This window comes from Acinonyx jubatus, unplaced genomic scaffold, assembly GCF_027475565.1.
Source record: "Acinonyx jubatus isolate Ajub_Pintada_27869175 unplaced genomic scaffold, VMU_Ajub_asm_v1.0 scaffold_21, whole genome shotgun sequence".
Classification (NCBI taxonomy): domain Eukaryota; kingdom Metazoa; phylum Chordata; class Mammalia; order Carnivora; family Felidae; genus Acinonyx; species Acinonyx jubatus.
The window spans coordinates 52,893-124,981 of record NW_026463940.1 but is presented as its reverse complement, the minus strand read 5'-3'; the positions used below and the strand labels follow the sequence as shown (position 1 = coordinate 124,981).

General features: G+C 41.6%; 3 pseudogenes and 1 gene segment (V, D, J or C); all 4 read left to right on the top strand.

Moving 5' to 3' along the window:
* The first annotated feature begins 31,897 nt into the window (after window positions 1-31,897).
* On the top strand, window positions 31,898-47,107 carry LOC106978243 (immunoglobulin heavy variable 3-74-like; annotated as a pseudogene).
* Window positions 46,619-49,320, top strand: LOC128313738 (disintegrin and metalloproteinase domain-containing protein 24-like; annotated as a pseudogene).
* An 11,220-nt stretch (window positions 49,321-60,540) lies between these two features.
* Window positions 60,541-61,233, top strand: LOC113597242 (immunoglobulin heavy variable 3-74-like; annotated as a pseudogene).
* A 10,658-nt stretch (window positions 61,234-71,891) lies between these two features.
* LOC113597201 (immunoglobulin heavy variable 3-74-like) overlaps window positions 71,892-72,089 on the top strand; it is an 815-nt gene continuing 617 nt past the window's right edge. Inside the window, 1 exon segment of the V gene segment in view lies at window positions 71,892-72,047. Within this exon segment, the coding sequence occupies window positions 72,002-72,047 (46 nt within the window).

Here is a 72,089-nt window from a genome sequence, read left to right as displayed (position 1 = left end):
TTACTAATTTTTAAGAGGGAGAGAGAGTATGAGTGGGGGAAGGGAAGAGAGAGCGGAGACACAGAATCAGAATATGAAGCAGTCTCCAGGCTCTGAGCTGTCAGCACAGAGCCCGACACAATGCTCAAACTCATAAACGGTGAGATAATGACCTGAGTCAAAATTGGACACTTAACCAACTGAGCCACCCAGAGGCTCCATATTGAGGGTTTCCATTGATGTCCACATAGAGTTCATGTGTAAATGACCCCTTGTGTTTGTAGAAAACCCCTGGCATCTCCATCAGCTCTGTGAGTCTCTGTCGAGGCTTCTCACTCTCTCCAATTTGTGACACAATAGACCTGGCTTCCATCCATCATTCTCCTGGGACTTCTAGAAGGTCATGAACCTGCAAACCTCACCGGAATGTCCAGCCTTGTCCTGCATGTGGTTAAGGTGAGGGGTGGGTCCCACGATGGGGAGCACAGGTCCAGATGCTGGGACTACTCTCACCTCATACATGCTCTTGGACACTCACACACTCCATCTCTGCTGCAGTGTACCTGTTAACCTGTACAATGGTGGTATACTGATTCTTACCTCAAATGTTTGGGTGCATATGAGAAAATAAGGATTATCATGGCTACTATAATCACTGCAGCAAAATCACAAATTAATAAATCACAATGTCCTGAAAGATATCGTGACACCAAACACTGCCTCATCCCTTACACCTGCCAAGGGTCACTGGCTTATTGAGGATTCTATTGCAAAATTTACTATACTGTCAAAGGACATCTGTATGCTGATTAAACCCTCCCATCCCTGAAACTGTAGCTTGGAGAAGAGCCCCAGCCCCTAAGTATTCACATTCAGTGATCAGAACAGAACACAGACATCTCACCATGGAGTTTGGGTTCACTTTGCTTTTCCTTGGTTCTACTTTGAACAGTAATTCATGGTGAACAAGAAACACGGACTATGTTAGTGGATATGAGTGAGAGAAACAGTGGATGTGTGACATTTTCCTGACTTGTATCTGTAGATGTCTTGTGTGACGTGCAGCTGGTGGAGTCTGGGGGAGACCTGATGAAGCATGGCATGGGAAGGAGTCACTGAGACACTCCTGTGCAGTCTCTAGATTCACCTTCAGTAGCTAATTGATGAGGTGGGTCTGCCAGACTCCAGGGAAGGGGATGAATGGGGGTCTACATACCCATATGGTATAAGGACCAAATGTCATTATTTTACTCACTGGAAATCAAAACCATTTGTGAAAGAGGCCATTTTTTCCCTAATTTTAATTCTATGAAATCTCATGGAGGATTTGCTGCATGCATCCAGACACATTTCACTCTGGTCTCTGTAATCTGCTCCACTGGTCTGTGTGTCTGACTCTGTGCCAGCAGCACACTGTTATAGACAATGTACCTCTGCAATATACTTAGAAAGAAGAATGTGTGCTGTCTCCAGGTTTGTTCTTCTTTCTCAGGATTGTTTTCTCACTTCTGTGTGCTTTGTGGTACCATACAAATAAGAATTTCCCAGATACATTCATTGGCATTTTTATTAACTCAACTAATATTAGAAATTATTAGAACAGATAAAAGGAACAAAAAGTGTAATAATACAAAAAATTAATAAATTGAAATGGATATCTGGAAAGCTAAATGCAATTGAAAAAGCATCTCTACTAGGAAAATAGGTAAAACTCAAACAGATACAATCAGAATTAAGGAGGGGACATAACTGATACCAAAGAAGTGAAAAACAATAACATAAAATGCCTAGATAATTATAGACCCATTATTAGATAAGTAAGGGCAACTAGGCAATTTCCAGAGACAAACAATCTGCAAGACTGTACATGAAGAAATAGAAAATTAACAGAATGAAAACAAATAAAATTCAATCTATAATCTAATCATACACCGCCCCAAAAGAAAAAAGTCAGCTTAGTAACACAGGGCTTTATCTATGAATTATATCAAAATATAAAAGAGACTTAATGACAATACCTCTCAGACTCTTACCAAAAACTGAAAAGAAAGGAATATGCCCCAATTCATCTACAAGACCAACCTTACTATGCTGCAAAATCAAAAGACACCGTAAGAAGAGAAACTAAAGGCCAATATCTCAGATGGACATACATGCAAAACTCCTAGCATAGTGAATGCAACAGCACAATGAAAGGGTCATATGTGACAATGCAGTCACATCTGTTGATCATCTATATCATCATCTATTGATACATATAAAACTAGACAAAATTCAACAAATTGTCATTATTAAAAAATCTCAGCAACTGAGGGAAAGAAAGAAATAACCTCCACAAAATCGTGGCCATAGATGAAAAGCCCACACCTGACAGCATATTTAACAGGGAAAAACTGAAGCTTTTCCTGTCACATTAGGAGCCAGGCAAGGATGCTCATTCCCTACATAGGTATTCCACATGGTAACATGAAGACCAGTAAAATATGGCACCCAATGTATGTCATCTTGTCACATTGCTTATTTGGAGGAAAGTCACTTGAGTAACAGCTAGTCTAAGGAAACTGTGGCCCTCCTTTGTCCCCTTGAGAGCAGGAAATAAATCTCTCCTGGTAAACTTCCTTCCCCTCTACCAGAATGGGAGAACGATCCTTAGCACCAGAAATGGGAACGTAGCACCAAGAAGGCTGTGCAAACAAGCCTTGTTAATTCCTCACTAATTGACTTGCCCAAACCCAAATCTCTGTCTTGTTAACTCTTCACAAATCCATTGTTTTTTATTCTAAAAGGCACAAGTGCCACCTGCTTTCTTCATTCTCTGGGTGTCATATTATTAGGAAGCTTGTGCACATGCAAAATGAAATTTATTCTCTTCTGTAGATCTGTCTTATGTCAATTGAATCCTTAGGCCAGACAAAGAACACAGAAGCAAAGAAGGAAAAAGCTTTCTGCCCCTACAAGTTGCAGATGTACCCATAAAAATTAGGTAAGAAGATGAAATAAAGACATGTAAATCAGGAAGAAGAAAATTATTTGTTTGAGAATCACACGAACTTACACACAGTGAAACCTTAGAAACTCCACAAAAGTATTAGAACTAATAAACTCAGGAAAAGTTCAGGATACAAATCAACATACAAAAATATGTTGTATTTCCACACACCAAAAACATAGTATATGAAAAAAATAACAAAATCACACAATTGAAAATGGCACAAAATGGAGCACCTGTGTGGCTCAATCCGTTAAGTGCCTACTGTTGATTTTGGCTCAGGTCATGATCTCATGGTTCCTGAGTTTAATTCTGAGGCAGGGTCTGCAATGATTGTGCAGAGCATGCTTAGGATTCTCTGTCCCTTTCTCTCTCTCTGATCTCTCTCTCCTTCTCTCTGTGACCCAAAAATAAACACACATTAAAATTATATGACACAAAATAAAGTATTTAGGATTAAATTTCACTAAAAAGTAAAATAGCATACCAAACATGACGTTCTGGGTGAAAGACATGTAAAATGGCAAACACAGATGAAAAGATAACTGTGTTCACAGATTAAAATTATTTATACTGTCACAGCACCTTCTGCAAGATCATCTAGAAGTGCCTCTCAAACACTGGTTTTAAATTTGAAACAAATCTAAGTCTGGAGCCTGATATATAGTCAGAGGATATGCAAATAGGGCGCTCCCTGTGCTGATTAAACCAGTCCAGCTCCAACCCTGCGCTGGGAGAGGAACCCCAGGCCCGGGAGTCCCAGGTGTTCCCATTCTGTGACCAGGACAGAACACAGACACCTGACCATGGAGTTTCTGTGCCTGGGTTTTCCTGGTTGCCCTTTTAAAAGTTAATTCATGGTGAACAAGAGACACTGAGTATATGAGTGGATATGAGGGAGTCCAGTGGATGTATGACAGTTTCCTGATGGAGATGTCTTGTGTCTGCAGGGATCCAGTGTGACGTTCAGCTGGTGGAGTCTGGGGGGGACCTGGTGAAGCCTGGAGGGTCTCTGAGACTCACATGTGTGGTCTCTGGATTCACCTTCAGTAGCAACAGCATGAACTGGGTCCGTCAGGCTCCAGGGAAGGGGCTGCAGTGGGTCACATATATTAGATATGATGGAAGTAGCACAAGCTACACAGACTCCGTGAAGGGCCGATTCACCATCTCCAGAGACAACGCCAAGAACACGCTTTATCTGCAGATGAACAACCTGAAGACTGAGGACACGGCCACATATTACTGTGCAAGAGACACGGTGAGGGGACCTCACTGGGAGCCCAGACACAAACCTCCCTACAGGAGGGGAACAGCACCACCAGGGGGCGCACACTATGCACAATTCTGGTTTGTGTTCCCAGGAGCAGGTGCAGATGGAGGTTACAGGCAGGTTTCCTGTCAGGGTCTGGGGCTTCCTCTCCACACAGCAGTTTCCTCAGGGAGCCTCCCTGGACACAGGATTCTGTGTTTACCTATTAACTCTCTGAATTAGCAACTGTGTTGTCATAGGAAAACTACCCTAACATACACAAAAACACAGTTGTTTGCATTGCTTACTCCTGTCCCTCAATATGAGTGAATTGCAGATATCCTGAGGCACAACAGCTGCACCTTTACAGGAGTCCCAGATGCACTCCCTGTGCAGCCAGGACCACAGGATCCCACAGCTTCCCATACCTTCACCTAGCCCTTGTCCCAATCAAACAACCTGATACTTCCCTCCTGGCACTTGCTACTCAGGAATTTAAATGAGCTACAGCTTTATGCAATTCCTCTCAACAAGTGTTAAATCATCTCCATGTATTAGTCAGGATTTTCCTGAGTAACAGACCCAAGGCACATTGGTTTCCATGACTAAATAGGTTGTGAAGTCCCATGATCCAGGATCCTGGAGACCCAGGAAAACCAGTGGTGTAATTCTCATCTGATTCTGAACTAGTGTCTAGTCTCAGAACATGGAGACCTGATGATATAACTCTCAGAACCAGGTCAGAGGGGACCACTCTTCCAGTTAAAACAAGCACATGGGAAGGAAAAATGTGGGAATTCTTCCTCCCTCTGCATCATATTCTACTAAGAACTATAATGGAATGGGTGGTGCCCAGGCAGATAGAAACCATGGATGGAAATGCGTATCTCTTCTGGAAACACATCACAGACATACACAGAAATAGTGGTTAATCTGGGCACCCATGATGCAGTCAAGATGACACATAAAGGTAATCAGACAATTCAACCTCCTGTAAATGTGGAGTTCAAAGACTAAAGATTTAGAAGTCCATTCCATCACTGGAGTGGAGACTGGTGGGCAAGGCAGTGCTCCTGTGAAGAAGGAGGGCAGAGGCCCATGGGGGCACTGCGGTCAAAGGATCCCCTTGATTGCATAGGAGAGACAGTCCCCTTCTGTGAGTGCATTTGGGAGAGGGGGCATTGCCTCTCATGGGAAACGAGAGCTGACAGGTACCATTGCACTGCTCTGGTCATTAGCATTGGAGCCTCTGCTGAGAGCAGCTAACTGGACGCTGCCTTCTTGTTATTCCTCACCATGAACTCCAAGCTCCTAGTGTTCATGCAACTGCCCTTCTGGGATAACCAGCTCCAGCCACAGCACAGTGAAACCCTCTCCTAGAGGATCAGTGGGGTCCCTGTATTATTGAGTTCATACAATTTGGAGTTTTCAAACCCAGCTAGAGCTCCTGAGATAAAACATAACAGCTCTGTGCCACCAGGTGGGCCAATGGTTTGGACACGGACAGAGTGAAGGCTGTGTTCTGATGGAAGCCTGGGACCCACGAGTACAGATTGTTCTCTCTGTGTGAGGGCTTCCTGAACAGCGGTGGCTGGGAACTCCAATGCAGGGACTAGAGTGGAAGCTGATGCCAATATTTCCTCCTACCAATCAGCATGGACAGAGTTCAGTGAACAGTACAGCACCCCCAGCAGAAGCTGAGCCACTGACACCAATATCCACTCCCCTTGCCTTCCTCAGGTGCTTCCTTACTAGGGAAAGAGTGCCTGGAACCCAGACCAGCACCGCACCCCTCCCTTCAAAGACCACTATATACCCCCACAGGCACCAAATCTACTGACCATATAGTGAGGCAAACCTTCACCTCTAGAGGAGATAGGAATTAGCCTCTTTTAACAGGCAGAACAAACTCACCTAGTTAAAACTCACAACACTATGAACAAAGTTGAAAAACTCCCCACTAGAGGCAAGGAAAAACTCTGGAGAGGCCTGACCTGAGGGACAGAGCAGCCAATACATAAGAGCACAGTGCCCACAGAACATGCAAGAAATGCTTCCAGAAAAGTCAGGTCCTCAAGAGTATGTAAACATTTCTCAATAAAGACACTACTCTAGAAGCAGAAAACATAACAGGATTTTCCGAAAACTTAAGAAAGCAGACACATAGAAATACGGAGTGATGGAAGAATTCATTCCAAAAGAAAAACGATAAAACGTCATTGCCAGGTATATAATTAAAACACATATAACCAATATGCCTCAAACACAATTTTTTAAAACTATCATAAGTAAACAGAAATTTTAAAAACTATCATAAGTAAACAGAATTTTTAAAAATCATCATAAGGATACTAGCTGTGTTTGAAGAAAGCATACAAGACAGGAGGATACCCTGTCTGCATATAGAAAAGACTTAAAAACTTGTCAGGCTGAAACTTTACAAATGCTATAACCGAGATGTGAAACTGATTGTATATAATGACCTCAGGTGGAAAGAAGCAGATGAATGAGTAAGTGACATAGAAGATAAAATTATGGGGCAAATGAAGCAGGAAAGAAGAGGAAAATTAAATATTGCATCACAAACTTATACTGAGGGAACTGAGCAACTCCATAAAGTGTAATAAAATTCTTTTCAAAGGAGTGCCAGAGGAAGACAAGAGGGAGAAAAAAAGGGGAGAAGTTTTATCTGAGTGCATTATAGTGGAAAACGTCCACAAACTGGGGAAGGAAATAGTCATCCACATATATGAGTCACAGAGAACTCCCATTAAAATAAAAACAAAGCAGCCAACACGGAGACATATCACAGTAAAATTAGCAAAATATACATATAAGGAAAAACACTAAAAGCAGCAAGTCAAAAGAAGTCGCTAACTAAAAAGGGAAGACATAAAAGATTATGGCAGATGTCTCCACAGAAACCCGCAGGCAAGAAAGGAGTGGTATGATATCCTCAACATGCCCAAATCAAAATTATGCAGCCAAGAATACTTACCCATCAAGGCTCTCATTCAGATACAAGGAGAGATAGAATTTCCCAAACAAAAGCCAAAAGAGTTCGTGGCCTCTAAACCAGCCCTTTGAGAAATATTAAATGGGACTCTTTGAGTGGGATAGGAAGACTAAAAGAAACAAAGACTAGAAATAAGCAGAGAAAATCTCCAGAAACAGTGACTTTAGAGGTAACACAATGGCACTAAGTTTATATCTATCAATAATCACTGTGAACGTAAAAGGGCAACAGGCTCCAATATAAAGACATAGGAAAACAGAATGGATAAAAAAAATACAAGACTTTCTATACACTGCATGCAATAGACTCATCTTCAACCCAAACACCTATAGACTTAAATTGAGGGGAGAGACAGCAATTTATCATCCTGACGGATGTCAAAAGAAAGTTGTAGTACCATACACGTATGACACTAACTAGATTTTAACCAAAATCTGTTACAAGAGATGAGCAAGGCAGTATATCATCATACACTGGTCTATCCAACGAGAAGATATAAAGCTTTAAATCTTTATATGCTAAAATTTTAACCAGTGATATATATAAATCAGTTAATAAGAAACATAAACTAATTGATAATAATACAATAATAATAATAGAGAACTTTAACACTCCACTTACAACAATGGACACATCATCTAAGCTGAAAATCAATAAGGAAACAAAGGTTTAGGAAGACACACTGGGCCAAATGGGCTTAACAGATATATTCAGAACATTCCATTCTAAACAGAAGAATATACATTCCTTTTGAGTGCACATAGAACATTCCCCAGAACAGATCACATTCTATGTCACAAATCAGCCCTCTACAAGTACAAAAAGAATGACATAATACCAAGGATATTTTCATACCAGGACACTATGAAACTTGAAGTCAACCACAAGAAAAGCTTCAGCAACACCATTAATACATGAAGTTAAAGACATTGTAGTAAAGAATGTATGAGATTTTCAGGAAATTAAGGAAACAGTAAAAAATACATGGAAACAAATGAAAATGGAAACATGCCAGTGCCAAACCATCTGGATGCAGCAAAAGTGGTTGGAAGAGGGAAATATATAGCAATACAGGCCAAACTCAAGAAAGAAGAAAAATCTCAAACACACAACCATGTTACAACTAAACGAGCTAGGAAAAGAGCAGAAAATGAACCCTGAAGCCAGCAGAATGTAAATAAAGAAGACTAGACCAGAAATAAATGATAAAGAATCAAACAAACAAAAACAGTACAACAGATCAATAAAACTATAAGCTGGTTTTTGGAAGAATAAAAATGATAAACCGAGGCCATACTTAGCAAAAGCAAAAGAGAAAGAACTAAGTAAATATTTTTTAAATATGAAATTTATTGTCAAATTGGTTTCCATAAAACACCCAGTGCTCATCCCAATAGGTGCCCTCCTCAATACCCATCACCCACCCACCACTCTCTCCCACCCCCCATCAACCCCCAGTTTGTTCTCAGTTTTTAGGAGTCTCTTATGTTTTGGCTCACTCCCTCTCTAACCATTTTTTTCCTTCCCCTCTCCCATGGTCTTCTGTTAACTTTCTCAGGATCCACATAAGAATGAAAACATATGGAATCTGTCCTTCTCTGTATGACTTATTTCACTTAGCATAACACTCTCCGATTCCATCCACGTTGCTACAAAAGGCCATATTTCATTCATTCTCATTGCCATGTGGTATCCCATTGTGTATATAAACCACAACTTCTTTATCCATTTGTCAGTTGATGGACATTTAGGCTCTTTCCATAATTTAACTATTGTTGAGAGTGCTGCTATAAACATTGGGGTACAAGTGCCCCTATTTATCAGTACTCCTGTATCCCTTGGGTAAATTCCTAGCAGTGCTATTGCTGGGTCATAGGGTAGATCTGTTTATAATTTTTTGAGGAACCTCCACACTGTTTTCCAGAGTGGCTGCACCAGTTTCCATTCCCACCAACAGTTCAAGAGTGTTCCCATTTCTCCACATCCTCGCCAGCATCTATAGTCTCCTGTTTTGTTCATTTTAGCCACTTTGACTGGCATGAGATGATATCTGATTGTGGTTTTCATTTGTATTTCCCTGATGAGGAGCGACGTTGAGCATCTTTTCATGTGCCTCATGGCCATCTGGATGTCTTTAGAGAAGTGTCTATTCATGTTTTCTGCCCATTTCTTCACTGGGTTATTCGTTTTTCAGGTGTGGAGTTTGGCGAGCTCTTTATAGATTTTGGATACTAGCCCTTTGTCCGATATGTCTCTTGCAAATATCTTTTCCCATTCCGTTGGTTGCCTTTTAGTTTTGTTGATTGTTTCCTTCTCTGTGCAGAAGCTTTTGATCTTCATGAAGTCCCAATAGTTCATTTTTGCCTTTAATTCCCTTTCCTTTGGGGATGTGTCAAGTAAGAAATTGCTGCGGCTGAGGTCAGAGAGGTTTTCCCTGCTTTCTTCCCTAGGGTTTTGATAATTTCCTGTCTCACACTCAGGTCCTTTATCCATTTTGAGTTTGCTTTTGTGAATGGTGTAAGAAAGTGGTCTAGTTTCAACCTTCTGCATGTTGCTGTCCAGTTCTCCCAGCACCATTTGTTAAAGAGACTGTCTTTTTTCCATTGGATGTTCTTTCCTGCTTTGTCAAAGATGAGTTGGCCATACGTTTGTGGGTCTAGTTCTGGGGTTTCTATTCTATTCCATTGGTCTATGTGTTTTTCTGCCAATACCATGCTGTCTTGATGATGACAGCTTTGTAGTAGAGGCTAAAGTCTGGGATTGGGATGCCTCCTGGTTTAGTCTTCTTCTTCAAAATTACTTTGGCTATTCGGGGCCTTTTGTGATTCCATACAAATTTTAGGATTGCTTGTTCTAGTTTCAAGAAGAATGCTGGTGCAATTTTGATTGGGATGGCATTGAAGGATATCTTCTTCAATTTCCTTCATAAGCTTTCTATTGTTTTCAGCATACAGATCTTGTACATCTTTGGTTAGGTTTATTCCTAGGTATTTTATGCTTCTTGGTGCAATTGTGAATGGGATCAGTTTCTTGATTTGTATTCTGTTGTTTCATTATTAGTGTATTAAGAATGCAACTGTGGGGCGCCTGGGTGGCGCAGTCGGTTAGCGTCCGACTTCAGCCAGGTCACGATCTCGCGGTCCGTGAGTTCGAGCTCCGCGTCAGGCTCTGGGCTGATGGCTCAGCCTGGAGCCTGTTTCGGATTCTGTGTCTCCCTCTATCTGCCCCTCCCCCATTCATGCTCTGTCTCTCTCTGTCCCAAACATAAATAAAAATGTTGAAAAGAAAAAAAAAGAATGCAACACTTATCTGTACATTGATTTTGTATCCTGAGATTTTACTGAATTCATGTATCAGTTCTAGCAGACTTTTCATGGAGTCCATCGGGTTTTCCATGTATAGTATCACGTCATCTGCAAAAAGTGAAAGCTTAACTTCATCTTTGCCAATTTTGATGCCTTTGATTTCCTTTTCTTGTCTGATTATTGATGCTAGGACTTCCAACACTATGTTAAACAACAGCGGTGAGAGTGGACATCCCTGTCGTGATGCTGATCTCAGGGAAAAAGCTCTCAGTTTTTCCCCATTGAGGATGATATCAGCTGTGGGTTTTTCATAAATGGATTTTATGATCTTTAAGTATGTTCCTTCTATCCCGACTTTCTAGAGGGTTTTTATTAAGAAAGGATGCTGAATTTTGTCAAATGCTTTTTCTGCATCGATTGACAGGATCATATGGTTCTTATCTTTTATTAATGTGATGTATCACATTGATTGATTTGAGAATGTTGAACCAGCCCTGCAGCCCAGGAATGAATCCCACTTGGTCATGGTGAATAATTCATTTTATGCTGTTGAATTCGATTCGCTAGTATCTTATTGAGAATTTTTGCATCCATATTCATCAGGGATATTGGGCTGCAGTTGTCTTTGTTGCTGGATCTCTTTCTGGTTTAGGAATCAAAGTAATGCTGGCTTCATCGAATGAGTCTGGAAGTTTTCCTTCCCTTTCTATTTTTTGGAAAACTTGAGAAGGATAGGTATTATCTCTGCTTTAAATGTCTGGTAGAATTCCCATGGGAAGCCATCGGGTCCTGGGCTCTTATTTGTTGGGAGATTTTTGATGACTGATTCAATTTATTCACTGGTTATGGGTCTGTTCAAGCTTTCTATTTCCTCCTGATTGAGTTTTGGAAGTGTGTGTGGGTGTTTAGGAATTTGTCCATTTCTTCCAGGTTGTCCAGTTTGTTGGCATATAATTTTTCATAGTATTCCCTGATAGTTGCTTGTATCTCTGAGGGATTGGCTGTAATAATTCCATTTTCATTCATGATTGTATCTATTTGGGTCATCTCCCTTTTCTTTTTGAGTAGCCTGGATAGAGGTTTATCGATTTTGTTTATTTTTCAAAAAAACAAATCTTGGTTTCATTGATCCGCTCTACAGTTTTTTTAGATTCTATATTGTTTATTTCTGTTCTGATCTTTATTATTTCTCTTCTGCTGGGTCTAAGGTGTATTTGCTGTTCTGCTTCTATTTCCTTTATGTGTGCTGTTAGATTTTTGTATTTGGGATTTTTTCTTGTTTCTTGAGATAGGCCTGGATTGCAATGTATTTTCCTCTCAGGACTGCCTTCGCTGCATCCCAAAGCGTTTGGATTGTTGTATTTTCATTTTCATTTGTTTCCATATATTTTTTAATTTCTTCTCTAATTGCCTGGTTGACCCATTCATTCTTTAGTAGGGTGTTCTTTAACCTCCATACTTTTGGAGGTTTTCCAGACTTTTTCCTGTTGTTGATTTCAAGCTTCATCACATCGTGGTCTGAAATTATTCATGGTATGATCTCAATTCTTGTATACTTATGAAGGGCTGTTTTGTGACCCAGTATGTGATCTATCTTGGAGAAGGCTCCATGTGCACTCGAGAAGAAAGTATATTCTGTTGCTTTGGGATGCAGAGTTCTAAATATATCTGTCAAGTCCATCTGACCCAGTGTCTCATTCAGGGCCCTTGTTTCTTTCTTGATCCTGTGTCTAGATGATCTATCCACTGTTGTAAGTGGAGTATTAAAGTTCCCTGCAATTACCACAGTCTTATCAATAAGGTTGCTTGTGTTCGTGATTAATTGTTTTATATATTTTGGGGCTCCCGTATTCAGTGCATAGACATTTATAATTGTTAGCTCTTCCTAATGGATAGCGCCTGTAATTATTATATAATTCCCTTCTTCATCTCTTGTTACAGACTTTAATTTAAAGTCTAGTTTGGAGGAGGGAAGAAGAGGGCGGCGTAGGAGGACGCTGGGCTCACCGCGCGTCCTGCTGATCACTTAGATTCCATCTACACCTGCCTAAATAACCCAGAAAACCGCCAGAGGATTAGCAGAACGGAGTCTCTGGAGCCAAGCCAGATGAGAGGCCCACGGAAGAGAGTAGGAAGGGCGGCGAGGCGGTGCATGCTCCACGGACTGGCGGGAGGGAGCCAGGGCGGAGGGGCGGCTCGCCGGCCAAGCAGAGCCCCCGAGTCTGGCTTGCAAAAGCGGAGGGGCCAGAGGGACGGAGTGTGTTCCGACAGCAAGCACGACTTAGCGTCTGGGAGGTCATAAGTTAACAGCTCTGCTCAGAAAGCGGGAAGGCTGGAGGACAAAGGGAGGGAGAGCTGCTGAGCCCCCGGAAGGATGACGAGCTCAGTTTGGTGGGGAACAAAGGCGCTCACCAGCGCCATCTCCCCTGCCCATCCCCCAGCCAAAATCCCAAAGGGAACCAGTTCCTGACAGGGAACTTGCTCACTCTGCGCAAACACCCAACTCTGTGCTTCTGCGGAGCCAAACCTCCAGCAGCGGATCTGACTCCCTCCCGCTGCCACAGGGCCCCTCCTGAAGTGGATCACCTAAGGAGAAGCGAGCTAAGCCTGCCCCTCCTGCCCCCGTGCACCTTGCCTACCCACCCCAGCTAATACGCCAGATCCCCAGCACCACAAGCCTGGCAGTGTGCAAGTAGCCCAGAGGGGCCACGCCACCCCACAGAGAATCCCGCCCCTAGGAGAGGGGAAGAGAAGGCACACACCAGTCTGGCTGTGGCCCCAGCGGTAGGCTGGGGGCAGACATCAGGACTGACTGCGGCCCCACCCACCAACTCCAGTTATACACCACAGCACAGGGTAACTGCCCTGCAGGTCCTCACCACTCCAGGGACTATCCAAAATGACCAAACGGAAGAATTCCCCTCAGAAGAATCTCCAGGAAATAACAACAGCTAATAAATTGATCAAAAAGGATTTAAATAATATAACAGAAAGTGAATTTAGAATAATAGTCATAAAATTAATCGCTGGGCTTGAAAACAGTATAAGGACAGCAGAGAATCTCTTGCTACAGAGATCAAGGGACTAAGGAACAGTCACTAGGAGCTGAAAAGCGCTTTAAACGAAATGCAAAACAAAATGGAAACGACGACAGCTCGGATTGAAGAGGCAGAGGAGAGAATAGGTGAACTAGAAGATAAAGTTATGGAAAAAGAGGAAGCTGAGAGAAAGAGAGATAAAAAAATCCAGGAGTATGAGGGGAAAATTAGAGAACTAAGTGATACACTAAAAAGAAATAATATACGCATAATTGGTATTCCAGAGGAGGAAGAGAGAGGGAAAGGTGCTGAAAGGGTACTTGAAGAAATTATAGCTGAGAACTTCCCTGAACTGGGGAAGGAAAAAGGCATTGAAATCCAAGAGGCACAGAGAACACCCTTCAGACGTAACTTGAATCGATCTGCACAACATATCATAGTGAAACTGGCAAAATACAAGGATAAAGAGAAAATTCTGAAAGCAGCAAGGGGTAAACGTGCCCTCACATATAAAGAGAGGCCTATAAGACTCGTGACTGATCTCTCTTTTGAAACTTGGCAGTCCAGAAAGAATTGGCACGATATTCAGTGTGCTAAACAGGAAAAATATGCAGCTGAGAATCCTTTATCCAGCAAGTCTGTCATTTAGAATAGAAGGAGAGATAAAGGTCTTCCCAAACAAACAAAAACTGAAGGAATTCATCACCACTAAACCAGCCCTATAAGAGATCCTAAGGGGGATGCTGTGAGACAAAGTACCAGAGACATCACTACAAGCATAAAACATACAGACTTCACAATGACTCTAAACCCATATCTTTCTATAATAACACTGAATGTAAATGGACTAAATGCTCCAACCAAAAGACATAGGGTATCAGAATGGATAAAAAAACAAGACCCATCTATTTGCTGTCTGCAAGAGACTCATTTTAGACCTGAGGACACCTTTAGATTGAGAGTGAGGGGATGGAGAACTATTTATCATGCTACTGGAAGCCAAAAGAAAGCTGGAGTAGCCATACTTATATCAGACAAACTAGACTTTAAATTAAAGGCTGTAACAAGGATGAAGAAGGACATTATATAATAGTTACAGGGTCTATCCATCAGGAAGAGCTAAAAATTATAAATGTCTATGCACCGAATACTGGAGCCCCCAAATATATAAAACAATTACTCACAAACATAAGCAACCTTACTGATAAGAATGTGGTAATTGCAGGGGACTTTAACTCCCCACTTACACAAATGGATAGATCATCTAGACACATGGTCAATAAAGAAACAAGGGCTCTGAATGAGACATTGGATCAGATGGACTTGACAGATATATTTAGAACTCTGCATCCCAAAGCAACAGAATATACTTTCTTCTCGAGTGCACATGGAACATTCTCCAAGATAGATCATATACTGGGTCACAAAACAGCCCTTCATAATTTTACAAGAATTGAAATTATACCTTGCATACTTTCAGACCATAACGCTATGAAGCTTGAAATCAACCACAGGAAAAAGTCTGGAAAACCTCCAAAGCATGGAGGTTAAAGAAGACCCTACTAACGAATGAGTGGGTCAACCAGGCAATTAGAGAAGAAATTAAAAAATATATGGAAACAAATGAAAATGAAAATACAACAATCCAAACACTTTGGGACTCAAAGAAGGCAGTCCTGAGAGGGAAATACATTGCAATCCAGGCCTATCTCAAGAAACAAGAAAAATCCCAAATACAAAATCTAACAGCACACATAAAGGAAGTAGAAGCAGAACAGCAAAGGCAGCCTAAACCCAGCAAAAGAAGAGAAATAATAAAGATCAGAGAAGAAATAAACAATAGAGAATCTAAAAAAACTGTAGAGCAGATCAACGAAACCAAGAGTTGGTTTTTGGAAAAAATAAACAAAATTGATAAACCTCTAGCCAGGCTTCTCAAAAAGAAAAGGGAGATGACCCAAATAGATAAAATCATGAATGAAAATGGAATTATTACAACCAACCCCTCAGAGATACAAACAATTACCAGGGAATACTATGAAAAATTATATGCCAACAAATTGGACAACCTGGAAGAAATGGACAAATTCCTAAACACCCACACACACTTCCAAAACTCAAACAGGAGGAAATAGAAAGCTTGAACAGACCCATAACCAGCGAAGAAATTGAATCGGTTATCAAAAATGTCCCAACAAATAAGAGTCCAGGACCAGATGGCTTCCCAGGGGAGTTCTACCAGACGTTTAAAGCAGAGATAATACCTATCCTTCTCAAGCTATTCCAAGAAATAGAAAGGGAAGGAAAACTTCCAGACTCATTCTATGAAGCCAGTATTACTTTGGTTCCTAAACCAGACAGAAACCCAGTAAAAAAAGAGAACTACAGGCCAATATCCCTGATGAATATGGATGCAAAAATTTTCAATAAGATACTAGCAAATCGAATTCAATGACATATAAAAAGAATTATTCACCATGACCAAGTGGGATTCATTCCTGGGCTGCAGGGCTGGTTCAACATTCGCAAATCAATCAACGTGATACATCACATTAACAAAAAAAAAAAAGAGAAGAACCATATGATCCTGTCAATTGATGCAGAAAAGGCCTTTGACAAAATCCAGCACCCTTTCTTAATAAAAACCCTTGAGAAAGTCGGGATAGAAGGAACATACTTAAAGATCATAAAAGCCATTTATGAAAAGCACACAGCTAACATCATCCTCAATGGGGAAAAACTGAGAGCTTTTTCCCTGAGATCAGGAACACGGCAGGTATGCCCACTCTCACTGCTGTTGTTTAACATAGTGTTGGAAGTTCTAGCACCAGCAATCAGACAACAAAAGGAAATCAAAGGCATCCAAATTGGCAAAGATGAAGTCAAGCTTTCGCTTTTTGCAGATGACATGATATTATATATGGAAAATCCAATAGACTCCACCAAAAGTCTGCTGGAACTGATACATGAATTCAGCAAAGTTGCAGGATACAAAATCAATGTATAGAAATCAGTTGCATTCTTACACACTAACAATGAAGCAACAGAAAGACAAATAAAGAAACTGATCCCATTCACAATTGCACCAAGAAGCATAAAATACCTAGGAATAAATCTAACCAAAGATGTAAAAGATCTGTATGCTGAAAACTATAGAAAGCTTATGAAGGTAATTGAAAAAGATATAAAGAAATGGAAAGACATTCCCTGCTCATGGATTGGAAGAATAAATATTGTCAAAATGTCAATACTACCCAAAGCTATCTACACATTCAATGCAATCCCAATCAAAATTGCACCAGCATTCTTCTCGAAACTAGAACAAGCAATCCTAAAATTCATATGGAACCACAAAAGGCCCCGAATAGCCAAAGTAATTTTGAAGAAGAAGACCAAAGTAGGAGGCATCACAATCCCAGACTTTAGCCTCTACTACAAAGCTGTCATCATCAAGACAGCATGGTATTGGCAGAAAAACACATAGACCAATGGAATAGAATAGAAACCCCAGAACTAGACCCACAAACGTATGGCCAACTCATCTTTGACAAAGCAGGAAAGAACATCCAATGGAAAAAAGACAGTCTCTTTAACAAATGGTGCTGGGAGAACTGGACAGCAACATGCAGAAGGTTGAAACTAGACCACTTTCTCACACCATTCACAAAAATACACTCAAAATGGATAAAGGACCTGAATGTGAGACAGCAAACCATCAAAATCTTAGAGGAGAAAGCAGGAAAAGACCTCTCTGACCTCAGCCATAGCAATCTCTTACTCGACACATCCCCCAAGGCAAGGGAATTAAAAGCAAAAGTGAATTACTGGGACCTTATGAAGATAAAAAGCTTCTGCACAGCAAAGGAAACAACCAACAAAACTAAAAGGCAACCAACGGAATGGGAAAAGATATTTGCAAATGACCTATCGAACAAAGGGCTAGTATCCAAAATCTATAAAGTGCTCACCAAACTCCAACCTCGAAAAACAAATAACCCAGTGAAGAAATGGGCAGAAAACATCAAAAGACATTTCTCTAAAGAAGACATCAGGATGGCCAACAGGCACATGAAAAGATGTTCAACGTCACTCCTCATCAGGGAAATACAAATCAAAACCACACTCAGATATCACGTCACGCCAGTCAGAGTGGCCAAAATGAACAAATCAGGAGACTATAGATGCTGGAGAGCATGTGGAGAAACGGGAATCCTCTTGCACTGTTGGTGGGAAAGCAAATTGGTGCAGCTGCTCTGGAAAGCAGTGTGGAGGTTCCTCAGAAAATTAAAAATAGACCTACCCTATGACCCAGCAATAGCACTGCTAGGAATTTATCCAAGGGATACAGGAGTGCTGATGCATAGGGGCACTTGTACCCCAATGTTTACAGCAGCACTCTCAACAATAGCCAAATTATGGAAAGAGCCTAAATGTCCATCAACTGATGAATGGATAAAGAAATTGTGGTTTATATACACAGTGGAATACTACGTGGCAATGGGAAAGAATGAAATATGGTCTTTTGTAGCAACGTGGATGGAACTGGAGAGTGTGATGCTAAGTGAAATAAGCCATACAGAGAAAGACAGATACCATATGGTTTCACTCTTATGTGGATCCTAAGAAACTTAATAGAAACCCATGGGGGAAGGGAAGGAAAAAAAAAAAAGAGGTTACAGTGGGAGAGAGCCAAAACATAAGAGACTGTTAAAAACTGAGAACAAACTGAGGGTTGATGGGGGGTGGGAGGGAGGGGAGGGTAGGTGGTGGGTATTGAGGAGGGCACCTTTTGGGATGAGCACTGGGTGTTGTATGGAAACCAATTTGACAATAAATTTCATATATTAAATAAATAAATAAATAAATAAATAAATAAATAAATAAATAAAATATTTTAAAGTCTAGTTTGATATAAGTATGGCTACTCCAGCTTTCTTTTGACTTCCAGAGGCATGATAGATAGTTCTCCATCCCCTCACTTTCAATCTGAAGGTACTCTCAAGTCTAAAATGAGTGTCTTGTAGGCAACAAATAGATAGGTCTTGTTTTTTTTTTTATTCATTCTGATACCCTATGTCTTTTGGTTGGAGCATTTAGTCCATTTACATTCAGTGTTATTATAGAAAGATATGGGTTTAGAGTCATTGTGATATGTGTAGGTTTCATGCTTGTAGTGATGTCTCTGGTACTTTGTCTCACAGGATTCCCCCCCCCCCCAGGATCTCTTGTAGAGCCGGTTTAGTGGTGATGAATTCCTTCAGTTTTTGTTTGTTTGGGAAGACCTTTATCTCTCCTTCTATTCTAAATGACAGACTTGCTGTATTAAGGATTCTCGGCTGCATTTTTTTTCTGTTCATCACATGGAAGATTTCCTGCCATTCCTTTCTGGCCTGCCACGTTTCAGTAGACGGATTCATCATGAGTCTTATCAGTCTCCCTTTATATGTTAGAGCACATTTATCCCTAGCTGCTTTCAGAATTCTCTCTTTATCCTTGTATTTTGCCAGTTTCACTATGATATATCATGCAGAAGATCAATTCAAGTTACGTCTGAAGGGAGTTCTCTGTGCCACTTGGATTTCAATGCCTTTTTCCTTCCCCAGTTCAGGGAAGTTCTTAGCTATGATCTTTAAGTACATCTTCAACACCTTTCCCTCTCTCTTCGTCCTCTGGAATCCCAATTATGCGTATATTATTTCATTTAATTACGTCACTTAGTTCTCTAAGTCTCCCCTCATAGTCCTGGATTTTTTTTATCTCTCTTTTTCTTAGCTCCTTCTTTTCCATAATTTTATCTTCTAATTCACCTATTCTCTCCTCTGCCTCTTCAACCCAAGCTGTGATCGCCTCCATTTCACTTTGCATCTCATTTATAGCATTTTCTAACTCCTCCTGACTCTTTTTTAGTCACTTGATCTCTGTAGTAATAGATTTTTTAAAACCCAGCGATTAATTTTATGACTATTATGTTAAATTCATTTTCTGCTATATTGCTTAAATTGTTTTTGATCAGTTCATAAGCTGTCGCTACTTCCTGGAGTTTCTATTCAGGAGAATTCTTCCGTTTCATCATTTTGGACAGTCCCTGGAGTGGCAGGGAACTGCAGGGCTCTTCCCCTGTGCTGTCTGGAGTAACTTGCATTGGTGGGTGAGGCCACAGTCAGACCTGATGTCTGGCCCCAGCCCTCCGCTGGGGCCACAGTCAGATTGGAGTGTACTTTATCTTCCCCTCTCCCAGGGGCAGTACTCACTGTGGAGTTGTGTGGTCTCTGTCTGGGCAACTAGCACACTGCCAGGCTTGTGGTGCTGCTTCGATGGGATCTGGTGTATTAACTGGGGTGGATCCGCAAGGTGCACAGGGGCAGGAGGGGAAGGCTTAGCTCGCTTTGCCTTCAGTGGTCCACTTCAGGAGGGGCCCTGTGGCACCGGGAGGGAGGAAGACCCATTGGAGGGATGGATCCGCAGAAGCACAGCATTGGGTGTTTGCGAGGTACAAGCACCTCGTGCTGGGAACTGGTTCCCTTTGGGATTTTGTCTGGGGGATGGGCAAGGGAGATGGCGCTTCCCTGCACCTTTGTTCTCTAACAAGCTGAGCTCTGTCCTCCGGGGCTCAATAACTCTCCCTCGCATTGTCCTTTAGCCCTCCAGTTCTCTGAACAGAGCTGTTGACTTATAACTTTCCAGATGTTAAGCCCCACTGGCTGTCAGAACACACTCCATCCAGCCCCTCCGCTTTTGCAAGGTAGATTCAGGGGCTCTGCCATGCTGGGTGGGCTGGCTGCCCCTCCAGTGCCCTGGCTCCCTCCAGCCAGTCTGTTTAGTGTGCACTGCCTCTCCGCCCTTCCTACCCTCTTCCATGGGCCTCCCATCTACTCTTGGCTCTGGAGAGTCAATTCTGCTAGTCTTATGGCGGTTTTCTGGGTAAATTAGGCAGATGTGGGTGGAACCTAAGCGATCAGCAGGACGCGGTGATCCCAGCGTCCTCCTACGCTGCCATCTTCCTCCAAGACTAAGTAAATATAATCACAAATTTGAGAGGAGAGATCACAACTAACACCAGAGAAATACAATTATAAAAAAATATTTTGGAATTTATATGCCAAAAAATTGGTCAATCTGAAAGACATGGATAAATTCCTAGAATGATATAAACTAAACTGATAAAGGGAGAAATAGAAAACCTGAACAGACTGAAAGGAGCAAAGAAATTGAATCAGTAATCAAAAACCTACTGACACACAAAAGTCAAGAGCCAGATGGCTTCACAGGTGAATTCTATCAGATATTTAAAGAAGAGTGTAAATATTCTATTTAAGTATAATAGAATATTCTAGTCTTCTCAAACTGTTCCAAATAATAGAATGGAAAGAAAACTTCCAAACTCATTCTATAAGGCCAGTATTATCATGGTTTCAAACCAGATTAAACCCCACTAAAAACGAGACTTACAGGCCACTAGCCCTAATGAGCATGGATGCAACAATTCTCAAGAAAATACTTTCCAACCGAATCCAACAACATCAAAAGTAGCATTTACCATGATAGGGTGGGATTTGCTCCTTGGCTGTAAGGGTGGTTCAATATTCACAAATAAATCACTGTAATACATCACAGTAATAAGAGAAAGGATAACAACTATATGACCCTCTCAATAGATGCAAATAATAATAATAACATTTGACAAAGTAAAACATCCTTTCTTGATAAAAACCTTCAACAAGGGATAGAGGAAACATACCTCAACACCATAAAGTCCATATATGAAAACCCCACAGCTAATATCCTCACTGGGAAAACAAATTTCCTCTACTCTCAGGAACACAAACGGAATGCCCACTCTCATAATTCTACTTAACATATTCCTGGAAGCTTTATCCACACAAACAGACAACAAAAATAAACAAAGGCGTTCGAATTGGAAAGGAAGAAGTCAAAATTTCACTCTTCACAGATGACATGACAATCTACACGGAAAACCCAAGACTCCAGCAAAACATTGCAAGAACTGATACACCAATTCACCAAAGTCACAAGATACAAAATCAACATACTGAATTCTATTGCATTTCTATACAGCAATAATGAAGAAACAGAAAGACAAATAAAAAAAATCCATCCCGTTTAATATTTTATGAAAAACAATAGGATACCTAAGTGGCAAAAGATCTATACTCTGTAAAATATAAAACATGATGAAAGAAACTGAGGATGACAGAAAGAAATGGAAACACAGTCAATGTTAAGGATTGAAGGAGCAAGTACTGTTGACATGTCTATGCTACACAAAGAAACAGGAGACTTCATGATTGCAGATTTCATGCTATATTACAAAGCTGTAGTCATCAAGACAGTATGCTACAAGCACAAAAGAGACACACAGGCAATAGAAAAGAAAGGTAAAACCATATATGGACTCACAAATGTATGGTCACCTCATCTTGGCTGAAACAGGAAAGAGTATGTAATGGAAAAAAGACAATTTTGTCAACAAATGGTGTTGGGCACACTGGACCAGAGATGCAAAAGAATGAAACCGAGTCACTTTCTTACCCCATACACAAAAATAAATTCAAAATTGGTGAAAGACCTAAATGTGAGACAAGAGATCATCAAAATCCTAGAGAACTCAGGCAGCAACTTCTTTGACATCAGACATCGCAACTTCTTACTTGACGCATCTCAGAAGGCAAAGGAAACAATAGCAAACATGAACAACTGGGGCCTCATCAAAAGAAAAAGCTTCTGCGCTAAAGAAACAATCAACTACACTAAAAGGCAACCTACAGAATTGAAAAAGGTATTTGGAAATGACAAATCTCATAAAGGCTTACTATCCAAAATCTATAAAGAACGTATCAAACTCAACACCCAAATTACAACTAATCCAGTGAAGAAATGGGCAGAAGACATGAGGAAACACTTTTCCAATGAAAGCATCCAGATGGCTAACCAACATGCAAAAAGATGCTCAACATTGCTCATCATCAGGGAAATACAAATCAAAACTGCAATGAGAAACAACCTTCAACTGTCAGAAAGTCTAAAATTAACAACTGGGAAACAAGAGATATTGATGAGGCTGAGGAGAAAAGAAAACACTTTTATACTCTTGGTGGAAATACATAGTGTGGCCATTCCAGAACACAGTTTAAAAACTTAAAACTTAAACAACCTTACACTCCAGCAATTGCTCTATGAGGTATTCACCCAAAGGATACGAAAATTCTGATTTGAGGAGGCACATGCACCCCAATGTTTACAGCAGCATTACCAATGAGAGCCAAACTGAGGAAAGAGACCAAAAGTCCACCGAGTGATGTATATATATCACATATATATATGAGGAAAGAGACCAAAAGTCCACCGAGTGATGTATAGTCTATATGTATAGACTAGAATATTACTCAGTCAGAAATAAGAATGAAATCTTGCCATTTGCAAAGATGTTGATGCAGCTAGAGGGTATCATGCTAAGTGAAGTAAGTCAGTCAAAGAAAGACAGACACCATATGATTTCCTCATATGAGGAATTTAAGAAACACAACAGATGAACACAGGGGTTGGAGAAAAAGAGCAAGAAAGACATAAAAGACTCTAAGGTTAGAAAACAAACTAAGGGTTGCTAGAGGCCAGGTGTGTGGGGGATGGGATAATGGGTGAGGAGGCCACGCGTTGTGATGAGTACTGGGTGTGAATGTTGGTGATGAATCAATAAATTCTACTAATGAAATTAATATCACACAATATGTGAACTAAAACTTAAACACAAATTTAAAAATTAAAACAGTGAAAAAAAAAAGGAAGGGAGAAATGTTGTCACAAATTGTCATGAACATGGAATCTAAGGTAGTGAGTCTAACTTCTTGAATTTACCCATTTTATACCTGTTAGTGGACATTAATTAACATATGCATGAATTTTCACAGCAGTGCCAGGTGGGTTGGAATTCAAACCACAGAAACCCTTCCTAACTCCTCTGTGTCCATATCCCATGGGCCGCTTGTCCAGACACCTTCACAAGAACCCAGGTTGGGCCTCAGCAGGGACCCACATCTGCAGAACTGGAAAGTCTGGAGAGATGACCCTTCCTGCCAGCCTGTGGGTTTCTTTCCCTGACCTTGTGTCTCAGCTTCCTTGTCTTCCTTTCCCTTCTCTTTAAAAAGGACCATTCCCCTGTTAGTGGTGCATGAAAGTGAGGGACTATCTTTTCTATAAGCATTCAAAATGACAGATCACTTACATAGGAACGAAAAAAAAAACCCATATGGTTCAGCCTGTCTTACAGGCTCCTATCACCCAATGTGGCAGAGTACAAATAAACCTAAATATGCATTTAATGAAACACTGTACAGCATGTTGTAAAAGCATTAGGGGATGAGAAAGCTGGAAGAATTCCACAAATGGAGATATGAGCTCCCCTTTGAAGGAGAAAGAAAAATCATACTCCCAAGCATGCAAGAGTAAAATAATTTTAGGAAATGATAAAACAGTTGCAGTGTATTCTATTCATGAAGTGTCTGACAGTGACAACACACCACATTAATTTTCAGGGTTTCACATAGAATTGTGAAGAGAAAATCCTGTGTCAAGAACTCAGTTGTGTGCACAGAGCTCAATGGCTCCTGAGACATAGAGAAAGCCCAACACGTGGAAAGGTAAACGCGTTTTTTGACCCCAGGAGCACATCTATCAAATATGACAAACAATCTGGCCAAAAAGACACAGCACAGAATCTCTTATGAAATTTGAAGTTCAATTACAGCATGACAACAGAATTGTCCATATATTTATGAAAAAACCATGCCATGAAAATGAGTTACTGGAGTCTATAAACTTAACAACAAACAACAAAACACTAAGTCACCAGAGACCAATTAGGAAACAAGTCAACATTGAGAGGAACCAAAAAAACAAAAAAACAAAAAAAACAAAAAAAACCCAAGACTTTCATTTACATTGTAAATCAAGAAATAAGTCGGGTGCCTGGGTGATTCAGTCGCTATAAGCATCTACTTCAGCTCAGGTCGTGATGTCAGGGTTCATGGGTTTGAGCATCATGTCAGGATCTCTGCTGACAGCTCAGAGCCTGGAGCCTGCTTCAGATTATGTGTCTCCCTCTCTCTGCATCTCACCCTTCTGTGTCTCTCTCTCGAGAATAAATATTTCAAAATAGACATTAGGCACAAGCAATCAATCATCATTAAAACCAAAATTATAGCTCAGAACACAAGACCCATAAAAAGAAATGGTATATTACACTTTATGAAAATCAGATACGTTTTTCTGCCCACAGGACAATCAGTGGCAGTAAGAAAGTTACAAAGGAAGAGACATTATTCACAAATTGCATAACTACCAAGGGACCTGCATCCTGAATATGCTAAGAACCCTCGACAGTCAATACGAAGAAAGGAAACAACCCTCTATAAAACAAGCACAGCCTTGTGTAGTAAACATCCCATCCTAGAGGTTGTAGACACATCAGGTATAGACTGGAGAAGACTCTTCACACCATCGACTGTCAAGGAAATTCAAATCGAGAATGCAATAGATGCCCTATGCACTCATCCTGAGGGCTCAGGTATGAAGGGAACACTGGCAACACCATCCAGGTGAGCATCCAGCACACGTGGGCCTCAAACACTGCAGGTAGGAATGAAAAACAAACACCAGCTCTGGAAAACCGTTGGCTGTTGCTTATGACATTATGCATGGATGACTTAACATGTAACCTGGAAATACCACTCCCAAGTGTTTGCTTCAGAATGAACCCATGCTCAGAAAATAAATGTTTTCTAAATATTTATAGCAACCTTCTTAGTGTTATAAGCTAATAATAAGTCAAAAGTCTTTCTAAATATAAAGGAATAAACAAAGTATGAAACTTACATCAATGGCATGCTTTGCCCCAGAAATGTGACGCTATTGATGCAGAATTGAAACTAGGAGAATCTCAAAGACATGATGTGAGGGAAGGCCACAGAGGTGCTGTGCCCTGAGACATTCACACAGCCAGCCTAGGTGTGACAGCATAAGTGACAGTGTTTGGTTGGACTTTATCTCTTTCTGCCCCACCCCCACATGATAAGTTCCTCTGCTTCATGTTGAATGATGTGCTATGCTCAACAATACTCTGATGTATGGAGTCTCCACAGACTAAACCCCACAACCTCTGACTCCTCTGAATGCAGAGGTGCTGAGACCAGAATCTGACATGTGTTCTGACAGCGGCTGTTCCCTCCATTGTCCCTGGCTCTTGCTGTCTCCTGCTGGTGAGGAGGAGTAGGTTAGGAATCCTCCACTGAAACCATTTGTCTCCTGCACCAGACTCTCCCACAACATGAGGCCCAGACCTTCCTCACCCTCATCTGTAAATGAAGTCAGTCGTACTGGAACAGATTTGCACCTTGGTTTAGCGGATTTTTCCAGCTCCCCCCTGCCCTGGGCAAACTCTGTAGCTACAGGTGGGGACAAACTGAGGGCTCAGTTTAGGGGTGGGTGGCAGCTGCACTTCTTTGAGGCTTGCCTGTCCTGGTGGCATGAGACCCCTGCCATATAAGTCAGGTCTGGGGCGACCAGGCTCCCAGCATCCCTAGTGGACTGTGCTCATGGCAAACTTCCATCCTGGGAGAGGGGCTGCATACAATGAGTGAGTCCCACATCTCAGTGGCACCTGTAGGGGCTTGGGCTCAACAGCACACAGACTGGGGTCACTGACATCCTGTCCCTCTGGAAAAGAGTCCTCTGAACAGGACCTGGGCACCAGGAACGCTGTGTATTGGCTACAACAGTCTAGAGGGGAGGTTGCAGCCAGGCTCAGTGGCACACGCCTATAGTCTCAGCTCCTTTCACTGGAGTTTCCATTTGCTGAGCTGGGGTGGGGAAGGAAAATAACATACCTTAGCTCAAAACTCTAGCTGTTCCTTGTGGCAGTATATTTTTTGTAATAAATGCTTCCTCGTGGGCTGTATGCCAACAAGGCCATTTGTAGACACTTTAAATACTTTGATTGAGTTTTTATTCAAATTCAAGTTAGTTAACATGCAATGCAATATTAGATTCATGTGTAAAATATAGTGATTCAACATTCCCATACAAAACTTAGTGCTCATTATGAGTGCACCCCTTCATCCCCATCACCTACTTCCCCCAACCCTCCATCCACTTTCCCTCTGGTAACCATCAGTTTGTTCTCTTTAGTTAAGAGTCTAATTGGTGTGCTTACATGTTCCATGGGTTAAGGCCATGACTCTTGATTTGGGCTCATGTCTGGCTTTCATGGTTCCTGAGATCGAGCCCCACATTGGTTCCTGCACTGACACCACAGAAACTACTTGGGATTCTCCTTCCCTCTTCTTCTGCCCCTCCTCCCATTCTCTCTCAAAATAAATAAATAAACATTGAAAAAATCATCTATTTCTTGGTTTGACTCTTCTCTCTTATTTTTTCCTTTGCCCATTTGTTGTTTCTTAAATTCTACATATGAATGAAATCATATATTTTTCTTTCTCTGGAATATTTCATTTTTTTCCAATCAAAGATTGTGCTGACTTTATCTTATTTAATTCAACAAGCGAGGGACTCAGTAACGTACAATGCGGTCCAGAGGAATGTGGACAAGTAAGAAATAAAATCTAGTGAGCAATGGCACTTAGGAAAAACTCCTTAGAAGAGGTGAATTAAACTAAGCTTTCCCTCCTCCTGTTTTATTGAGATTTACTCAACACACAGCACTGTATAAGTTTCAGGTGTTCAGTATAATGACGTGACTTACATATATTGTGAAATGATTACCATAGTGAGTTTAGTTAATGTGTCCATCATCCATAGGTTAAGCAGAAAAGTAAGAGAAAATAATGTTTCTTTGCTTTGTGACGGAAACTCTTAGGATTTACTCAGTTCATTAACTTTCAAAATTACCAAACAGCAGTGTTCAGTAGTCACCATGTTGTCCATTACATTCCTAGTATTTACTTATTTTCTAACTTGGAGTTTGTCACTTTGACCACCTTCATCTGATCCCCTCCCCTACCTCTGGTAACCACCTATGTGATCTTTTTTTCTTTATTTAAGATGAAATTTATCGTCAAATTGGTTTCCATACAGCACCCAGTGCTCATCCCAAAAGGTGCCCTCCTCAATGCCCAGCCCCCAATTTCCCTTCCTTCCCTCCCCCCCAATCAACCCTCAGTTTATTCTCAGTTTTTATGCATCTCTCGTGGTTTGCCTCCTTCCCTCTCTGTAACTCTTTCTCCCTTCCCTTCCCCCATACTCTTCTGTTAAGTTTCTCAGGAATCACACAAGAGTGACTACATATTGTATCTGTCTTTCTCTGTACGACCATGTCACTTAGCATAACACTCTCCAGTTCCATCCACGTTGCTACAAAAGGCCATATTTCATTCTTTCTCATTGCCAAGTGCTATTCCATTGTGTATATAAACCACAACTTCTTTATCCATTCATCAGTTGATGGACACTTAGGCTCTTTCCATGATTTGGCTATTGTTGAAAGTGCTGCTATAAACATTGGGGTGCAAGTGCCCCTATGTCTCAGCTCTCCTGCATCCCTTGGGTAAATTCCTAGCAGTGTTATTGTAGGTTCATAGGGTAGATTTATTTTTAAGTTTTTGAGGAACCTCCACACTGTTTTCCAGAGTGGCTATACCAATTTTCATTGCCACCAACAGTGCAAGTGAAAATGACATATCACATAAAGAGTTCCCATTTCTCCACATCCTCCCCAGCATCTAGAGTCTCCTGATTTGTTTATTTTAGCCACTCTGACCTGCATGAGATGCTATCGCAATGTGGTTTTGATTTGTATTTCCCTGATGAGTAGTGACATTGAGCATCTTTTCATGTGCCTGTTAGCCATCTGGATGTCTTCTTTAGAGAAGTTCTCTGATTATTTCAGGTAGCATAAATTTCTCTAGCTCCAACTGTGTCATTACAAATGACAAAATGTCATTCCTTGTGGGCCTGAGAAATATTCCTGTGTGTGTGTGTGTGTGTGTGTGTGTGTGTGTGTGTGTGCGCGTGTGTGTAAATATACCACATATTTTTTACCCATTCATCAATCAAACAGCACACTTGAGCTGTCTCCATAGCTGGGCTATTTTTGATAGACCTGCTATAAACATAGAGGTACAAATCCCTTAAATTAATATTTTTGTATCCCTTGGGTAAATACCTAGTAGTGCAATTCCTCAATCATAAAGTAGTTATACTTTTAGCTTTTTGAGGAACCTCCGCACTGTTTTCCAGAGTGGCTGCACCAGTTTGCATCCCACCAGCAGTGCAAAAGGGATCTTCTTTCTCTGTATTCTCACCAACACCTGTTGTTTCTTGTGCTGTTGAGTTTAGCCTTTCTGACACAACAATAATGAAGCAGGAGAAAGAGAAATCAAGGAATTGATCCCATGTACAATTACACCAAAAACCACAAGATACCTAGAAATAAACCTAACTAAAGAGTTAAAAGATCTTCACTCTGAAAAATCTGGGACATTTATGGAAGAAATTGAAGAAGACACAAAGAAATGGAAAAATATTCAAAGTACATGGATTAAAAGAAAAACATTGTTAAAATGTTGATACTACCCAAAGCATTCTAGACATTCAATGCAAGGAATTCAATGCAAATATCCCTGTCTAATAATGTCAGCATTCTTCACAGAGCTAGAACCAATAATTCTAAAATTATCATGGTAGGGACACCTGGGTGGCTCAGTTGGCTAAGCGTCTGACTTCAGCTCAGGTCATGATCTCACAGTCCGTGAGTTCGAGCCCCGCATTGGACTCTGTGCTGACAGCTCAGAGTCTGGAGTCTGCTTCAGATTCTGTGTCTCCTTCTCTCTCTGCCCCTCCCCTGCTCATGCTCTCTCTCTGTGTGTGTCAGCAATAAATAAAAACATTTAAAAAATAAAATTATCATGGAACCACAAAAGACCCTGAATCCACAAAGCAATCCTGAAAAAGAAAAAAAAAATGGAGGCATCACAATTCTGGATTTCAAGATATATTACAATGCTATAGTCATCAAGACAGTATAGTACCTGCATAAAAATAGACACATGGATTAATATAACAGATTGGAAAACCCAGAAATAGACCCATAACTATATGGTCAACTAATCTTCAACAAAGCAGGAAACAGTATGAAATGGAAAAATGACAGTCCCTTCAACAAATAGTGTTGAGAAAACTGGACAGCAACATGACACTGTAATTAAACTGGACCACTTTTTACAATATACACAAAAATAAACTGAAAATGGATGAAAAACCTGAATGTGAGAAGGGAAACCATCAAAATCCTAGAGGAGAACACAGGAACCAACTTCTTTGACCTTGTCCAGAGCAACTTCTTACTAGACATGTCCCCAGAGGCACGGGAAACAATAGCAAAAATGAACTATTGGGACCTCATCAAGATAAACAGGTTCTATACAGCAATGAAACAATCAACAAAACTAAAAGGCAACTGACAAATGGGGCAAGATATTTGAAAATGACATATCACATAAAGGGTTAGTATTCAAAATCTATAAAGAACTTATCAAACTCAACACTGAAAAAAACAAATAATCCATCATGGATAAAGAAGATGTGAGATATATATACATATATATAATATGGACTATGACTTGGCAATGAAAAAGAATGAAATCTTACTTACCATGTGCAACTATGTGGATGGAATAAGAGGGAGGGTATTATGCTAAGTGAAATGAGTCAGTCTGAGAAAGACAAAAACCATATGACTTTACTCATATAAGGTGTTTAAGAGACAAAAGAGATGAACATAACGGAAGGAAAACAAAAATAATATAAAAACAGGGGGACAAAACAGAAGAGACTCATAAATATGGAGAACAAATTGAGGGTTACTGGAGGGGTTGTGGGAGGAGGAATGGGCTACATGGGTAAGGGGCAATAAGGAATCTACTCTTGAAATCATTGTTGCACTATATGCTAACTAATTTGGATATAAATTAAAAAAAATAAAAAACAAACATGTTAATGAAAAAAAGAGAAGAAAATTATCTCCACATGATCATGGCCACTATGAAAGCCCACATCTGACAGCATATTGAACAGTAAAATACTAAAACCATTCCTGCCACATCAGGAGCCAGGCAATGATGGTCATCCCAATAGAAGAATTCCACATGATAACGTGAAGAATAAACATGCTGCCTCAAACCATATCATCGTGTCACAGTCCTTATTTGGATGAAAGTCACATGAGAAACAGCAAGTCCAAGGACATCAGACCCTCGTTTGTCCCTTCACATCAGGAAATAAATCTCCCTTGGGAAAACTCCCTTCCCTGTACCAGGAGGGGAGGACCATCCTTAGCACCAGAATAAGAAACACAGGGACAAGAAGGCTGTGAAAACAAACCTAGTTACTTGTTGACAAATTAAATACCCCAAACCCACACCTTTGCCTTAACTCTTGCCAAATCCAATGTTTTGTTGTCTGAAAGTCACAAGTGCCACCTGCTTTGTTCATTCTCTGGGTGTCATATCATTAGGAAGGCCATGCACTTGCAAAATGAAATTTATCCTCCCCGTTAGATCAGTCTCATGTCAATTGAATCCTTATACCAAGTGAAAACCCAGAAGGGAAAAGAATTCTTCTCCTACAACTGGAAGTACCTACAAACTTTGGCAATAAAAAAAAATAAAAGACATTTAAATCAGTAAGGAGGAAGGAAAATTATTTGTTTGCAGATGACATTGATCTTAAACATAACAAAACCCTAGAGATACCACAAAAAAATATTATAACCAGTTTTTTTAAATGAGGAAAAGTGCAGGATGCAAAATGAACAAAGAAAATAAATAAAAATAAATCACCTGTGATTCTACACACCAGCATGGAAATACATGCAAAATAAATAATAAAATTATACAAGTGAAAATGGCACAGAATAAAGTATTTTTGGGTTAAACTTCAAAAAGTATGTAAAATACTTGTAGAGTGAAAATGATCTATGTTGATGACAGACCTGTAAAAATGCACACAGGACTGCAAATATACCTGTGCTCACTGATTAGAATTATTCATATTTTCACAGCACCATCTATACAAACTACACTACAAGTGCGTCCCTAACTCTGTCGTTCACTTTTAAAGAATCAAATCTAAGTCTGCAGTGTGATATATATGACAGAGGACATGCAAATAGGGCCCTCACTGTGCTGATAAAACCAGCCCATCGCAGACTCTGCAGCTGGGAGAGGAGCCCCAGCCCTGGGAGTCCCAGGTGTTTCCATTCATTGATCAGGAAAGAACAGACACCTCACCATGGAGTTTGTGCTTGGCTGGATGTTCCTGGTTGCTCTTTTAAAAGGTAATTCATGGTGAATGGGAGACACTGAGTATGTGAGTGGATAAGAGTGAGAAACAGTGGATGTGTGACAGTTTCCTGATGAAGATGTCTTGTGTCTTGCAGGTGTCCAGTAGTTGACGTGCAAAGCTGGTGGAGTACTGGAGGGTGATCGGTGAAGCCTGGGGGGTCCTGAGACTCACTGTGTGGGCCTCTGGATTCACATACAGTAGCTGTTGGATGAGCTGGGTCCGCCAGGCTCCAGGGAAGGGGCTGCAGTGGGTCGCATATATTAATACTGATGGAAGTAGCACAAGCTACACAGACTCCGTGAAGGGCCGATTCACCATCTCCAGAGACAACGCCAAGAACACGCTCTATCTGCAGATGAACAACCTGAGGGCTCGAGGACATGGCCACATATTACTGTGCAAGAGACACAGTGAGGGGACCTCACTGGGAGCCCAGACACAAACCTCCCTGCAGGAGGGGATCAGCACCACCAGGGGGCGCACACTACGTCACAATGCTGGTTTGTGTTCCAGGAGCAGGTGCAGATGGAGGTTACAGGCAGGTTTCCTGTCAGGGTCTGGGGCTTCCTGTCCACACAGCAGTTTCCCCAGGGAGCCTCCCTGGACACAGGATTCTGTGTTTACCTATTAACTCACTGAATTACCAACTGTGTTGTCATAGGAAAACTACCCTAACATGCACATAGACACAGTTGTTTGCACTTTCTTCCTCCGGTTCCCTGAACATGAGTGAATTACAGATTTCTTGAGGCACAACAGCTGAACCTTTACAGGAGTCTCAGATGCACTCCCTGTGCAGCTAGGACCACAAGATCCCACAGCTCCCCATTAACTTCACCCAGCAGTTGTCCCAATCAAACAACCTGAAACTTTCCTCCTGGCACTTGCTACTCAGGACTTTAAATGAGCTACAGCTTTATCCAATTCCTCTAAAGAAGAGATAATTCATCTCCATGTATTAGTCAGGATTCTCCCGAGCAACAGAAACCAAGAAACTGGTTTTAATGACTAAATTCACCTGATAAGCCCCACATTCCACTCTCACATGCTGGTGACCCAGAAAACCAGTGGTTGTAATTCTCATCTGATTCTGAACTAGTGTCAGTCTCAGAACGTGGAGAGCTGATGATGTAACTCTCAGAACAAGGACCATAGGAGACCAATGTTCCAATTCAAACACACACATGGGAAGTAAAACTGAAGGAATTCCTCCTACGTCTGCATCAGATTTTATTCAGAACCTTAATGGAATGGGTGATGCCCAGGCAGACAGAAACCATGGATAGAAATGCCAGTCTCTTCTGGAACACATCACAGACATCCACAGAAACAGTGGGGAGTCTGGGCACCCATGATGCAGTCAAGGTGACACATAAACGTAATCATGACAATTCAACCTCCTGTAAATGTGCAGTTCAAAGACTGAAGATTTAGAAGTCCATGCCATCACTGGCATGGAACCTGGTGGGCATAGCTGTGCTTCTGTGGTGAAGGAGGGCAGAGTTTCATAGAGAGAATTGTGGTCTGAGTATCCCCTGGGAGACTTGGGGAGAGACAGTTTCCTTCTCAGGGTGCATTTCGTAAAGGGTGCATTGCCTCTCGTGGGGCAGGAGAGCTGACAGGCACAATTGCACTGCCCTGGTCATTAATATAGGAGCCTCTGCTGAGAGCAGCTAACTGAACACTGCCTTCTCGTTGTTCCCCACCATGAACTCCAAGCCCCTAGTGTTCATGCAACTGCCCTTCTGGGATAACCAGCTCCAGGCACAGCACAGCGAGACCCTCTCCCAGAGGATCAGTGGGGTCCCTGTCATATTGAGTTCATACAATTTGGAGTTTTCAAACCCAGCTAGAGCTCCTGAGATAAAACATAAGAGCCCTGTGCCACCAGGTGGGCCAATGGTTTGGACACAGACAGGGTGAAGGCAGGGTTCTGATGGAAGCCTGGGACCCACAGGTACAGATTGTTCTCTCTGTGGGAGGGCTTCCTGAACAGGGGAGGCTGGGAACTCCAACTCAAGGGACTAGACAGGGAGCTGATGCCAATATTTCTTCCCACCAATCATCATGGACAGAGTTCAGTGAGCAGCACAACAGCCCCCAGTGGAAGATGAGCCACCGACACCAAGATCCACCACCCTTGCCTTCCTCAGGCGCTTCCTTTCTAGGGAAAGAGTGCCTGGAAATCAGACCTGCATTGTGTCCCTTCCTCCAAAGACCACATATACCCCCACAGGCACCAAGTCTATTGACCCTATAGTGAGGCATAGCTTCACTCTTGGGGAAATAGGGAATTAGCCTCTTTACAGCAGAACAAACTCACCTAGATAAAACTACAAACATTGTAGGACAATGTCTAAAAACTCACACATGAGACAATGAGAAACTGCAGAGGACTCATTGAGGGACAGAGCAGCCAACACACGACTGCACAGTGCACACAGAATGTGCAACAGATGCTTCCTAAAGTGGCAAGCCCTCAACAGTAATTGTACACTTATCAATAAAGACACTACTCTCAGAAACAGAAAACATAACAGGATTTTCTAAAACACTTAAGCAAGTGGAGACATAGATATACACCATGATGGAGGAATTCGTCCCAAAAGAAAAAACAATAAAAGGTCATTGCCAGGGATATTATTAAAACACATATAACTAATATGCCTCAAACAGAATTTCTAAAAACTCTCACAAGGAAATAGAATTTTTAAAAACCATCATAAGGATAATTGCTGTGCTTGAGGAAAGCATAGGTAGACATGAGTGAAAAAACCTTACTGCAGATAGAAAAGACCTAAAACACTAGTCATGACTAAATTTTAAAATTACTGTAAAACTAAGATGTGAAATGACTTGTGTATCATGACCTCAGCAGAAAGAAGCGATGAATGAGGGTAAGTGACATCGAAGTATAAAAATATGGGGGAAATTGAAGCCAGAAAATAAGAGAAAAATTAAAATATTTTCATCACAAATCATATACTGAGGGAACTCTGCAGCTCCATAATGTGTAATAAATTGCTTTTCAAGCCAGTCGGAGAAAAAAGGGAGAAAAAGAAGAGGTGTATATGAGTGAATTTCCATGGGAAATTCCCAAACTGGGGAATGAAACAGACATACACATCTAGGAGGCACGGAGAACTCCCATTAAAATAAAAAATGGCAGGCCAACACTGAGACATATCATAGTAAAATTGGCAAAATACACAGAAAAAGACAAACCCTATGAGCACCAAGACAAAAGACGTCACTAACTAAAGAGGAAGATAAAAAGAATGATTATGGATGATGTATCACAGAAAACCTTCAGGCAGAAAGAATGACATGATATCCACAACATGCTCAATTGAAAATTATGCATCTAAGAATACTTTATCCAGTAAGACTGTCATTCGGATACAAGAAGAGATAGAAGTTCCCAGAAAGGTAAAAACCAAAGGAGTTCATGGCCTCTAAACAAGCCCTGCAAGAAATATTAAAGGGGACTCTTTGAGTGGTAAAGGAAGACTAAAAGAAACAAAGATTAGAAATAAGCAGAGAAAGTCTCCAGAAACAGTGACTTCAGAGGTAACACAATGACATAAATTTTATATCTATCAATAATCACTTTAAATGTAAATGGAATAAATGCTCCAATCAAAAGACATAGGATATCAGATGGATTAAAAAACAAAAAAAAAAAAGAAAAAAAAATAATAGGACCTTCTGTACATACTACCCTAGACTCATTTTCAACCTAAAGCCACCTGTAGATGGAAGTGAGGGAAGGAGAAAAATATATCAGGCTAATGGAGTCAAAAGAAGTGTGTACCATACTCATAACACACTTAACTAGATTTTAACCAAAGTCCGTTACAAGAAATGAGGAAGACATGTGTATCATCATGAAGGGAACTATACAGCGAAAGTATATAAAGCTTTAAATATTTATACACCAGTGTATAAATCAATTGATAAGAAACATTAAAAACTTATTGATAATAATACAAGAATAATAATAGAGAACTTTAACACTCCACCTACTGAAATGGACACATTACCTAAGCAAAATTAATAAGGGAAACAATGGCTTAGAAAGACACACTGACAGATGGACTTAACAGATATATTCAGAACATTCCACCCTAAAGCAACAGAATACTCATTCTTTTTGACTGCACATGCAACATTCTCCACAACAGATCACATACTATGTATTAATCAGCTCACTACAAGTTCAAAAAGACTGAGATCATACATGCACATTTTCATACCAAACACTATGAAACGTGAAGTCAACCACAAGAAAAACTTTGGCAACACCACTAATACCTAAGGTTAAAGAACATTGTGGTAAAAGAATGAATGAGATTTTCAGGAAATTAAGAAGCAATAAAAAATCACATAGATGCAAATTAAAATGAAAACATGCCAGTGCCCCATCTGGATGCAGCAAAAGCGGTTGGAACAGGGAAATATATAGCAATACAGGCCAAACTCAAGAAAGAAGAAAAACCTCAAACACACAACCACTTCACAACTAAAGAAGCTAGAAAATGAACTGCAAATGAACCCTAAAGCCAGCAGGAGAAGGTAAATTAAAAACATTAGAGCACACAAATGATAAAGAAACAAACAAAACATTAGACAGATCATTGAAAATATAAGTTGGTTTTTGGAATCATAAATAAAAATGATAAATCCAAGGCCAGAATTAAGAAAAACAAAAGAGAAAGGACTAAGTAGATATAACCACAAATTTAAGATGAGAGATCATAACTAATAGCACAGAAATACAATCAGAAGAAAATATTTTGGAAATTTATATGCCAACAAACTGGTCAATCTGGAAGAACTGGATAAATTCCTACAGTAATGTAAACTACAGTAATTGAAATAGGAAGAAACAGAAAACCTGAACTGACTGATAATGAACAAAGCAATTGATCCGTAATCAAAACTCTACTGAAACACAAAAGAACAGGGCCTGAGGGCTTCACAGGTGAATTCTACCTGATATTTAAAGAAGAGTGTAAATAATCTATTTAAGTAGCATAGAATATTCTAGTCTTCCCAAACTGTTCCAAATAATAGAAATGGAAAGAAAACTTCCAAACTCATTCTATAAGAACAGTATGACCATGGTTCCAAATCAAACAAAACTCCACTAAAAAGGAGACTTAAAAGCCACTAGCCCTAATGAGCATGGATGCAACAATTATCAAGAAAATAATTGCAACTTGAATCCAAAAATACGTTAAAATTATCATTTACCACAATCAGGTGGGATTCATTCCTTGGTTGTAAGGGTGGTTCAATATTCACAAATGACTCAATGTCATACAACACATCGATGAGATAAAGGATAAAAACTATGATCCTCTCAATAGATATAAAAAAAGCATTTGACAAAGTACAGCAACCTTTCTTAATAAAAACCCTCAACAAGGCAGAGAGGAAACATACCTTAACATCATAAAGACCATATATGAAAACCCCACAGGTACTATCCACAGTAGGAAAAAACCTTTTCCTCTACTGTCAGGAACACAAGAGGGATGCCCACTCCCATCATTCTACTTAACATAGCACTGGAAGTCTTATCCTCACAAACAAACAACAAAAAGAAATAAAGGCATTCAAATTGGCAAGAAAGAAGTCAAACGTTCAGTCTTCACAATGACATTACACTCTATATAGAAAACCCAAGAAGCCTCCACCAAATATTGCAAGCACTGATACACAAATTCAGCAAAGTAACAAGATACAAAATCAACATGCAAAAATCTACTGCATTTGTATATAGTATTAATGTAGGAACAGAAAGACAAATCCAAAAAAATTCCATCCCCTTTACAATTGCACCAAAAATAATAGGATAACTAAAGGGTTAAAAGATCTATACTCTGAAAAAAACAAACACGATTAAAGAACTGAGGATGACACAAAGAAATGAAAACACCAGTCAATGTTCAGGATATTGAAGGTGCAAGTATTGTTGACATGTCTATGTACCAAAGATACAGGAGAATTTTGAAAAATTTGAGACTTATGGAATGTTACTCATAGCAGTAGTCTTCAAGACAGTATGCTACAAGCACAAAAGAGACACTAAGATCAATAGAACAGACTAGTAAGCCCAGATATGGACTCACACATGTATGGTCACCTCATCTTGAAAGAAGTAGGAAAGACTATGTAATGGAAAAAAAAAAAGACAGTCTTCTCAATGAAGGGTGTTGGGAAAACTGGACAAGACATGAAGAATGATTGGAACACTTTCTTACACCATACACATACATTAATTCCAAATGGATGAAGGACCTAAATGTGAGACAGGAGAGCATCAAAATCCTAGAGGAGAACACAGGCAGCAACCTCTTTGACATCGGCCATAGCAACTTCTTACTACACTTGTCTCAGAAGGCAAAGGAAACAATAGCAAACGTTAACAACTGGGGCCTCATCAAAATAAAAAGCTTCTGCACAACTAAAGAAACAATCAACTACTCTAAAAGGCAACCTACAGAATTGAAAAAGGCATTTGTAAATGATATATCTCATAAGGCCTTACTATCTAAAATCTATAGAGAACATATCAAACTCAGCACCCAAAATACAAAACAATCCAGTGAAGAAATGGGCAGAAGACATGAATAGACATTTTTCCAAACAAAGCATCCAGATGGCTAATGAAAAATACTCATCATCACTCACCATCAGGGAAATACAAATCAAAACTATAATGAGATAGGACCTCACAACTCTCAGAATGGCTAAAATTCACAACTCAGGAAACAACAGATATTGATGAGGATGAGGAGAAAAGGGAACGCTTTTATACTCTTGGTGGGAATGCAAAGTGTCTGGACCATTCCAGAAAACAGTTTAAAACCTAAAAATGAAACTACCTTCCACTCCAGCAATTGCTCTACTAGGAATTCACCCAAAGGATACAAAAATTCTGATTTGAGGAGGCACATTCACTGTAATGTTTACAGCAGCACTAACAATGACAGCCAAAGTGAGGAGAGAGACCAAAAGTCCACCAAGTGATGAATGTGCTATATGTATACATTAGAATATTATTCAGTCATAAAAAAGAATGAAATCTTGCCATTTACAAAGATGTTGATGGCAGTTAGAGGATATAATGCTAAGTGAAATAAGTTAGTCAGAGAAAGACAAGCATGATATTATTTCACTTATATGGGGAATTTAAGAAACACAGCAGATGAACATAGGGGAAAGGGAAAAAAGAGCAAGAAAAAATATAAAACACTCTAAGGTTAGAGAACAAAGTGAGGGTTGCTGGAGGACAGGGGTGTAGGGGATGCGTTAATGGATGATGGGGATTAAGTAGGCCACATGTTCTGATGCGTACTGGATGTGAATGTAGGTGATGAATCAGTGAATTCTACTACTGGAATTAATATCACACAGTATGTAATCTAATAAAAATTTAAACACAAACTTAAAAAGTTAGAAAAGTGGAAAAAAAGGAAGGGAGAAACATTGTCACAAATTGTCGTGAACACGGAATCTAAGGTAGTGAGTCTAACTTCTTGCATTTACTCATTTTATCCCTAACTGCTAGTGGACATTAATTAACATACTCATGACTTTTACAGTGGTTCCAGGTGGGCTGGAATTCAAACCATAGCTGCCCTTCCCAACTCCACTGTGCCGACATCCCATGGGCAGCTTGTCCAGACACCTGCACAAGAACCCAGGTTGGACCACAGCAGAGACCCTCATCTGCAGAACTGGAAAGTGTGGAGAGATGACCATTCCTGCCAGGCTACAGGTTTCCTCCTGCGACTTTTCTGGCTCCGCTTCCTTATATTCCTCTCCCTTACCTTTGAAAAGAAGCATGTCCCGGGTTCTGGTACATGGAAAGTGAGGGGCTATGTGTTCTATAAATGTTCAATAGGACTGATCACTTACTGGGGACAAATAAAAACCCATGTGTGGCAGGCCTTGTCTCATGGGCTCCTATCACCCAAACTGGCAGAGTACAAATAAACCTAAATATGCACTTAGTGAAACACTGTACAGCACGTTGCAAAAGCATTAGGAGATGAGAAGCCTGGAATAATTCCACAAATGCAGTATGAGTTCCCCTTGGGAGGAAGAAGAAATCTTATACTCCCAAACATGCAAAACAAAAAATAATTTCAGGAAATGATAAAACAGTTTCAGTGTGTTCTATTCATGAAGTGTCTGACAGTGACAATGCACAGAATGAATTTTCAGCGTTTCGCATAGAATTGTGAAGGAAACATCTTGAGTCACGAACTTGCTTTTGTGCACAGAGCTCCAATGGTTCCTGACAAATAGAGAACCCCAAAACTTGGAAAGGTTAACGTGTTTTTTGGCCCCGGAGCACATCGATCAAATCTGATGAACAATCTGGCCAAAAAGACACACACAGCATATCTTGTGAAACGTGAGTTCAATTTCAGCATGAGAACAGAATTTCCATATATTATGAAAAAACCATGCCATGAAAATGAGTTACCACAAACTATAAACTTAAAAACAAACAACAGAGACCAGAGACCAGTTAGGGAACAAATCAGCATTGAGAGAAACCAGAAAAAAAAAGATTTTAGTTATATTGTAAATCAAGAAATTAGTGGGGTGCCTCGGGCTCAGTCAGTTAAGCATCTGACTTCAGCTCAGTTCACGATCTCACGGTTCATGGGTTTGAGCCCCGTGTCAGTTTATATGCTTACAGCTTGGAGCCTAGAGCCTGCTTCAGATTGTGTCTCCCTCTCTCTGCCTCTCGCCCACTTGCACTCTCTCTCTCTCTCTAAGAATAAAAATTTAAAAAAATTATCAGTCACAAGCAATCAATCATTATGAAAACCAAAATTATACCTAAGAACCAAAGGTCCATAAAAAGAAATAGTATAAATGGGCTTTGTTCAAAATCAAATAAACTTTTTTTGAACAGGGACAATCAATAGCAGTAAGACAAGTTTACAGAGGGGAGAGACAATTTCACAATTGCATAACACCAAGGGACTTGCATCCTGAATATGCTAAGAGCCCCCATAAGTCATTAGGAAGAAAGAAACAACCCTCTATAAAACAAGCACAGCCTTGCGTAGTAAACATCCCATCCTAGAGGTTGTAGACACATCAGGTATAGACTGGAGAAGACTCCTCACACCATCGACTGTCAAGGAAATTCAAATCAAGAATGCAATAGATGCCCTATGCACTCATCCTGAGGGCTCAGGTATGAAGGGAACACTGGCAACACCATCCAGGTGAGCATCCAGCACACGTGGGGCCTCAAACACTGCAGGTAGGAATGAAAAATGAACACCAGCTCTGGAAAACCATTGGCTGTTGCTTATGAAATTATACATGGATGACTTAACATGTAACCTGGAAATACCACTCACGCGTGTCTGCTCCAGAGTGACATCCCATGCTCACAAAATAAATGGTATGTAAATATTTATAGCATCTTAGTGTTAGAAGGTAAGAATAGGCAAAAGTCTTTCTAAATAGAAAGGAATAAACCAAGTATGAAACTTCCATCAATGGGATGCTTTGCCCCAGAAATGTGATGATATTGATGCAGAATTGAAACCAGGAGAACCTCAAAGACATGATATGAGGGAAGGGAAGTCGTCTCAAAGACTACAGAGGTGGTGTGGCCTGGGACATTCACACAGCCAGCCCAGGGTGACAGTGTTTGGCTGGATTTCTTTATCTCTTTCTGCCCAACACTCACATGATAAGTTCCTCTGCCTCATGTTGAATGCTGTCCTGAGCTCAACAATGCTCTCATGTTTCAACTCTCCACAGACTAAACCCTACAACCTCGGACTCCTCTGATTGGGGAGTTGTTGAGGCCATAATCTGACATGTGTTCTGACAGGAGATGTTCCCTCCACTGTCCCTGGCTCTAGCTCTCTCCTGCAGGTGAGGAGGAGTAGGTTAGGAATACTCCACTGAAACCATCTGTCTCCTGCACCTGACTCTCCCACAACATGAGGACCAGTCCTTCCTCACCTTCATCTGTAAATGAGGTCAGTTGTACCGGAACAGATTTGCACCTTGGTTTAGTGGATTGCTCCAGCACCCCCCTGCCCTGGGCAAAACTCTGCAGCTGCAGGTGGGGACAAAATAAGGGCTCAGTTTAGGCGTGAGTGGCAGCTGCACTTCTTTGAGGCTTGCTTGTCCTCGTGGCATGAGACCCCTGCCATACAAGTCAGGTCTGGGGCGACCAGGCTCCCAGGATCCCTAGTGGACTGTGCCCAGGGCAGAGTTTCCATCCTGGGAGTGGGGCTGCAAACAATGAGTGAGTCCCACATCTCAGTGGCACCTGCTGGGGCTTGGCCTCAACAGCAAACAGCTTAGGGTCACTGACATCCTGTCCCTCTGGGAAAGAGTCCTCTGAACAGGAGCTGGTCACCAGGAACCCTGTGTATTGGTTGCAACAGTCTGGAGGGGAGGTTGCAGCCAGGCTCAGTGGCACATGCCTATAGTCCCAGCTCCTTGCACTGGAGTTTCTATTTGCTGAGCTGGGGTGGGGAAGGAAAGGCACATACCTTAGCTCAAAATTCTAGCTTTTCCATCTGTCAGTGTATTTTCTGGAATAAATGTTTCTTCATGGGCTGTATGCCAACAAGGCCATTTGCAGACACTGTAAATACATCGTTTGAGATTTTATTCATATTCCACATAGTAAAAATTCAATGTAGTGTTACTTTAAGGTGTAAAATATAGTGATTCAACATTTCCATACTACACCTAGTGCTCATTATGAGTGCAGCCCTGCCACCCCATCAACTACTTCCCCAGCCCTCCTCCCACCTTCCCTCTGGTAACCAGAAGTTTGTTTTGTATAGGTAAGAATCTGTTTTGTTGGGTTTATATGTTCCATGGGTTAAGTCTAAGACTCTTGATTTGGGTTCATGGATCGTGAGATCAAGCCCCATTTTGGGTTCTGCAGACAGCACAGAGGCTGCTTGGAATTCTCCTTCCCTCCCTCTCTGCCCCTCCCCCATTCTATCTCAAAATAAATTTTAAAACATTGAAAAAAGTTTATTTCTTGGTGCAGCTCTTCTCTCTTATTTGTCCCATTTCCTTTTTGAAGTTTCTTTAATTCTACATATGAATGAAATAATATATTTGTCTTTCTCTCACTTGTTTCAGTTAGCATAATACTCTCTAGCTCCATCCATATCATTACAAATAGCAAATGTCATTCCTTTCAGGGCTGAGAAACATTCCAGTGTATGAGTATGAGTGTGTGTGTGTGTGTGTGTGTGTGTGTGTGTAGATATACCACATATACTTTATCCATTTATGAGTCAATGCTTACTTGGACTGTTAACCATAGCTGGGCTATTTTTGATAGGGCTGCTGTGTAGAAACAGACAGTTGAAATCCCCTTAAATGAGTATTTTTGTATCTTTGGGGTAAATACCTAGTAGTTCAATTGATCAATCATAAGGTAGTTATATTTTTAGCATTTTGAGGAACCCCCATGCTGTTTTTCAGACAAGCTACACCAGCTTCCATTCCCACAAGCAGTGCAAAAGCGTTCCTCTTTCTCTGTATCCTCACAAACACCTGTTGTTCCTTGTGTAGTTGAGTTTAGTCATTCTGACAGGAGTGAGTTGATATTTCGTTGTAGTTTTGATTTATATTTCCCTGATGATGAGTGATGTTGAACATCTTTTCAGTGTTTATTGGCCATCTGTATGTTGCATTTTGGGAAGTCTATTCATGCCTTCTGCTCATTTTTTTAATAGGATCATTCAGTTTTGGAATTGAATTTTATACTATATACAGAAAAACTGAAAAACTCGACCAAAAAAAAACCCACTAGAACTGATACAATAAACCAGTAAAGCTGCAGCATACAAAATCAACATACAGAGATTTGTGCATTTCGATACAACAATAATGAAGCAGGAGAAAGAGAAATCAAGGAATTTATCCCATTTACAATTACACCAAAAACCATAAGATACCTAGAAATAACCCCCAGTAAAGAATTACGAGAGCTTGCTCTGAAAAACGTGGGACATTTATGGTACAAATTGAAAAAGACACAAAGAAATGGAAAAATATTCCATGCACATGGATTGCAAGAAAAACATTGTTAAAATGTTGATACTACCCAAAGCATTCTAGACATTCAATGCAAGGAATTCAATGCAAATATCCCTGTCTAATAATGTCAGCATTCTTCACAGAGCTAGAAACAATAATTCTAAAATTATCATGGAACCACAAAAGACATGAACACCAAAGCGATCCTAAAACAGAAAAGAAATGGAGGCATCACAATTCTGTATTTCAAGTTATATTACAATGCTGTAGTCGTCAAGACAGTACATCCTGGCCCAAAAAGAGACACATAGATTAATGGAAAAGAGTAGAAAACCCATAAATGGAGACATAACAATATGGTCAACTAATCTTTGACAAAACAGGAAACAATATCAAATGGAAAAATGACAGTCCCTTCAACAAATGGTGTTGGGAAACTGGATAGAAACAGGAAACTCTAATGAACTGGACCACTTTCTTACAATACACACAAAATAAATTCAAAATGGATGAAAGACCTAAATGTGAGACAGGAAACCATCAAAATCCTAGAGGAAAACACAGGCACAAACTCTTTGACCGCGGTCAGAACAACTTCTTACTGGACATGTCTCCAGATGCAAGGGAAACAAAAGCAAAAATGAACTATTGGGACCTCAAGATAAACATCTTCTGTACAGCAAAGACACAATCAACAAAACTAAAAGGCAACTGACAAAATAGGAGAAGATATTTGCAAATGGCATATCAGATAAAAGGCTTAGTATCAAAATCTATAAAGAACTTATCAAACTCAACACCTGAAAAAAACAAATAATCTGGTGAAGAAATGGTCAGAAGACATGAATAGACATTTTTCAAAGAAGACTTCCAGATGGCGAAAAGACACGTGTAATGAGGCTCATTGTCACTCCTCATCAGGGAACATAAATCAAAACCACAATGAGATAACACCTCACACCTGTCAGGATGGCTAAAATTAACATGGTGGCAATGCAAGCTGGTGCAGCCATTCTGGAAAATAGTGTGGACATTCCTCAAAAAAATTAAAAATAAAACTATCCTGTGATCAAGCAACTGTTTTACTAGGTATTTATCCAAAGGATACCAAAATGATGATTCCAAGGGGCACATGGACGCCAATGTTTATAGCAGCCCTATCAACAATAAGCAAATTGTGGGAGAGCCCAAATATCCATCAGGAGATGAACGCATAAAGAAGAGGTGGTAAATATATACAATGGAATATTACTCAGCCATCAAAAAGAATGAAATCTTCTCATTTACAACAATGTGGGTGGAACAACAACGTATTAACCTAAGTGAAATAAGTCAGTAAGAAAAAGTCAAATACCTTATGATTTCACTCATATGTGGAATATAAGAAACACAACATAGGGGAAGGAAAAATAAAATAAGACCAAAACAGAGAGCTAAGAAACAGGAAGAGACTCTTAAATACAGAGAACTGAGGGGAAGTAGGGAAGTGGGGCTAAAAGGGAGAAAGGCATTAAGGAGGGCACTTGTTGAGATGAGAACTGGGTGTTATATGTACGTGATGAATCACTAACTTCTACACCTGAAATCAATACTACACTGTAGGTTAACACATTTAAATTTAAATTAAAAATATTACAAGAAAATTAAATACATACATATATGAACTCTTGGGAGTACCTCAAAATAGCAAGCTTCTGCACAGTGAAGGAAACAATAAACAAAACTAAAAGGCAACCTAGGGAATGGAAGAGGTCATTTGTAATTGCTTATCCCAGGGTTAGGAATCCAAGTATGTAATTTTTTAAAATTATTTTCACTTATCAGTACAGAGTGTGTGTCCATGCATACTTTGTGTGAGAAGCAAAACTAGTGTATTGCGGTAAGATCTCACTGAAACTGAGATCCACCCTCTTCGCTAAATTTTAACCGTACAGCACAATATTGTTAACTACACATGAAATGTTGTGGAGAAGACCTCCAGAACTTAGTCGTCTTCCATAAAGAAAATCACACTCCCTTGATATTAACCCTCATTGGCCTCGCGGCCAGCCCCTGGCAACTGCCACTCCACTCTGTTTTATTGTTATCAAAAACCGAATCAGCTGGCCTGTTGCTGGAAAGCTCAACGTTCAAAGTGTTTAGTTTTGGTAGGAAAGGAATTTGAGCTTTATGCACAAGGCCAGCTGCTGGTGAGAATGCAGACTCCTGTCCAAAACCAACTCTGACGTTTCTCCCTGACGCAGGGGGTTGTAAAGGAGGAGAGCATATTTAATCAAACAAGGAGTTCCATGGTTGATAACATCTTTTGATCATGTGCAGACTCCATGGTGCAAGCTGCCAAAGTTACCTCAACTCCCTGGCATCTCCAGCTGAGGAGGGAACCACACATGCATGGGAGGAGACTGCCAGAGGCCAGGAAAGAACCCCAACAAGGGATTAGAGTGGAAAACCCCTGGGGCTCACACATGGTCAGCAGTACTTTCTGTTCTCACCAGATGGCATAAAAAAATACTAAAATACAACCTTGTACTTCACCAATCATGACATAGAATACTGGGAAATGTTTCCTCAGTAAACTCAGAGGAAACTTCAAACCAAAAACCAAAAGGATCAAATGGCTTGAAAACTAATGTCTAACCAGAATGAGACATGAAAAACGACAAAGCTATTTTTTTAGTCACCTATAAAGGTAAAATTGACAATGTCCACCTCCACATCCCAAGGAAGTAGGAAGCATTGGTCTCCATAATGAGGAAAAGTAGTCATCCATAGAAAGTGACCCAGCAGTACCACAGGACATGGAATTGGTAGAGAAGTTCAGGGTGTTAAAATTTCATATCCCATATTCACTAGCTGGAGGAAAGATGGAATGTGTTGAATAGAGCCATGTCTCTGGGTCCAAGTCCTTACTATGTCCATGTGAGCACGCTTGAACTGGCTCACCTGCTTCTCCCACATCCACCCCAGCTGAACTGTTGTGCAGGGTCACACAATGCCACACCCTGGGACTGTTACCTAACCCCACAAGTGGATCCCAGGTGCAGGGTGCTGGCCACCCACTACAGCCCTCTGTTCTGTCAGATGGCCTAGACCTCACTTTGCTGAGGATCCTCCATTTATCCACTCTCACTGGCAGATGTCCCTGAGCAGGGGCATGAGGGTGGCAGAGGGCCAGGTCACCTTGAGGGCGTCCCTCTTGCAGTTTGCACTCTGGGCAGTGCTGGCTCCTGTCCAGGGTTCTCAAGGTCGTCCCTCATGGCTCTACATCTCCTTGAGGTGGTAATTACAAAGAAGGAGCTGCACAACAGCAAGGGCATTCAGATGACTGGTTGGCTGTCCTGTAGCCTGTGTTTTGGGACAAGAGACCCGTTATCCACATGTGGCCAAAGAAACCCTTTATGTCCAGACATCTGCTGATGATGACTCAGGATGATCAGGGAATCTTGCAGATGGACTACTCCTCCATGCCTCCAGACTGTTACTACCTTAGCTACCAGGAGGAGATTCCTCTTTCCATGGTCACCATGGACACGTGCTATCAGGACCTTGAAGGTTTCATGAAGTTGGATGACCTTGCCTATGAAATCAGACGCGTCAGCGATTCCCAACATTTGAACATATTGTTTCTCAGAGAGTGCCAGCCACCAATGCAATGGGATCTACTTATAACCTGGGATATAAGGAGGATAGGGACCCCTGTTCCTCAAGCAAATACCAGTGCAGTGCTCAGGATCTCTAGTAAGCTGTAGTCATCCCATCACGGAATTTTGCTCTCAGACCCTAAACAATATACAGTGTGTTCAACCACGTGTCAACCACGTGTCAAAATGTGCCTAATTCTTAATAAGACTAGTTAGCTTAATTGACTCATTGTTTCATGGGATTCGTGTAAGTTACTATATTGGTTTCATGATAATTTATAATGAGAGAGATCCAGCTAACATGGGCAAATATGTGTTGCATCAGAGTCCTTTTTTTTTTATACTATGAGTCCAAGGGTTTTCGAATTCTTAAACCACATTCATCCTTAGTTGCGATTTGAGATGGATCCCATGAAGTTAATTTCAGTCCAGTTGTATGTAGTATGTGCCATCCACAAAGCCCTATCATGATGGGTTATTTAGGCAGATATTATTTACTCTTGTCTGTCATAGCAACACATCAGATTGCAAAATATATTGGTTTGTGCGTTGACACTGATGAATATGCTTACCAGAAAAGGTCCAACTGCATTAGGACCCAATTCCCTTGTATACCTGAAGCTTTCAGTAAGTGTTCCTTCATTCCTATGCAGCACAAAATGCATGGCAGATTAGGCAATTGCCTCTTCAACATCAAAATGGTGCATTGAAATAAAAGCCTGACCCACAATCATTTCGGAAACTACTTAGCTGACCCAGGCAAGCATTGTGACTGCAGCTCCTTAGAGCAGTGCTATAGCAATCTATGCTGTATGAGTGATTGTATTTTAACCCCTGGGGACAAATGTAATACAGGCAGATGCTATACAAACTGCACCTATTTCGATGCTGGGACACTTGGCAGGCCAATCCAAAATATATGTGATCTTCCAGAGTCCTGCCGTGGGGTGTCCTTGTCATGCCCTGATGACTTCCGTATGCAAGATGGAACCGCGTGCACTGAAGAGGGCTGCTGCTATCATGGGAACTGCACTGACCGCACTATGCACTGCCATGAAATCTTTGCAAAAATTCTGGAAAGGTGAAGATGTCTGCTATACCATAAATGAAAAATGACACTGCAGAAGATCCTGGGGATTTCAACACTGAACCCTGTTCCCACACAGATGTGCCGTGTGGAAGGCTGCAGTGTAGGATTGTCACACATCTCCCTCAGCTGCAAGAGCATGTTGGATTCCACCCGTCTGAGATCTCAGGGTTCTGGTGTTTGCAGCTGGGTTAATGTCATAGCACAACCGATATTGGTCATGTGAGAACTGGTACCCCCTATGCTCATAAAAAGTTCTGTCAAGACACCTACTGCACTGGCAGTGTGGCTCACCTGAACTATGACTGTATCCCGGAGAAATGCAGTCACAGAGGGTCATGCAACAATAACAGGAAATGCCATTGCTACATAAGCTGGGATCCTCCATGGTGCACTGGACGAGGCACTGGTGGGAGCACAGACAGTGGACCCCTCCAAGAAGAATGCGGCCAGTCAGGAAAACTCATGAATCCCTGTTATATCTCAGAGCAGTTTTTGGTCCCATTTAAGCCATAATAGCTGCATTCCTTGTGGTGTCGCCACAAATGTCAAATTATCAACCCCAAGAAAGTTAAGGGACTGATTGTTGCTGACGACAATCCATCATTAGCCTCCTAACTGCTGAACAACTATAGACAATCAAACTGGTACATATGTGAAAATAACAGTAATGAGGCTGCAGAGCTGACACCCACGTTTCGGGGGTCTGCAGAAGACACAGGGGTCCACAGGCACAACAGGCTCTGACACACATCTCTCATGGCTCACTGACCAGAACGCTGAAATAAAACTTAAAAACTGCATGCTTGTGGCCTCTACGTATATATCTAAGCTTCCAAGAGCCCAAACTGAGCCCGAGATTATGAGCAGGGGACCTGAGTCAGCATCTGGGTCTTGAACTGAGGTATATGCTTCCAGAATTAAGAGACGTTCACACAAGCTCTTTCAGGGACAAATTCATGAGTTGTCTCCAAAACTGTGCGGTTGCACACTGAACATTTTCTCATTCTCCAGGTAATCTGTCTTCCCCCAGTCCCAATGTGGGTTCAGGATAATGGAGGGCTACCACCCACCCACACTGCCTGTTCCACACTGGGGTGTCTGTGGGCTGTGAGGGAAGGGGACTGGCATTAGGTTCCACCTAGCACAAGCTGTGCCTCCCTGGAGACAAAATTTCCAAATGCGGGAGACTGAGACCATGAGACTGAATGGAGCACCCAATGAAATGAATCAGAAAGGCAGGCACAAGTGCCTGTGGATGACTCTGGCATCCAGTTGGAGCCCGATGAATGTGAATCCCTGCTCTCTTTCTCTTGCCTACTTTTCAGTGAGTTTAACCTTAGATAAGGATCTGCCTAGGATTCCCACTTGGGTTTTCTGAGAGCCTTCTCGAATAACCACACAGAGGTGAGCCTGTGAAAAGTTAGGGACTTCAGCCCCATCCATTCTCAAGTAACCAGGTACTTGCTACCCTGTTTTCTATGTCCTGATCACTGGGAATGTGGGAAGGAGGCCTGCCCTTCCCAAGGTCCTTGTGTACCCTTGCTTCTGGGCCCTGTGAGTCATAAATCCTGTGCCTCCATTTCCTTTGTTGGGGGTGCACTGAAACACCACCTTGAGTCAGGAGGGCCCCATGCATCTCATGTATCCAAAGCCAGAGCTCAGATGCCTAGGGAGCCGCCTGTCCACCTCCTGAGCAATGGCTCTTGCCTATTCTTTCAGCAGGATACAGTCTACATGTTCTTAATTTTGTACAACAGCTGTGGTCCCCAACACATTTGTCCCCAGGGATGGGATTGGGGGTCTAGATGCTGCCCTCCAACAATGTGTTAGCACTGAGAATGGCTCACTCGTTCCTCACCCCCACATCTCAGCTGCTCTGGGAAGGAGCTGGAGCTTGCTGGTGGTCTGTAGCTTTGCTTTGGGCTGATGCCAGGTGTTGCCAGAAACCCCCATCCTAAGTTACCAGTGCCATAAAAGGTCAGTCTCCCTGCAGAGACCAACAATCAGGCACCATCCTGGGGTTCCAGAGGTGTGTATTTCCTACTCATCTCCAAGTGAGATATTGCTGGACACCAAGGACCATTTCCCTAGATTAGTGTCGAAGAAGACGCCAGCTGCTGGGTCCACTGTGTTGCAACCAGTACCCTGGTGTTGTGTTTGCTTAGCCATGCCTACCTAGTGACAGAGGCAACTCTACCAGGAGCATCATGTCTCTCTGGGCGGAGGACATGAGCAAGGCAACCTCCCCCTACTGGCTGCATTCCTCACTGCTGCTGACAATGGCTCCCTATTTAACAGGTGTTGTTGGGGACACCTCAGTGTGGGAGGCCTCAGCACACGTGTCTGGGAAGAGCTAACTTCTATCCCAGGTCCTCCCTGTCAAGACCACTACACCAACATATCCACGGACCAGTGTGAAAGAGAGAAATGGTGACAGGCACTACACCATCATGAAAATGCAAGGTTTCCTGGAATCATTTGTCCAAAGGGAGGGAGACAAGGACATTGATTGGCTCTAGTGGGTCTTCACAATTGGCTCCAAGCTGTTGCTTTAAGCACTTGACATACTACAGCTGTCTGGATTGGTCCAAGTGCCCCAGATTCATAAATCACTGAAAAGCTCAAGGTATCAATGGCCTGTTTACTTAGAGACAACCTACGGAGCTTCCAGTCTTTTCACTGTATCAAAAGGCTATGACAATCACCCCAAGGCACATGGCAAGAGACACACACCAAGGAAAAAGGGGAAGGCTCTGAGGAAGAGGCTCCCTAGGGCCCCAGAGCCCAAAGAGGTAGGAAGAAAGAAGCTCTGATTCTCCGGACTTGGATTTTTATGGCATGACAGCACAGGCCCACTGGGAGAGGTCAAGCCCAGGTGATGCAATCCAACTCTAAGATAGAATGGGGACAATTCAATGGGTGTGGGTTTTGGGTTTTTGGTGTTTTTTTTTTTGCCTTATGTCATGCGCCCATGAGCCCTTGTCCATTTCCACCTAGAGGAGAGGCATTTGACAACAGAATCTAAGGAGTTCTTCTTGAAGGACCACTCTGATCTTAAGCCTTGTGCCAATACAATTCATGGAAATACCAGCTTTAGTGTAGCAGGCATTAGCATGCATGCCATAGTCAGATGTGAAAAGGAGAATTTTCAAGAAGCCCAAGACTTCTTTGCTGCAAATGCTGATGGGATCACCACCTCCATAGATAGGAGCCCACAGGAGGGTCCCAGCAGTGCCCCATTCAAGGGGTGGAACTTCAACCCAGATCTCTTGCTCTCGAGATGATTCCCACACTTCTCTTTATGCACAGCTCTGAGAAGAGGGGTCCCTAGTGACTTAATCTCAGGACAGCCTGAACACAAGTCAGAAACTTTGATCAGACTCTTTGGGATCTTCAAGAGAATGCTGTTCCTACCCTTCGGGTGGGTGCCATCACTTCTCTGGACATGACAGCCCTGGTAGTGGGGAGCTGGGATCCCAGTGGGTGGGGAGATGCCAAGGCCCCTGCCTAGGGACCCGGAGGTTTGTGGAGTATGTCCTTCCTCCTGGGACAACTGCCTGTACACTTCTGTAATTACCCTGTAGGACACAGACACAGACAACACTTTATTTCTCTCATTGACCCTGAAGCCAAGGTACAGTGCTTCCCAGGAACCCCTCCAAATATAAGTGTGGTGCTCTTTAGCTTACTAGGTATAAAGGGAGGGATAGTAGAAGGGTCTCAACATCCCTTTGATGTCACTATTGGAAGAATCTTTACTGAATCTCTTTTAGCAATGGTGGCCCCTTTGACCCTGCATTGTCTTGTTAATGATGTGGATGCCCTCACATGCCATCAAGGCCAGTGGGAACAAACCCAGTGCCTGGCTTTCCTGAGGGGAGCTACATATCAGGAGTCTGTAGGACTGCAAATTGCACCCCCCACACATCCAATTAAGACAGTATATGTACATCAATATTGTGTGCAATAGAGGACTGAGTAATTGCACCCCATAATTCAAGATTTACTGAAGGAGGGGGGACATTAAACACACCATTTCTCCTTTCAGTCTGCCCACTTGATGGGCATTAAAGCCCCCTCCTAACAGGTGGCACTTTACAGTTGACTACTGAAATGTAAATTCCCAGCTGTCCATAAGATGGCTCAGATTCCCAAGACTGTCTAGGCAGATGAGGGTATCTCAAGGGCCACAGGGGAGACTCTGTCATGACTGAGCTAGCCAGTATGTCCCATTCAGCATCGATGACCAAGGAGTCCCAGCCACAGTCTGCTCTCAACCTGTACATCTCTACCCTGCTGCCTTGGGAATTCCTAACAGTCCAAAGAGTGCCAAGATGTTAGCCTGCCCAGATCATGTAGAGCCTGTCATGAGTTCCCACTGGTCTGGGCAATTGAGGGTCACTGTCACTGGTCAATTATCATGCATTCCTGAAAGTTTGTGAGACATGGGAGGCCTGCAGCCCTTCACCAGCTATAAGGTGGGTTTTGTCACCTGACTGAGCTACTCCAGATTTTCGGTCTACTTTCATATGACTTGTGCATTTAGGCAGCCTTACCTGGAAGTGGCTGAGCTATGCCAGTTGATGCACAGGTAGTCTGAGTGCCAATGAAACATTTTGGGATCTGGAAAGTGTTTGTGCCATGGGGGTTATGCTGGAGCACCTAGTGACCATCTGGCACCAGATTGCCTTGCTATGTCACCAAGAGAGAGAACCCAGAACCATGACTGTCTTCATACAAAGGGAAATATTCTCTCCCAATACTTCACCTGAGCAAAGGACCATCCTGAAGCTTCCATTAAAGTTGTGGTCCCAATCAATGCAGTGGAAGGAAAGGCAGAGTGACATTGTCGTGCTGGTTGTGGATACCACACCCTTCCATTTGTCCATCCACATGGTGCGTTCACCTGCTTGCATTGGCAGGAAATAACACTACTTTGGGGCTTACTTGCTATCCTGATGTCAAAACAATTGACAATCAGACTGATTATTTACTGTAGACGGGACTTGGAAAACTGGTGTAAGGGTCTGTGTCTGACCTGCTGAGATAACTACACAGGTGAATGGGGCAGATGCAGTCTGAAGACAGACAGTTGTAGAGGTTCAGAGGGAGAGCAGGAAATGTAGTCAGTCTTTTAATAGTGGGGGAAAGGGTAGGCTCCATTTTAAAAAGTTTTTTTTTTTTCCTGACAGGAAAGAGCCGGAAAATGAAACTAGGTGGAAATGCAGTTTTTTGATCCATGACCTACTATGTGATGCCATGTGCTTCCGGAGCCTGGGAATTGGCTCTGGGAATCCTTACCAATGGTCATCGTGGGGATGGTCATCCACGGTCTTGACAATGGCGATCTGGAACTATTTTGTGCAGCTTGCATGAATCCAGAGGAATCTTTCCCTAATTCTGATGGCAGTGTAGTCGGTTAGGAGTTCGTCATAAGGTCCTTCTCAGCGAGGTGGCACTGGGTGCTCTCTGAAGACCTGATGAGTGTCCCATATTCTGTAGAAAGGGTGGCAAGGCTAGTCAGTGGCAGAGGCCATGTTCTTATTGTCTGTGGATGATATGACCCAAGTGTACCAGTTACTTCTTGGACATGGCTATGCATGGCATCAACTTGGTCATATAAGTTATCATGAAGTTCACTCAATCAGTAAAGAAAGGGTTAAGGATTCCTTTCGAAAATACTGTTGCAAAGGGGGTCAGTCCCTGCCTGCTATTTGGAGCATTCCAAATCTCATTAAGGGCCAAGGACAACGATTCTGGATGTTCCAGGCCAGTTTCCAGGCGGACTTTTCCTGAAGGAATTTTGTGTCTAGTTTTTCATGTTCCATATCTGTTCCCCTAATCCACATATCCTCATAGTCCGCTTCTGTGATGATTAAGGATGATGTGGGGTATGAAATTCTAATTATCACCCCCAAGTCTTTGCAAGTACATAGTTTGTCTATGTGCTGAAGTGAGTTCCTTGGTCTGGCTAAATCCATAATGGAATGGCAAATCCAGGAACCATTTCAGGCATTACATTCTTTACCACAGTCGTGGCATTGGCAGGTCCAGTCAGACAGCATCAGTCCATCCACCAAACATGCGGCCATTAACCAAAGAGGAAGCCAATTTGTCAAATCCATCTGGAGAGCCCCAGTGGGCAGGGAGGGGCTAGAGGACTCCCTGGGGCCTGCTGATATTATACAAAACTTGGAGAGATTTACAAGTAGTGCCCTGGGAAATAATTTAGTCAGAGGTTTAGTGGATGCCTGGGAAGAACCCACTGTCTCTCAGTTTCTTAATTATCCCATCTGATGGGGTTGGTGCAAGACCAAAGGAGAGAAGAAAGGGGCCTCAGGAGGCCCACTCAACCCCGATGTACACCCCATCTGATCATTATCTGTCCACCTGTCTTTTCCCATTGTGAGGAACTTACATGATAAACAATAGTCCAAGTCAGGGAAAAAGGCAAGCTTCTAAAGTGAAGGAAAGGACAGCCTCTGATCTTGGCTGTGTATTTGACAGCCTTGTGAGCTCTGCCAGTCGCTGGAGAGACAGTGGCAGTCTCCTCACGGTTTGGGCTGGAGAGTGACTGTTAGCAATTTTAGCAGAAAGATAAGTTGCGTATAATAGGGCAGCAATTATAGGCGGGCTGGAAAAATGTCCTCTGTCCTCTGGTACTCATGGCGGTTAGGACCTGTGGGATTTCCAGAGGGTGCCAACAGCCCTGAAGACTCCAGCGTATGTCTGGAATGCCTGTGAACAGTGGCAGTCTTTCCCTTTGCAGATGTGCAAGCTTGGGAAAACCTGGGAGCGCAGTGGCTTAGACTGATTTTACAGCAGGCAGAGAGGACTGCCTGGAGTACTTCTAGTAGGGACACTGGCCTGAGTGGTTCCTATGTTTCCCCACATACAGAAGCCATCACAAAATAGAAGTCAGGGTGGGGCACCTGGGTGGCTCAGTTGGTTAAGGTATGGACCTCAGCTCAGGTCATGATCTCGCAGTTTGTGAGTTCAAGCCCCACATCGGGCTCTGGACTGACAGCTCAGAGCCTGGAGCCTACTTCAGATTCTATGTCTCCCCCTCTCTCTACCCCTCCCCTGCTCACACCCTGTGTCTCTCTGTCTTTCAATAAGAAATAAATGTAAAAGAAAAAATTTTTTTAAAAAATAGAACTCAGGGTTGACCACCAGATGTCCCAGAAACCATTCCTGTAGCTGAGGGCAATCGTGTGGAATGAAGTAGGGTCTCCCCTTTTAAATTTTTTTTAATGTTTATTTATTTTTGAGAGAAAGAGTGTGAGTTTGGAGGAGCAGAGAGAGAGAGGGACACAGAATCTGAAGCAGGCTCCAGGCTCTGAGCTGAAAGAACAGAGCCCGTTGCAGGGCTCAAATTCACAAACCGCAAAATAATGACCTGAGCTGAAGTAGGATGCCCACCAACTGAGCCACCCAGGTACCCTAGGTCTCCCTTTTTAGGGAGGGGAGTGGGATAGCCTGATTTAAACTGTTAACATGACACAAGATGATGGGGGGGGTTGGTCAGTGGCCTGCTGGTAGGTAGGTGGTGGGCCTGGAAATTACAAACTTGTCAGAGAGGAATACAGAGGTGAGTGAGGATCCTAATGTATCCAGACAGCAGCTGTGGGGGTGCAAGCATGCAGTGGGGCCTGATGGCCCAAGGTCTAATTTTCATGGGAAGAAAGTTATAGGACATATCCAAGAGGCACAGGTTGTCACAGGATACCTGCAGCCACTCCATTTCCATGGAACGAGAGGTGAAACATGTTATTGATATTCAGACAGATGAGAGTTCGGGGTGTGCACAGAGCTAATATTAACACTTTAGGTTAATGACTCTGAAATCCACGAAAAGAAATCTTTGGAAGCATCAGGTAGGGGTGAGGGGCTCACAGAGACAGAGCAAAGGCAGTGAAGTTAGGGGTCCTTGGGAAGCAGTAGCCAGGTTTCCTTAGAAGCTTATGTAACTGCATTTTTGTACCAGTGAGAGGGATGTGAAAAACTGACAAGACACTTTGTGGGGAGTTTTGAAGCACTGTGACATAGTCCTCGTTGGCAGTAGCTATTTGCAACCGTGGACATTAAGAAGACAGGAGGGTGTATGGCCCTGTCCGGCTGGTGCTTTAGGAGGGTGGGGAGTCTGCAAGGGCTCTCTGACTCCTTTGGTAATAGAGTGACAAGTCACGGACATACTAAACAAGAGTGCAGCCTTGGGTGAAGGCACAGAATGTAAGTTGGCTTCAAGAACTTGGAGTAATATTCAGCCCAACTTAGTTGCCTTCCCCAAGCATACATGAAAGGAGAACTTGTGAATCAGAGTGCAATGGCATTGACAAGAAAGTCAAGATGTTCATTCCAGTAACGCATCTTCATCACCAGGAATTGAGGCAAGAGCGGCAGCCCAGTTAGGGACAAAAGATGGGGAGGGAGGGTAATAGGTGACAAAAGACTTTATGGTTCCTACATTGTACAAATCAGTAGCTTTGCCTTCTGAATCAAATTCTGTTCTTTCTTTACTCACAAGATCGGGGTGTTACACGGTGAGGAGGTAAAGCAAGAACATCCTGCGGTAACAGAGTCTATCACAGGGTCAGGTCCTCCCTCTGCAGCAAGACAGGGCATCTGGCTACTGATGGGTGGGGGCAGCTCCTTTCTCAGGCCCCCTGAGCACAGGCTCTGCACTGGAGGCAATCCATCCTCTTGTGCATGTGAGGCCTAGACACTAGTGGGCACATCTTTAAGACTCATCCTCTGAGGAGCACTTTGAATGGAGGTGGGTCTCCATTAGGGAAAGGGGGAAGCTTGAGGTGTGGTCTGATGGCAGGGAAATGAGAACACCTTATTGTCCCTCCTGCATTGTGGATATTAACTCCTTTTCAATATTTTTTATTGTAATGTCTACCCTCCCATAGACTGCCTTCTAGCTCTGCAAATATTTGCTTGCCCCTTTTCTAGTATGGTGTAGTCCCCCTTGCCTGCTTTGTTCTCTGTGACTTTGCTTTTATCTCAAATCAATCATTCTCAAGTGAATGTCATGACGTTTATCTTTCATGTTTTCTTTGAAGGCATTTAGGTTCAAGTGTTCTTCTTAATCCTTCATCCATTTTGAGATTTTTTTGTGTTGACGTATATGTATGAAGCAAGATTATGGTCAAATGTTATTATTTTGCATGTACATACCAATACTATTTTTTAATTTTTACTTTGTTTTTGAGGGAGAGAGACAGATCATGAGTAGGGAGGCACAGAGAAAGAGGCAGAAACAGAATCCAGGCCCTGAGCTCTCAGCAGGAGCCTGATGTGAGGCTCGAACCCACCAACCGTGAGATCATGACCTGAGTGGAAGTGGGATGCTTAACTGACCCAGCCACACAGGTGCCCCTAGTCAACACCATGTTTAAGAGACACTATCCTACCCCCACTGTGCATTGTTGGAAATCTCGTGGAGGATTTGCTCACTGCATCTGCAAACGTCTACTTCTGGGCTCCGTAATGAGCTCCACTGGCCTAAATGTCTCATTTGATGCCAGCAGCACACTGTTGTGGTTAATGTACCTCTGCAATATCTTTAGAAAGAGAGAAGTGTGATGTCTCCAGGTTCTCTCGACGTCATGATTGTTTTGTTGCTTCCATGTGTTGTGTGCTTTCATATGAATTGTATATTTTTCAGGTTCCTTAAAAAACTCATTGGCATTTTTATTGACATAAAAAGATACACATAAAAATAACATAAAAAGATAAAGCAGACAGAAAATAGAGACTATCACAAATACAGAAAACAAATCAATTACATAAAAATTTGTATTTGGAAAAGTAAGTAAAATTTGAAACAAATAGGTAGCCTGGGGAAATAGGGAAGACTCAAACAAATGCAATCAGAATTGAAAGAGGAGACATAACTGAACTAAAGACATGAAAAGGATCATTAAAGAAAAACTTAGATATGTATAGGCCAACAATTAGATCACCAAGAACAAATTACACATTTTATGCCATAATGTAGTCCACCAAGACTGTTTCATGGAAAAATACAAAATGAACAAAAGAAAAATTAACAAGATTTCTCTATCTAAAACCTCACCCTCCAAAATTCTGCATAGGAGTCCATGGCTTTATTAAAACTTCTACTAAGTATTTAAAGAGGAATAAATGCCAATATTTCTCAAACTATTACAAACCACTGATAAAAAAACAGCACTCCCAAATGCATTTTGTGAGGACAGCATTGTTTTCACACCAAAGCCAAAGAAAGACACCAGAAGAAGAGAAACTACAGGTAACTATCTCAAAGGAACATACATGCAAAATTCCTTCACAAAATCTGAGCATACTGAATTCAACAGAACATTGAGAGGATCATACAACATAATCCAGTGTGATTCATCCAGGGATGCAAGGATCCTTCAACATACACAGATGCATAAATGTGATGTCCTCCATTAACAGAGGGAATGATGGAATCAAAGCCATCATTAATTGATTCAAAAAAACATTAGACAAAATTCAACACATGTTCATCATTTAAAAAGAACCCAATTAAAAAGGAACTGAAGGAAATTACCTCCACATGATCATGGCCACTATGAAAAGCCCACACCTGACAGCATATTGAATGGTAAAATGCTGAAGGCTTTCCTGTCAAATCAGGAGCCAGGCAATGATGGTCACCCCTAACATAAGTATTCCCCATGATAACGTGAAGAATACATATGCCACCTCAAACTATGTCATCTTGTCACACTGCTTATTTGGGTGAAAGTCACTTGAGAAATAGTCCAAGTACACTCAGACTCTCCATCGTCCCTTGACAGCAGGATATAAATCTCCCTCCCGTGTACCAAGAGGGAAGAACCATCGTTAGCACCAGAATAAGGAACACAGGGACAAGAAGGCTATGCAAACAAACCTACTTACTTGGTGACTAACATAATACCCCAAACTTAACTCTTGCCAAATCCAATGTTTTGTTTCTGAAAGACACAAGTACCACCTGCTTTGTCCTTTCTCTGGGTGTCATATCATTTGGAAGGCCATGCACTTATAAAATGAAATTTATTCTCTCCTGTAGATATGTCTTATGTCAATTGAATCCTTACACTGGCTAAATCCCAGAAGAAAAGAAGGGAAAAGCTTTCTTCTCCTACAACTGGAAGATGTAACCAGAAAAAAATAGGGAATAAAAAAATAAAAGACATTTAAATCAATAAGGAGGAAGGAAAATTACTTGTTTGCAGGTGACATTGATCTTAAACATAACAAAACCCTAGAGATACCACAAAAAATATTAGAACCAGTTTTTTTAAATGAGGAAAAGAGCAGAATGCAAAATGAACAAAGAAAATAAATAAAAATAAACCACCTGTGATTCTACACACCAGCATGAAAATACATGCAAAATAAATAGCAAAATTATACAAGTGAAAATGGCACAGAATAAAGTATTTTGGGTTAAACTTCAAAAAGAATGTAAAATACTTGTAGAGTGAAAATGATCTATAGTTGATGAAAGAACTGTAAAAATGCACACAGGACTGAAAATATACCTGTACTCACTGAATACAATTATTCATATTGTCACAGCACCTAACACACCCTAACCCTGTCGTTCATTTTTAAAGAATCAAAGCTAACACTGGAGCTTCATATATATGTCAGAGAACATGCAAATGGGGTCCTCTCTTTGCTGATAAAACCAGCCCATCCCAGACTCTGCAGCTGGGAGAGCAGCCCCAGTCCCCGGAGTCCCAGGTGTTCCCATTCTCTGATCAGGACAGAACAGATACCTCACCATGGAGTTTGTGCTTGGCTGGGTTTTCCTGGTTGCTCTTTTAAAAGGTAATTCATGGTGAATGAGAGACACAGAGTATGTGAGTGGATATGAGTGAGAAACAGTGGATGTGGGACAGATTCCTGACCAACATGTCTTGTGTCTGCAGGTGTCCACTGTGACGTGCAGCTTGTGGAGTCTGGAGGAGACCTGGTGCAGCCTGGGGGGGTCCCTTAGACTCACCTGTGTAGCCTCTGGATTCACCTTCAGTAGCTATGGAATGAGCTGGGTTCGCCAGGCTCCAGGAAACGGGCTGCAGTGGGTCGCATACATTTATGATGATGGAAGTAGCACAAGATATGCAGACTCCATGAAGGGCCGATTCCCCATCTCCAGAGATAACACCAAGAACACGCTGTATCTGCAGATGAACAACCTGTGGGCCAAGGACAAGGCCACATATTACTGTGCAAGAGACAGGGTGAGGGGACCTCGCTGGGAGCCCAGACACAAACCTCCCTGCAGGAGGGGATCAGCACCACCGGGGGGCGCACACTATGCACAATTCTGCTTTGTGTTGCCAGGAGCAGGTGAAGATGGAGGTTACAGGCAGGTTTCCTGTCAGGGTCTGGGGCTTCCTCTCCACACAGCAGTTTCTCTAGGGAGCCTCTCTGGACACAGGATTCTGTGTTTACCTATTAGCTGTGTGAATTAGATCATTGTTTTCATAGGAAAACTACCCTAACATGCACAAAGACACAGTTGTTTGCATTGCTTACTCCTGTCCCTCAACAGGAGTGAATTACAGATTTCCTGAGGCACAATAGCTGAACATTTACATGAGTCCCAGATGCACTCCCTGTGCAGCCAGGACCACAAGCTCCCACAATTCCCCATTATCTTCACCCAGACCTTGTCCCAATCAAACAACGTGACACTTCCCTCATGGCACTTCCTACTCAGGACTTTAAATGAGCTACAGCTTTATTCAATTCCTCTAAACAAGAGATAAATCATCTCCATGTATTAGTCAGGATTCCCTTGAACAACAGAACCCAAAGCACATTGGTCCATGAAAAAATATGTTGAGAAGTCCCATGATCTCTGTCACAAGTTGGGGAGCCAGGAAAACCAGTGGTATAATTCTCGCCTGATTCTGAACTAGTGTCTAGTCTCAGAACCTGCAGAGCCTATGATGTAACTCTAAGAACAAGGGCAGGAGGAGACCAATGTTCCAGTTCAAACAAGCAAATGGGAAGTAAAAATGAGGGAATATTTCCTCCCTCTGCATCGGATTCTACTCAGAACTATGATGGAATGGGTGATGCCCAGGAAGAAAGAAACCATGGATGGAAATGCCAATCTCTTCTGGAAACTCATCACAGACATACACAGAAACAGTCGTGAATCTGGACACCCATGACGCAGTCAAGATGACACATAAAGGTAATCATGACAAGTCAACCTGCTGTAAATGTCGAGTTCAAAAACTGAAGACTTAGAAGTCCATGCCATCACTGGGGTGGAGCCTGGTGGAGCATAGCAGTGCTCCTGTGGAGAAGGAGCCCCGAGGCCCATAGGGACTGCTGTGGTGTGAGGATCCCCTGGGTCATATCGGGTGAGACAGTTACCTTCTTGGAGTGCATTTGGGAGACAGGGCATTGCCTCTCATGGGGCAGGAGAGCTGACAGGCACCATTGCACTGCCCTGGTCATTAGCATAGGAGCCTCTGCTGAGAGCAGCTAACTGAACGCTCCCTTCTTGTTCTTCCTCACCATGAACTCCAAGCTCCTAGTGTTCATGCAACTGCCCTTCTGGGATAACCAGCTCCAACCCCATCACAGCAAGACACTGTCCCAGAGGATCAGTGGGGTCCCTGTCGCATTGAGTTCATACAATTTGGTGTACTCACACCCAGCTAGAGCTCCTGAGATAAAACATAAGAGCCCTGAGCTGCCAGGTGTGAAAATGGATTGGACAAAGGCAGGGTGAAGGCCGGGTTCTGAAGGAAGCCTGGGACCCATGAGTACAGATTATTCTCTCTTTGTGAGGGCTTCCTGAACAGGGGTGGCTGGAAACTCCAACTGCAGGGACTAGAGAAGGAGCTGATGCCAATATTTCCTCCCACCAATTATCATGGACAGAATTCAGTGAGCAGCACAACACCCCCAGTAGATACTGAGCCACTGACACCAAGCTATACCCACCTTTCCTTCCTCAGGTGCTTCCTTACTAGGGATAGAGGGCCTAGAACCCAGACCACCATTGCACCCCTCACTCCAAAGACCACCATATACCCTCACAGGCACCAAGTCTACTGACCATATAGTGAGGCATACCTTCACCTCTAGGGGAAATAGGAATTAGCCTCTTTTAATAAGGAGACCAAACTCACCTAGTTAAAACTCACAACACTATGGACAAAGTTGAAAAACTCTCCCCTGGAGGCAAGGAGAACTCTGCAGAGGACTGACCTGAGGGACAGAGCAGCCAATACATGACAGCACAGTGCACACAGCACATGCAAGAAATGCTTCCAGAATGTCAGGTTGTCAACAGTATGTAAACATTTCTCAAAAAAGACACTACTCTAGAAGCAAAAAAGATAACAGGATTTTCCTAAAACACTTAAGAAAGCGGAGACATGGACATACAGAGTGATGGAGGAATTCATTCCAAAAGAAAAAACCATAAATGACATTGCCAGGGATATAATTAAATCACATATTAATAATAAGCCTCAAACAGAATTTAATACCTATCATAAGGAAACTGAACTTTTAAAAACTATCATAAGGATACTAGCTATGCTTGAGAAAGCCTAGAAGACATGAGAATACCCTGACTACAGATGGAAAAGACCTAAAACCCAGTCAAGCTGAAATTTTTAAAATGCTGTAACCGAGATGTGAACCTGATTGGATATAATGAACTCAAGGCAGAAAGAAGCAGATGAATGAGTGACATGGAAGATAAAATTTTGTGAGAAATGAAGCAGGAAAGAAAAGGAAAATTAAAACATTGCATCACATACGTATACTTAGGGAATCAGCAACTCCATAAAGTGTAATAAAATTCTTTTCAAAGGAGTCCCAGAAGAAGAAGAGATGGAGAAAAAGGGGAGAAGTTTTGTCTGAGTGCATTAGAGTGGAAAATTTCCACTAAATGGTGAAGGAAACAGACGTCCACATCTATGAGTCGCAGAGAACTCCCATTAAAATTTAAAAAAAAAAAGCAGGCTGACTCTGAGACATAACATAGTAAAACTCACAAAATACACAGATTACAAAAACTTATAAACATGAATACAGAAGAGTTTGCTAACGAATATGGGAAGATAAAAAAAGATTAGAGCAGCAGTGTCCACAGAAACCTGCAGGAAAGAAGGGAGTGGCATGATATCCTCAAATGTTCAAATGAAAATCAGGCAGTCAATAGGGGAGGAGACAAGATGACGGAACAACATGGAAGATTTTTGTCTGTCTCGCATCCATGAAATACAGCCAGACCAACACTAAACCATCCTACACACCTAGAAAACTGATTGAGGATTAACACAACAATCTGCACAACCTGAACTACAGAATTCAACAAGTAGCTGGTGTGGAGAGGGGACCTTGGGGAGCAAGAAGCTGCAGGAAGGGAGGTGCTTTTGCAGGCGGAGAGAGGACAGAGACTGGGGAGTGGGGGAGAATAAAGGAAAAGCACCCCTCCCCAAAAGCAGCTGGAGAGAACATGGAAAATTGGAAACAGCCACAGGGACTAAACTAAAAAGGGACAAAGGAGAACGGAGAGTATGTAAATTCCACTAAGACTGTAAACAAGGGGAGTGCAAAGGCTGCAACTCCACAGCTCGATACGTGGAGGTGCTCTGGTGGGAAGGGAGAATCCCAGGAACGGAGTGGGGTCCAGGATGTTCTAAGGCCACACCGGGAGAGGCAGTTCCACTGCTGGAAGGACATTTGGAGGAGACTGCCAAAGCCATCTGGTCCCAGCAGACCCCGGAAAACGGCCACATTTGCTGGTGCAGGAACAAGGTCGTTTAGGGTGAAGCCTGATGCCAGACGTGTGTTGTGATTTTCCATAATCCATGAAACGCTGCTGCTACACTCTCTCGCGAACGTTTTCTGGGGTGGGCTGGCACCTGGCCACAGTCTCGGGGCACCCACAACAACAGGGTCCAGCAAGCGTTCCTAGGTGCAGCCGATATTCAGCCATTGCTCATTCGGCCATTGCTTGGTGAGACCCTCCCACAGAGGGGCAGAACAGGTCAAAGCCACGGTCCTTTGGACGTAAGGGACCGGGGAAAACAGCCGCGTCTGTGACAAAACTTGGGAGAGAGGTGCGGCCTGGGGCCTGGTCACGGAGAGTGAAGGAGCGGGGAGTGGACAAGGGCTGAAGACAGAGGATGGGTGCGCAATTGCTGATCCAGGAGAACAGACTGGGTCCCTGGATGGCGCCATTTTCACCTCTCCTGCGCATGTGCATTCGCAACTACAAGCACCACAACAATCCACCCCAGGAGCCTAAAAGCGCCATCTAGTGGACAGCAGAGCCATTACACTGAGCCCCGCCCAACTGGGCCAACAGGGCTCTTCAGGAACACAAGTCTCACTGCCACTTACTTTATGGACTATAAAGAGCTACATAGACTGACATCTAGGGGATAAGGAAGTAATTTCAGTCCTACTTCAATCTGTTAGCCGATTCACCTAGTCAATTTTCTTTCTTTTTTTTCTTTTTCTCTTTTACACTTTTCTATTTCTTGAATGTAGAAACAGAAAAAATTATTTTTATTATCAATTATTATTAAAAATATTTTCTTTAATTTTTAGTACTATATTTTTTACATTTCTGTATTTTTTTTCACATTCTATTTTACTTCCATCATTTTATTTTACTCTACCTCAGTGTGTTCCGTTTTTAAATTTCCAAACAATTTCCTTTTTATTTTTTCTTTCTTTTTCTTTTTTCTCTTCTTCGTTTCGGTAGTTTTTCTGGAATGCAAAATGAGAAAAACTTGATTTTACTTTCAATTTCTATTAAAAATATTTTTCTTTAATTTTTTTACTATATTGATTGCTTTTATGTAAATTTTCTCAAATTCTATTTTACTTCCATCATTTTATTGTAGTCTACTATGGTGTATTCACTTTTTGAATTTTCAAATGATTTCCTTTTTTTCCTTGTTGTATCTTTTTTCTCTTTTTCGTTTCCTCTCATTTTCTAGAATACAGAAAAAGAAAAAAATCACATTTATTTTTGATTTTTATTAAAAATATTTTTCTTTCATTTTTTCTATTATATTCTTTACTTTTCTTTATATTTTTTCAAACTCTATTTTACTCCCACCATCTCATTTCAGTCTACTTCAGTGTATTCATGTTTTCAAATTCTCAAATTATTTCCTTTTTTTTCTCCCCCTCCCATTTTTTTCTCTCTGTCAAACCAATTTCAACACCCAGAACTAAACACACCTAGGATCTAGCATATTCCATTCAATTTGCTTGTGTGTGTTTAATTTTTAATTTTAACATTTTTGTAATTTTATCTTTTTATTTCAATTTTGCGACCTCATTAATTCCTTTTCTCCCTTCAAAATGACAAAACGAAGGAATTCACCCCAAAAGAAAGACCACGAAGAAACGACAGCCAGGGATTTAACCAACACAGATACAAGCAAGATATCTGAACCAGAATTTAAAATCACAATAATAAGAATACTAGCTGCAGCCAAAAGTAGATTAGAATCTCTTTCTGCAGAGATAAAGAAGTAAAAAATAGCCAGAATGAAATTTAAAATGCTATAACTGAGCTGCAATCACGGATGGATGCAGCAATGGCACGGATGGATGAGGCAGAACAGAGAATCAGCGTTATAGAGGACAACCTTATAGAGAATAATGAAGCAGAAAAAAAGACGGAGATTAAGGCAAAAGAGCAAGATTTAAGAATTAGAGAAATCAGTGACTCATTAAAAAGGAACAACATGAGAATCATAGGGGTCCCAGAAGTGGAAGAGAGAAATAGGGGTGGAAGGGTTATGTGAGCAAATCATAGCGGAAATCTTTTCTAACCTGGGCAAAGACACAGACATCAAAATCCAGGAAACACGGGGGACTCCCATTAGATTCCACCAAAACCGACCATCAACAAGGCACATTATAGTCAAATTGACAGAGTACTCAGGCAAGGAGAGAATCATAAAACCAACAGGGAAACAAAGTCCATAACTTACAAGGGAAGACAGATCAGGTTTACAGCAGACCTATCCACAGAAACTTGGCAGGACAGAAATGAGTGGCGGGATGTATTCAGTGTGCTAAATCATAAAAATATGCAGCCAAGAATTCTGTATCCAGCAAGGCTGTCATTCAAAATAGAAGGCAAGATAAAAAGATTCCCATACAAACAAAAATTAAACGAGTTTGTGACCACTAAACCAGCCCTGCAAGAAATTTTAAGGGAGACTCTCTGAGGGGAGAAAAGATGAAAACATATCTGTATAAATAAATAAATACCAAAATCAACAAAGATTAGAAAGACCAAAGAACACCACCATAAACTCCAACTCTACAAGCATCATAATAGCAATAAACTCATATCTTTCAGTACTCACTCTAAACGTCAATGGACTCAATGCCCCAATCAAAAGACATAGGGTAACAGAATGGAGAAGAAAACAAGATCCATCTATATGCTTTTTACAAGAGACCCACTTTAGACCTAAAGACGCCTCCAGATTGAAAATAAGGGGATGGAGAACCATCTATCATGCTAATGTTCAACAAAAGAAAGCCGGAGTAGCCATAGTGATATCAGACAATCTAGACTTTAAAATAAAGACTGCATCAAGAGATGCAGAATGGCATTACATCATTCATAATCAAAGGGTCTATCCACCAAGACCTAATGATTGGAAACATTTATGCGCCAATTGTGAGAGCACCCAAATATAGAAATCAATTAATCACAAACATAAAGAAACTCACCGATAAGAATACCATAATAGTAGGAGACTTCAACACCCCACTCACAATAATGAACAGATCACCTGATCAAAAAATCAACAAGAAAACAATGGCTTTGAATGACACACAGGACCAGAAGGACTTAACAAATATATTCAGAACATTTAATCCTAAAGCAACAGAATATGCATTCTCTCCAGTGCACATGGAACGTTCTCCAGAATAGACCACATACTGGGACACAAATCAGCCCTAAGTAAGTACAAAAAGATCGAGATCATACCATGCATATTTTCAGACCACAATGCCATGAACTCAAAATCAACCACAAGAAAAAATTTGGAAAGGTAACAAATAATTAGAGACTGAAGAACCTAATAAAGAATGAATGGGCAAACCAAGCAGTTAACGAAGAAATTAAAAAGTATATGGAAGTCAATGAAAAGGAAAACACCACAACGCAAACCTCTAGGATGCAGCAAAGGCGGTCATAGGAGGACAGTATATAGCAATCCAGGCCTTCCTAAAGAAGGAAGAAAGATCTCAGATACACAACCTAACCTTATGACTAAAGAGCTGGAAAAGGAACAGCAAATAAAACCCAAAACCAGCAGAAGGCAGGAAATAATAAAGATCAGAGCAGAAATGAGTGGTATTGAAACCAAAACACAGTAGAACAGATCAATGAATCTAAAAGCTGGTGCTTTGAAAGAATTAACAAAATTGATAAACCACTATTCAGTTTGATCAAAAAGAAAAAGGAAAGAACTCAAATGAATAAAATCAAGAATGACAGAGAAGAGATCACAACCAACACAACAGAAATAAAAACAGTAATATGAGAAAGTTATGAGCAATTATATGCCAACAAAATGGGCAATCTGGAAGAAATGGACAAATTCCTAGAAATATATACACTACCAAAATTGAAACAGGAAGAAATAGAAAATTTGAACCCACCCATAACCAGTAAGGAAATCGAATTAGTAATCAAAAATCTGCCAAAAGACAACAGTCCAGGACCAGATGGCTTTCCAGGGGAATGCTACCAAACATTTAAGGAAGAGTTAACACCTATTCTCTTGAAACTGTTCCAAAAAATAGAAACGGGAGTAAAACTTCCAAACTGTTTCTATGAAGCCAGCATTACCTTGATTCCAAAAACAGACAGAGACCACACTGGAAAGGAGAACTATAGACCAATTTCCCTGATGAACATGAATGCAAAAATCCTCAACAAGATATTATCCAACCAGAAACAATAATACATTAAAAAATTCTTCACCACGACCAAGTGGGATTTATACCTGGGATGCAGGGCTGGCTCAATATCTGTAAAACAATTAACGTGATTCATCACATCGGTAAAAGAAAGGACAGGAACCATATGATCCTCTCCATAGATGCAGAGAAAGCATTTGACAAAATACAACATCCTTTCTTGATAAAAACCCTCAAGAAAGTAGGGATAGAAGGACCATACCTCGAGATCATAAAAGCCATCTATGAACGACCCAGTGCTAATATCATCCTCAATGGGGAAAAACTGAGAGCTTTCTCCCTAAGGTCAGGAACAAGACAGGGATGTCCACTCTCGCCACTGTTACTCAACATAGTATTGGAAGTCTTAGCCTCTGCAATCAGACAACACAAAGAAATAAAAGGCATCCAAATCGGCCAGGAGGTGATCAAACTTTCACTCTTCACAGATGACATGATAGTCTATATGGAAAACCCAAAAGACCCCACCAAAAAACTGCTAGAATTGATTCATGAATTCAGCAAAGTGGCAGGATATACAGTCAACGCAGAGAAATCGGTTGCATTCCTATACACCAACAATGAAGCAACAGAAAGAGAAATCAAGGAATCTATCCCATTTACAGTAGCACCAAAAACCATTAAATACCCAGGAATAAATCTAACCAAAGAGGTGAAAAATCTTTACACTGAAAACTATAGAAAGCTTATGAAAGAAATTGAAGAAGACAAAACATGGAAAAACATTCCATGCTCCTGAATAGGAAGAACAAATATTGTTAAAATGCTGATACTACCGAAAGCAATCTACATATTCAATGCAATCCCGATCAAAGTGACACCAGCATTCTTCACAGAGCTAGAAAAAATAATCCTAAAATTTGTATGGAACCAGAAAAGCCACCGAATAGCCAAAGAAATCTTGAAAAAGAAATCCAAAGCAGGAGGCATCACAATCCCAGACTTCAAGCTATACTTCAAAGCTGTAATCATCAAGACAGTATGGTACTGGCACAAGAACAGACACTCAGGGGCATCTGAGTGGATCAGTCTGTTAAGCATCCGACTTTGACTCAGGTCACGATCTGGCAGTTCGTGAGTTAGAGTCCCACATCAGGCTGTGTGCTGACAGCTCAGAGCCTGAAGCCTGCTTGGAATTCTGTGTCTTCCTCTCTCTCTGACACTCCCCCGCTCATGCTCTGTCTCTGTCTCTGAAAAGTAATAAATAAATGCCAAAAAATATTTAAAAAAAACAAGAACAGACACTCAGATCAATGGAACAGAATACAAAATCCAGAAATGGACCCACAAATGTATGGCCAACTAATCTTTGACAAAGCAGGAAAGACTATCCAATGGAATAAAGACAGTGTCTTCAGCAAGTGGTGCTGGGAAAACTGGACAGCGACATGGAGAAGAATGAACCAGGACCACTTTCTTACACCACACACAACAATAAACTCAAAATGGATGAAAGACCTCAATGTAAGTCACGAAGCCATCAAAATCCTCAAGGAGAGGGGCGCCTGGGTGGCCAGTCGGTTAAGCGTCCGACTTCAGCCAGGTCACGATCTCGCGGTCCGTGAGTTCGAGCCCCGCGTCAGGCTCTGGGCTGATGGCTCGGAGCCTGGAGCCTGTTTCCAATTTTGCGTCTCCCTCTCTCTCTGCCCCTCCCCCGTTCATGCTCTGTCTCTCTCTGTCCCAAAAATAAATAAACGTTGAAAAAAAATTAAAAAAAAAATCCTCGAGGAGAAAGCAGGCAAAAACATCTTTGGTCTTGGCCACACCAACTTCCTACTCAACACGTCCCCAGAGGCAAGGAAAACAAAAGCAAAAATGAACTACTGGGACCTCATCAAAATAAAAATCTTCTGCATAGTGAAGGCAACAATCAGCAAAGCTAAAATTCAACTGACAGAATGGGAGAAGATATTTGCAAATGCCATCTCACATAAAGAGTTAGTATCCAAAATCTATAAAGAATTTATCGAACTCAACACCCAAAACACAATCCAGTGAAGAAACGGGAAAAAGACATGAATAGACACTTCTCCAAAGAAGACATCCAGATGGCCAACCGACACATGAAAAAATGCTCCACACCACTCATCATCGTGGAAATGCCAATCAAAACCCTAATGAGATACCACCTGACACCTGTCAGAATGGCTAACATTAACAACTCAGGCAACAACAGATGTTGGCAAGGATGCAGAGAGAAGATCTCTTTTGCATTCTGCGGGGCAACGCAAGTTGGTGCAACCACTCTGGAAAACTGTATGGAGATTCCTCAAAAAACTAAAAATAGAACTCCCCTATGACCCAGAAATTGCACTACTAGGCATTTATCCACGGGACACAGGTGTTCTGTTTCAAAGGGACACATGCACCCCCATGTTTATAGCAGCACTATCAACAATAGCCAAAGTATGGAAAGAGCCAAATGTCCATCGATGGATGAATGGATAAAGAAGAAGGGGTAAATATATACAATGGAGTATTACTTGGCAATCAAAAAGAGTGAAATCTTGCCATTTGCAACTATGTGGATGGAACTGGAGGGTATTATGCTAAGTGAAATGAGTCAGAGAAAGTCAAAAATCATATGAGTTCACTCACATGAGGACTTTAAGAGACAAAACAGATGAACATAAGGGAAGGGAAACCAAAATAATATGAAAACATGGAGGGGACAGAGCATAAGAGGCTCATAAATATGGAGAACCAACAGAGGGCTACTGGAGGGGTTGTGGGAGGGGGGATGGGTTAAACTGATAAGAGGCACTAAGGAGTCTACTCCTGAAATCATTGTTGCACTATACGCTAACTAATTTGGATGTTAATTTTTAAAACTAAAAATGAATACTAATTAATAATAAAAAAATTAAAATATTTTAAGAGAAAATAATGTGTGATCATGCTGTTGAGGTAAATGTTTCTTAAAGATTATGCCGAAGCCTCCATTAATAAAGGTAAAAATCCAAAACTGAAAAAAACAAAGAATTCTTCATATTGTCACACCGCCATCCACACAAACTAATGTAGAAGTGCGTCCCTAACCCTGTCATTCACTTTTACAGAATCAAATCTAAGTCTGGAGCTTGATATATATGTCAGAGGACATGCAAATGGGGCCCTCTCTGTGCTGATAAAACCACCCAGCCCCGACCCTGCAGCTGGGAGACGAGCCCCAGCCCCAGGAGTCCCAGGTGTTCCCATTCTGTGATCAGCACAGAACACACACAACTCACCATGGAGTTTCTGCTGGGCTGGGTTTTCCTGGTTGCTCTTTTAAAAGGTAATTCATGGTGAATGAGGGACACTGAGTCTGTGAATGGAT